Source organism: Rhipicephalus sanguineus, chromosome 9, assembly GCF_013339695.2.
Source record: "Rhipicephalus sanguineus isolate Rsan-2018 chromosome 9, BIME_Rsan_1.4, whole genome shotgun sequence".
Classification (NCBI taxonomy): domain Eukaryota; kingdom Metazoa; phylum Arthropoda; class Arachnida; order Ixodida; family Ixodidae; genus Rhipicephalus; species Rhipicephalus sanguineus.
This window is the reverse complement of record NC_051184.2, coordinates 56,342,208-56,414,296: the sequence shown is the minus strand read 5'-3', so window position 1 is coordinate 56,414,296 and position 72,089 is coordinate 56,342,208. Positions and strand designations below refer to the sequence as shown.

The window sequence follows — 72,089 nt, the reverse complement described above, 5'->3', positions numbered from 1 at the left end:
CGGTCAGTAGCCAAGCGCCATAACCAAAAGTTTTCAAAGATCAGTCACGCTGAAATGCCAGAAATATTGAGGGGAGATGTCCTTACAGCTCATTCAAAAGCGGGCTCCCTCGTTTTAAGACATGGCATTTTGCCATTGAACGTGAATCGCACAGAGGCCTCCCAACAATCTCGAAAAATCCGGTAACAAGCTATGCTGTCTACAAGCAGATTCTTAAAAATAGGTGAATACCTGGCAAAAATACAGCCCAGTTCCTGGGAATCTTCTGGGAGCATGTCAGAAGTGGGTGCAGAAATTTTGGAACAGTCGGCAATGAATACTCACAGATATCACGAGTTGTGCCTGCCAAATTGAGGCCTTGTGTTCCAAAGTGGCCCTGCATCGCTCATATTCACGTGACCTGGTCCTTTAAAACTACCGTATGTTTGAAGATGTCATTACGATGTCTTGAAGAGGCATCATTATGACGACGTTATCATCAGACATGCTGCTGAGAGCTGTTTTGACATCTTATAGCAAGGCTTTTTTTTAGGTAACCATAAGAGGTGAAACAACAATGTAGAACGGACATCTGCTTGAGAAGGAATCACTGTGAATAACTGTGCGCTTTCAAAGGTGTCACTGTACACTGTCTGTGCAAAACCAGGAACTTGTCAGGACTCTCTCATGTAACAAGGTGGAATTCCATTGAATGTTAATCAAGATTTCTGCTTTGACATGTGTGACACATCCTTAATGTACATACTTTGGTCCTGTTTTAGCTTTCCTTTCCATGCTTGCCAATTCGCAGCATATTTTTTTCCTTCACCAGAGCTGTGCCGTACGTCTTGCACATAAAAACAATGTGTGTGAGAGACAACGAATCATTTATTTTTCTGCGTGCTGCTGCTGCTTCTGGCACTCCATTTCAAAGCGCGACTTTTGCTGCTCCAGCTGCTGCTCCAGGAGCCGCACCTGAATTTTATGGAGCTCCTGCTCCTGCTTCATTCGCATGCTGTGCAGCTGTCGTTGCTGGGACAGCTGCTGCCTACGCAGACGCAGCTCCACGGCATGCAGCTCCGCTTTGCGTCGCTCATCATTTTTTATCGCCTCCATTCGGGCAGCAACTTCTGGGGCGAGCACCCGCTCTACCGCTGCTGTGCGGCTTCGTGCCGATCTCGATGGCAGGTGTGCATCTGCGCCAGCCAAAGCGTTCCCGCTTCCCTGTGGAGCAGCTGTCAGCGCTGTTCGTGGCACGTTGCTCCCTTCAGCAGGTACAGTGCTACTTGCAGGGGGATCTGTCATGGATGGTGGCGATGCATGCAATACTGCGGAGGCAGCACCTTCCGTTGCTGGCAGGATTGGCTCGAATGACATGTCTGCACACATAATAAAAAAACAATTGCATAAGGGTTGAGAAGGTTCACACACGTAAGCGGTGTCGGTATCGCTGTTAGAAGTTGGTACGAGTATAAATGCACAGACATGCACGAATCGTATTCAGACAGCTACTACAAATCAGCTACACACGTAAATGGAAGGCACTTTTGGCTCCATTATGGCAACTCTGGCCAAGAAGTAAAATAGAATGTGTAGCAGGGGGCCAGTGATACTTGCAGATATAAACTTGAATACTGCATTCATTCTAACCTCAGCATTGCCACGGCCGCAGCTACTAACGCTTTACTGCAGCGTACCTGAGAAGCATTTCATTTGGAATAACTGTACATTCAGCATCTTTCTCTGAGGTCTATGAAATATGTTAATAACACATATCTAATGTCAAAAGGTGGCCTGATTTTACACATAACTTCTTGGATAAAAGTACATCGTACTGCATGGCTGCCGGAGTCATAAGAAATTTACTTTTACTTTACTAGCTACATGAACATAAGCAGTAACAAACTACTTCGATTAAGTGGAGAAACAACTTATCTGCAATACGCCTGCTACATGTTAGTCACACAATCCAACTTGAGAGACCACATGTCGCCAGCACTACTGGAGCAGCGTGCAGCTGGGCTTTATGACTGAAGGCGCCTGCACTGTAGATGTCGGCAAGCCCATAGCTCCTGGTTGAGCCGAGACTTCAACAGCTGGCCATGGTGCGATATTGGTAGTGTCTGCATACACAAAAGAAACAGAACTGGTGCCCTACCGGCATGCTATGTAATCAGGAAGGCCTTTTAACATTGTAGCTTTTCGGTACAGGCACACTTGTGTGTTTCCATGCTTCTACGTGAACACACAACATTGGAAATTACTCTGTTCATAGTGTAATTATGAAAACGAATAACAGGTGCTAGTTGCATGCAACAATGACACCACACAAACACCTTGATAATAATAACAGATGGGGACAGCTCCTCAACGTACATAGAAGCATGCAAGAGAAACAAATTGAGAAAAAGAGACTGTCCTTCATGAACCAGTGCTTCAATGGCAGCACAATGTTGAGTTGACTGGCGAGTTTTATCTCTCGCAGTTGACATGTACTGGCTTTTTGGCAAGTCAGCCTTTTGCTGCCCGGGGCGTGGTGCTGGGCAAAGGGCATCTGCACACAAAGAACAAAGTTGAATTACACGTCCAAAGGTGTGCTGGCCAGCAAGCTAGCCATGATGTGAAACATGTCGTGCAAGTACATGCTAAACCACACAGAAGTACATTAGAACGGTTTGGGGTGATATCAGACTGTTTACACAGCATTACTTTCTGTCAACAGCCCGGTATGCTCTCTATGGGAAGTAATTAGCATCATTATTTTGTATAATCTTTTGTAACCATATCTACTACTGCATAATTGTGTGCATGCATAATGAGTGCACACAGTTTTGAACCCACTCCTGGAAAAAGTTCCTGACGGGATTGAGAGTATTACTAAATATAAACAAATAATTACGGACACGTAAATTCTAGTAAAACAGACATGCTAATCATTTCGACAGTTGCATTAGTCACGGAAAGATCGAAAGGTGGGCTAGTTGGTAATTCATTTTTCGTTCAGCGCAGTGGGAGCGCAGGGACAGACAACAAACAAAACAAGAACCACACCGCACTCTTCCTTTATCTGTTGTATGTTCCTGCGTTCCTGATTTGCTGAACGAAAAAAAAAATTAGTCACGGAACTGAATATCACTGAAATATAACACATCACGTTCAGTATACATGCATGCTGGCATAGCACAACACAACAGCTGCGACATGCTGCCGAGTTTGCCCATTCTTCCTTCACCGAGCAGCTCTTCCATGGTGTCTTCACTGCCAGTCACCATGCTCTCAAAGATGCGTGCCGGCGGTAGAGACAGCACCGGCTGGCCGATGTGTGCTCCATCGCTGTCATAGGGGTTGGGGAGCCGTGTCGCCATATGCGAGGCTGCCGCCCCTACAAGTGCCAACGACGGGCTCATTGGCCGGCAGGTCGATGGACCACCCCCTGAGGTGTGAAAATAAGGTTACGTGGGTTCATCAGTACTACAAGTGACAGCACAAACAAAACATTTAAACAAGGCGACGCAAATAAAAATACCTCACTTTCACAATAGGGGAAGCATTAGTTCATAATAATAATAATAATAATAATAATAATAATAATAATAATAATAATAATAATAATAATAATAATTTCTACCATCTTCTGCTCTTAACGTGCAACGATGCATAATTAGTTACGTTGACATAAAGTACTCAGAATATTTATTCTTTAACTGACATTATCGGTGTAAGTTTCAATGTTTCATTCAGCAATATTAAGACAATAATATAATAAGCAGGGACGACAGCGCATTTTGTGCTGGCGAAGGATTGCGTGCGTCAGCGGTCCCAGGGTATCACACAAAATCCGTTCTTACAAATTTCGATTAACCGCACAAATAAAAGCCGAACCTCGGCACTTCTTACCAGTAGTAAGCAAACGTAAAGCAAACACTTACCTGTTGCGTACAAGTTCCGCCTTTGTTCCGACTGCATTTTTTTCCACTTTGTCTTTTCGTTGTCCCACAGCTTCCGCAACTTCGAAACCGTCACGCGACGAATGCCTGGTTGGCTGTTGTACTCTTCGGTAATTTTTTCCCAGCCGATGTCCTTGGCGCGCTTCGACACGTTGTCCGTTCTTTTGTTTTCGATGACGGACCTGTGCCGCATCACCAAGTTGCGAAGCAGCTCGCGTTCTTCGGCCGTATACACAAACCTTGGTGCGGTAGTCTTACCACCGTCACGCATGACGTCGTGGTCATTGCTCGCGCTCATTGCACTGTCACAGACACCACGGCACGACAAAGTGCCCGATAGCACCAAAACAAAAGCTACGCAATCACAACACGGGGATAACGGGGAGAAAAGAGCGCAGTAACAATCGCACAACCACCGGGCATGTGACGGCATGTGATCTCAGCGGATTCGGCTCTGGCGTGGCTTGGCTAAAGTAGCGTCGCTTGCTGTCGAAACTAGCTAAACACGTTTCGAATACCGCTTGTAAGTTTCAACCATTCATGAATTTAATTATTTGATCGTTTTTAAGCCCCCCGCAAGCGTTTTAACCGACTTTTCTTGCATTCATTGTAATATTTTATTGTACACCCTCGCTACCAGGTGCATTTTGCGTAACTCAAGTGAAGGACGGTTTCTCGAGGAGCCCCTTGGCGGAGGACTGCTCAAGGAGCGTTCTTGAAACCCAGCTGCTCCTTGAGTGGAGGAGAGCGCTTCGCCTTGACTTGAAGTCGAGGCGAAGCCTTGAGTGAAGGTGCGTTTGTGAATACGGGGGTGAAACTGTATCGTGATACGATACGAGATACTCGGGCAAGAAGTATTTGCGCTAGATATGCAAGATACTTCTGGAATTATTCTACCCGATACGATACTTCTAAATAGTATCTTAACATACCTCGACGCATTTGCAAATTTGTTATTATAGACTGACATAATGAAGGACCAAACGCCTCTGTACAAGAATGTTTGCTTGAAAATTACTTAACTGCGACCAACTTTGTTTAATTGATTTATCCGTCAGTATCCAATCAGTTTTCTTTCTTCCTCAATGTATATTAGTTTCATTACGTAATAACTTTTGGGATTGCTTTGGCTGCTTAACAGGACAGTAGATCACTGCACGGGCCGGATTTTACGGCCCGGGCCCGGGCCCGCTTTATGCAGCCCGAGCACAGCCCGGGCCCGTGGTTCCAAGCGCGGGCCCGGCCCGGGCCCGGGCGTACATGACCGAACCCAGCCCGAGCCCGGCCCGCGCCCGGGCGTACTTGACCGTACCCAGCCCGAGCCCGGCCTGGGCGTTCATTACTAAACTAATCCAGGGCGCGCTTGTTCATGACCAGGCCCGACCCGTGCCCGCTGGAGGATATTAGTTATTGATGATGATTATTAATGATGCCGCGCGCTTTGTAGCGGGCGATCGGACGGAAAATCCGGTGTGTACATGCATCGAAATGTTGCTTTGCCCAGGGTGGTAGCTCAGCGGTTAAGCTGTTTCGCTGTTAAGTCCTAGGACACGGCTGCGATTCCCGCGGCCACGGCGGCCGCAATTTGATGGGGGCGAAATGCAAGAACACCCGTGTATATACTTATCTTTAGGTGCACGTTAGAGAACTCGAGGTGGTCGATATTTATCCGGTGCCACAACGGCGTGCCTCGTAATCATATCCTGGTTTTGGCAGTGTATCGTATGTGTCAACCGCGAATAAAAGACCGAAATCTTTATGCCTCCCATGGGAACAACCGTGATCTCGCCCATTATTAGTGCTGTTAATATATATATATATATATATATATATATATATATATATATACATATATATATATATATATATATATATCACTTCAGCTTGGCACAGTATACCTTAGACCATGGAATGCATAACATTCGCGTGTGCTCGAAGGCCCGACTTACGCCTTTTAATGAGCGGGTCCGAGTCCGGCCCGGCCCGCAGCCTCAAGCCCGGGCCCGGCCCAGGCCCGCGGCTTCAAGCCCGGGCCCGCACTTTCAAGCCCGAGCCCAGCCCGGGCCCGCCGGAAAACGCTTCGGACGGGCCGGCCCGGGCCCGTGCAGTGCTCTACAGGACAGTACTTTCTACGCTGCACTGCCAGTGCTTTTTGCTTGACACTTTTGTACGGGGTGAGTAGCTCTGCTCTACTTGGCGACCAGCTAGCAGCTTGCCATCTATTTACCTGAACGTCAGCAAGAAGCCTCCAAACGATGGCGCAAATACCAGTGGGAAGTTTTACATTTTCCATAAGCTTATTGACGTTTTCGCAATACCGAATCACCCGACGGGCGTACAGCATAACAACGGTGGTAGTGATACATATTCGTGACGTATAGTGTTTACAAGGATGGCATTAAACTGCAATGACTCTTCAGTCTACTTATCTGCTGGCGTAAAGCATTCGTCAGCAACACATTCACTAACGTGCAATCCTTTATCATTTTTTCTCCGAGTTAATTTATGACGCTCAGAAACGTCTCAAGCGCATTGTAGCGGCACGAAGCGTCTAGGAATTCCGGCGCTATTCACGCTATTGATACTTGTAGTTCCAATTACCTGATTATTTGTAACAGTAAAGAGCTTTACGGTGGGCGGAAAAAAGGGAAGCGAATAATTTTTAAACTCAATTTAACGAAGTCATGACTGCGCTATAAATATTTCCTTAATTCGAGAATTTCGTAAAATAGAGAAAGCAATTTACTGATCCTTCGAAGGCTAGTGTTGTAACGCAGCGACGACCAAAAGCTACCATTGCATTGTTTTTGCCGGTAACCCACGCCTGCGCGTGTGAGAAGTCTGGGCGCGAGAGTGGCCTCAACATGCAGCCTTCCGGACATAGGGGACACCATGTGCGGGCGATGCAGGCCAGGTATACGGTGACGTGAAACTATGACACGCTACCGACAAGCGATGACGCGGAGAACGAATGCAACGTTTTAGCGAGCAGGCAGAAAGAAAACACGCGAGGATATGATCATGCTATTTGTCGCATAAGTCATGAAATAACGAAAGAAACCGCCACCGCCTCTAGCTCCATCGGGCACATAACAGAACTATCGACTGCCGACTCCGTTCCTTCATGCATGGGCGCGGCGTACAGTCTAGTAAAAATAATGCTAGGGCTGCAACTTGGGCGAATATACGTTATAACGTGATAGCGTTAGAGCGCACGCTCGAAAAAAGCCCGTGTGTGTAAAACTTAGAAAGAAATTACAGCCTTTCAATCGATTTATTTCAGGTAAACACCCATAGATGGGGTTTGGTTGCCCATTTAGTTCGTTAAATCGGATTTGTTAGCCAAATCAGTTCGTTAGTTCGCGTTGATGACAACACTGATTCCTATGGGTATAGGCGGAGAATGGTGATTTCTTCGCTAGACCGTAATTTCGAAAAATGTGGTTTCGTTAGATCGAATTTTTACTGTATATTTAAGCGAAATAGCAAGGCGGTTCTGTATTAAACAATCACCGAGAATAGGTATACGGGACGTTTCAAGCAACTAAAATCAAACTTGGTTCAAGTGGTTCAAGGCAACTGAATGAAGCCAACGGCATATTGTTTACTTCCTGGGGCCCATTGGTATATTTATATATATGGCACCTAATTGATTAATTGAAGTCAATTATAAAACATTTATAATATACACTTTAGGTTTATCTGCGTTTCATCACATCGTAGAGGGCATTCCAAAAGGACAAATCAAATTTACTTGTGGGAATATACATGCTGCGAGGTGATTTGTTCCGCCGTTTGAAGAAAGCCCGAAAGTAACAAAATAAAACAACATGACTGCGCATATGCGCGATCATTATGCCGCGTTCTCAACCGCGTAACAAACGAAACAACCAGCACGCGGACCGTCTGCCGATCGCTTCTCAGGTACGATGGCGTTTCCTCGCGATGTGCGGCTGTCAAAAATGCCGATTTACTGACAGGCCTGTAGCCAAGAATTTTTTTAAAAGGGGGAATGGTCCCTTGCTGAAGGCCTTGACTATTTGAGAAAAACACCTGTTTTCATTATTTCTTTTAGGTAAACCACCGCCTCCATCAACATTTAGGGGATGAGGGGTAATGGGTAATAGTTGTTAAAATCTTATTAGCATATAACTCAATCGCACTGCATGTAATTCAAACATGGATGCACGAGATCTTTCAAATCGCTGATGTGTGAAAACCGCGAGACGCAGAGCAACCCCGTTCTCGTGTTCTTCAGAATTCGTAACGAAATACCACGCAAATTAAGCTATAGTGAAACTATAGCGACATCAGCATTTGCTCAAGTGATGCCGTACGTATTGTAGCACGCAGCACAGTGTAGGGAACCAGCGCTGGATTTTCCGCGGTGTCGGTAGTGCCGCCCTGGAGGTCAAAGAGCGTATACTCCAGCCGCTCCCGCGGACGAGAGTGGCGACTGGTTGAGACGATGCGGGCACGTATTGCCGAAAAAAACAAAAGGATGCTGGCGCTACTGTTGCGCATCCAAGTGCCACAATATGTAAAAATGAGGGAGGACGTATCCTTCTGTGCTTTTCCTTCTAAAACATATGAATAGGAACGGATGAGGCATTGCATCCCGCCTGTCAGGCGAGCACGGTATGTTCTGATCTTGCTCTCTTGTCTAGTGGCGTCGGGCTGGTCTCTAAATCGAATTGCGTGTGTCTGCTAGATTTATTCGTTAGTGAGGGCCACCAGTGGAAACCGGGGCCAACGATCAGAAATTAATCGGTGTTTTGTCGTGAATAAAAGATGCATATTATGCGGCATGCGGCATATTGCTGACCACCACCAAGCTGCTTCTGATGCCACCGCCTGCAGTGAATATGATACAATAGGCAGGTAGTCTCCGTTATTTGCAAACATTTACGCAGAAGGAAAGCTGTCTGTCTACAAGATGCGTATGGAGGCACGTCCGCCAAAGCCGCTGAACTGTTATGAGAAATACGCATGTGATGGATGCCCACGTTGAATATCACTTGTGATACAGACAGAGTTCTTGTCACGAACAGAGCAGCGGATTACTCGAAGCTTAGCTTTCTGGAGTCAGCCGATGCGGTAAAACTTCTTTGTGCATTGCCTGCCGCGGCGAAGTGGCATCGCAATTTATGCCTCACTAGAAAAGGGTCGAATGCCTTGGATTTTTCTCGCCGTTGAATTCGCCTAACGTACTGTGTTAGTTTTTTGCTTGCCTGTGTCTGCTTAGAATAAACGTGTTTGATCAACATCGACAATATCTGGCGCTTTACGTGCCAAACAAGGTTTGATTATGAGGCTCGCCGTAGTGTGGGAATCAGGATTAAATTTCACCGCTTGGGGTTCTTTAATGTGCACATAAATCTCAGTACACACTAAGAAAAAGTCGAGTATATGGGGAGTATTTGTGCCACACATCAGTAATCGTCATCCACCTCGCCTACTTTCCACGCGTTATCACCGCGGTCCCAGCACTCCCCGGTCACACACGGCGCAAGTTATCAGCGTGACATAGCAGTCTTGATAGGAAAGTGACGAGAGCCGAGTTTTCAAGAAAGGATACGCGATCAAGCCAGATGACGATTATTATTTATGTGGCAGAAATACTCGCCAAATATTCGATTTTTTCTTACAGTGTACGCGGGTGTTCTTTGTATTTCAACCCCATAGAAATGCGGCCACCGTGGCCGGGAATCTATCCCGCGCCCTCGAGCATAACAGCGCGACACCATACATGATATGATAGCACGGTGACTGGCTTCATCAGCGTCCGCGTGTATACATACCGCGGGCTGGGAATACATACCAGGGCAGAAAAATGTTGACGCAGCCAGCCCTTGCCTCTTACCTTTTTTTACTGCACTAGTGGGCAGCTGGTATCGACGCAGCACGTACTTATCAATGGAGCTTGTCAGCCTGCATATATAGCTTGACACAAATCCCAGGGCGCAAGCAGAAAGTGGTGACGACGGAGTCGCCACCATGACACAGCACTGTCTCTTGGACGCCGCATGAACAGACGTAGTCTGCTGTGCAGACCTTCTCTCCGTTTTACAGTGCTTCCCTGAGAAAGTAGCCTTCAGACAAAGTTAGTTTTTCTAAACCATAGAGCTGTATTAATGGCGCTATGGCTGCTCGAGCTGTTCGCGCCAAAATGAAGCACGGGAACGGCGCACGCGCGTGCACTCACCGCGGTACAGTGCGGCCGGTCGTCTGACACGCGCGTCATGACCTCCGAGATTAGCCGGCGGCGCGGAGGCCATGCGAGCGGCTGAGTTATGTCGCGACTCCCCGCCAGGCGCCCTTTTTCGGCACGTCACCTATCCAGCGCTGGTCTCCCATAGTGGCTATGAGCAAGTGTCATGGCACCCTCGACACAACTAAAAACAACGAAAATATCGAGAAAACAAAAGGTTGGCTGTGCGTAGATGCTCGCGCGCTTGTTTTTGTCTATATGGCACGGGCGCCATCACGTGACTTCGCTATACCAATAGGCACACACCGACCTTATCACCTTTCTTCGCTGGAGGACTCTGGCGGGAAGATAAACTAATGCCACAGTCTTTCTATTGTTTCAGGTTTTTTTTATTGGCAGCAGTATTAGCTTGAGAGGCGGAATTCAGCCAGCGTTTGTTTTGCATGGTTGTGTTCCTATATGAGTATCTTGTATCTTAAGACACACGATACTAGATTGAATATATCCGAAATGCAGATACAGATACTCATTTTGCATGACATATCGTGATACAGATACAAGATGCCCAAAATAATATGTAAGATAGCATCTAAGAAACATATATCTTCGATACTGCCCAGTACTGACTACAGTGAAACCTGAGGATTGCGTAGCACGGGCACCCAGCGATTCCCTTTCGTAGAGTTCCCACTGTTCTGTTAACGAAACCGCCCGTAGGATTTCGGCGGTACGAGTAGAATCTCATTACAGTGATTCGCTAACTCGGTGTGCGACATGCGCGCTACTTTTTGCTGCGCTTTATGTACTTCCTACTTGTGGCGGCAGCTGCGATACGGGTCGTCTGCAGCGAATTCCATCATGTTATTTCCCCCTTCAGATGTAGTCACGGACTGCCATGAAGCGCCGGTCGGAGGAGCAATCACGCGCTGGGCGAGGCGGTGGTGCCCTCTGTCGCGCGTCGTGCGTAGGAGCCGCGTGTCTACGAAGCGTTTATAGCAAACCTAAGTTAATTATCGCGTTTACATCTTGATTATATCTATTAATTATATTATTTTCGACCTTTCTCGTTTGTTTTAGGCCGGTTTAGAACATTTGTAGCCTTATTTCGGGTCCTTATTCAGCACTTGCTTAAGAGTACGACCACGCCACACGACATCGGACGGCAAGCCGTGTCCCTAATGAGCTACGCACTTAAAACACTTCTTTTACATTTTAACAGCGAAGTAGTTCTTAGTAGAACCTTCGCTAAGGTAAATGTAACTGGTAGCGAAGCTTCCATAGAAGTCAATACGTTCAGAAAGTATCGGCTCATGAGCTGTTCTTGGGGCTTAGCGCCATCTGTGTGGGTAACCTTTTGTTGCTTTAAAGCGGGATTAGGACATTTCAATTTCGTCGAGAAGACATATGAAATTTTGCAGAATAGATGTCGCAAATCAAGTCGGCGCACGATTTTATTGCCACTCAATTTCAATTTCAATTTATTTCCATAACAATGGAGGAAGGCCCGAACAAAAAGTGGCAATTCCCACTCGACGAAGATTCGGGCCCCCTGGACAAGGCATACAGCAAAGAGACATATAATACACACATTTACATATAGCGTATTCAATATCACAGGAAGTACGAAGAATTTGCATGTAGAAGTTAAACAATACTGCTATAATTGCTACATACATAAAGAAAGAAAAATACAAGTATAGCTTTCAAACATGACAAAAGAATTGATGAAATTGTAGCTCATATCACTTAAATAATGCTTTCGATTGAGACTTTATTGAAATATTTCGTGATAGCGGTAGAAACGTCCTCACTGGAAAAGTAAAACGAACGTAAAGTCTCCACAGAAATAAAGTCTGCACAGAAAGCATCCTTAACATTCACTGAGAAATTATAGAAACAACCTGCACCGGGTCTTCCTTACACTAGATAAATTCTTAGACAGGCGCACAAATGAAGCGGAAGTCACACGCGAACTTCAATGTTGTCAAACTGCGAGGTGAGTTGCCGCAAAGGTCAGACTAGAGCCAAAAGGTAGTTTGTTTTGACTCTCTTTATTATTATTTTATTGCCACAAAGAGATTGACGCAGGCAAACATCTCTTCATCGCCACTGAACACCCAGTCTCTGATGGAACCTGTTTCCTGTGAAGGAGTGTCTTGAAACATATATGCACGTGAAGTGTCCAGTGTTTATTTTTGCTATGAAAAAAGGTCCCTTTTCATCCCTTCAATTCAGACACCTTCCATTCACAATTTCAAAGCGCGTAAAGTGTGGAACCAGCATCTGTGAAGCTACAATGCAAGTCAGGATAGAATGCCATTTCAGTGCACCGAAAAAGGTTCGGAACATCAGGTGCCCTGAGTTCTAAGAAATGTTTTAAAGCTTTGGTCTTCGTGAAAGCCTTGGCCCCCCATGTTGCAAGGATTTTATTGAAAGCTGAATCGTTGGAACGCAGGGTGTCCCCGTGTTCTGGGAATTCAGTGACACCTCGTGTTCTAAGAATTTTTCCTCACTTCGAGACTCTACTTTGCGCTGAACTTGCGCCTTGTTTGAATTTCAGTGCATCGCTTCATGAAAATTAGATGGAGGCGAAATGGTAGAGGCCCGTGTACTTAGATTTAGGTGCACGTTAAAGAAGACCAGACGGTCGAAATTTCCGGAGCCCTCCACTACGGCATCTCTCATAATCATATCTTGGTTTTGAGAAGTAAAACCCCAGATATTATTATTATTATTATTCATGAAAATTACTGCTAAACACACTCCGCGCAAAATCACCTTTCCAAGTTTACTAAGCGATTTGCAAGCGAGGATTTTCTTTTATAATTTCGTGTAATTCAGGATGTCATGTAATGCTGTTGTCGGGTGGTATGAGAACGGTGTTTCATTTTTATTTCTTCCACTCGTCAGATTGCGTAACAGTGCGAAGGAAGGCGCATCGCGCGACCGCCGCATAGAGCGCTCGCTATAAACCGTTCGCGATGACGGCAATTGGCCCATGTGTAAAGCTAAATGGTCCATGTTCGTTTTACATTCACTTCCAGTGAGGGCTTTTCTACCGCTATCACGAAATATTTTAATAAAGCCTCCACAAGAAAACATTATTTTAAGCTTGTTTTTAATTTTCTTTGTCGCCGGCATGTCTTGTTCACATGGCTCAGATATATAGGAGGTATTCACTGAGGTAATCCCGCCAGGCGGCGCCTGCGAGTGCTCCGCCATATCCGTGGTCGTTCCGCGATCCGGCATATGTCAATCTGGTGTTGACAGTCTGATATCACACCCAATGCAATACTGCGTGCGGCGACTCGATTCCGGTGAGTTGCCTTCAGTATCACGTGCGCGGCGTTTAATCTTGTCATAGAAAAGTGGCATTTTGTCTGTGGTCGTCAAACGTTTTTTAACAAGTGGAAAATTTCTCAGCTATAGAGGAAACAAAGACAGCGACGTGCGTGTCAGTCGCACTGCGGCCGATGTTGGGTGCGTAGCCGTGGCATATTTGCTAATCATTTTGTTGTTGGAAAGTCGTGCAAACATTCAAGCAAGTTAGTGGGGGTCGAAACATTCTCCCAAAAAATACTATGGGCCATTGAATGCGTTTGTTGGCGTTGAAGGCGGGCCCACGAGAAGTTCTGCGTGTCACTGCAGACATTTGTTATTGTTGGAGGCGGGCCCACAAAATGTCCTTCGGGTCACTGAAGACATTTATTGGTGTTGAAGTAGGGCCCAAAAAGTATTGTGGAGTATTCAAGGATTTCTCGGTATTGGAAGGCGCCGACAAGATGTTCTGGAGGACAGACAAGAATTCCTGTGGGACTGTCAAACTCCAACAGCAAGGCCCTGAAGGAATGTTCGACTGGGCTATAGATCAGTGAAACATTAAAAAGCGTGGTCTACTTGAATCACCTGATCAGCGCGGTTGTGAAGTGTCGAGAAAAAATATATGGACATTATTGGCCACCTGCAAAGATGCATCGAGCTAAAGCTGTGTGCTGGTTGAGAAATCGGCGGCGGAGGCAACCCCGATGTTTCAACCTCCAGCGGCCACGTTTGAGCGCCGCGGTGTTCAACGGATCGGCGGTGGCGTGCCACGGAGAAGGGTGAATTGCATGAGAGAGTTGGTGGGGAAAGAAATTTGTCTCTTGCATTTTCAAAAAAAAACACAGTTTTGCCGAAAGGGCGAAGCAGTGTATGCGGTAGCAAGAAGTAATATTATACGAAGTAACGCTAGCAGCTAAGTCTTTTGGATACGATCTCGCGTAACTCAACAAAACACAGGTGTATGGGAATACGGCCGCTCCCGAGAGAAAAGCGGTTCTCTAGCAGTCGATTATCAAGCAGGCGTGCATGTCCATATCACAGCTACTGCAGCTGCCGCCTGTGTGTATAGTCTTTGCAAAAGTAAACAAAACACGCCTTTTGGTAATGATAACTAGGTGTAGAAGGGTTAAACCCATGGAGGAAAAAAATCTTGAGTGCGCGAAACTGTGCGCACTCGGGTGTCCAAATAAAGTTACGGAATCAGCCAAGCCACGCACGTGTCCTCTGTCATGAAAACCTCCTAGCGGAGAACGAAAAACGCGCGCTTCGCGCTCTTCGATGAAGCTCGCAGCTTAGAGGCCATTCGGTACTGATTCACTGCTTGCGCTTTACCCACGTAAGGGTGTGTACCTTGGTCTTCCTCGCTGGCTCTAATTTTAATAAATTAACGAGAAAAAAAAAGGCGTCACATCAAAGCAAACTACCCGTGCGAGATAAATTGTAGAACGAGACAGCTATATTTATTTGGTAAGTAAATTCGATAGCTTAGGTATCATTTTTTTCCAATGAATTACGTAACTTCCACATGCCATCAGTTCGTATTTAGGTTGCTCTTATTACTGCTTTCCTTTCATGCCTTCGAACAATGGCCACAGCTTGAAAGTGCTATTTTTTGCGATAGTATCCTTAAGGTGTAACACGATCCGTAAGACGCCGCTAAATGATGAAGTTTATTTAATGTACTTTGCCTATCTCTGCAGCGTGTGGGTCAGTTTTCAAGCTCGTCGTGATACTGTCATCTCTCCACGTCATTTTCCGATAAGTGCTTTTTGCAAACGTAGTCAGGAGTTGTAAGCTCTCGACAGGCCAGTACCCAGGGGAGGGGGAACCGTAGAGGCCCGAGTCTCCTGCTCCCCGTCCCCCCGAAATTCTGATGAATGGGGGTGTTTTAACAAAAATAAATAGTAGAAAAGGTATTTTTCTTCTGAAATAGCCAAGGCCTTCAGCAAGCGCCCCCCCCCCCCCCCCGCGAAAAAAAATTCCTGGCTACGGGCCTGGCTCTCGATCTTTTCTTGTTATTGTGCGAGCCTATACTTCAAACCTCACTTGGTCACTCGGAACATTGAAAGGCGTCCAAATAAAGTCATGGGAGTCGGGCACGGTACCTTCTGCTAGCAGGATGTGTAATGGTAGTTCCAGTTCAACTCCACACGTTTCCGCATCTTACGAAATTGCAGATTGTTGCGCCCTGAAAAGCGCACGGTGAGACCGAAGAGCCAGAGCCACCGGCGCAACACAGAAGTCCACGAGAGCGCTAGGTAGGGACAGGAACGTGCAGGTCGCGAAATCAGCAAAAGCTTTCCCTCCCGAGGCCACGTATCCATGCGTACGTGCAACAGGGTAGCCAGAAGCGTGCAGATGCGGCTGATGTCTGCTCAGTAACCACTATGAGTGGCACGTTACAAGGACTGCACCGCTTATAATTAGGGCAGCATTTATTAATAACTTGAGCCACTGTTTTAAAGACGATAGTCTTTCCTGGGGAACTTAAACGCAAAAAGTTTGGTCTGTCTTTCTCTTTGTCGGCACGTCACCCGATTCAGCCACCCGGCCAAAGTTGAACCACTTGCTTACCGCCCACCCATCTTGAACTGGTACGGCTGTTCATACTTGTGAAAATTGTCGATCAAAAAGTAAATATTGTGCATCTGAGGCGCAACATCATTGGGTAAGTATTAGGTGGTGTGTCCCTTTAATAGAAAATACATAGATACGCAATTTTAAAGACCCTAGTTTCTTAAGCTGTGCTGAAAATTCGACTGCGCTGAAACTTGCCTTCCTCCGTGCCCTCTGCACAAGCTCATGTTATGTTTCGGTTTCGGTTCAATATTGCATTGTACGAATGACAGGGGGCGCCGCTCTGGCATTCCTGTTTTACCCAGACGACGTGTAAATAAGAGAGTTTGTGGAGAGTACTCGTTGAGTGCGGACGTTTCTTCTCCTTCGGCGCATCGCGCCAAACAGCGTGTTCGGGCTGGCCGGCGTCCCCACCGGTAGCGTTGGTCACCGCCGGTCTTCGCCTGCCGCTGCGCCGGGACTACCAGCCCGCAACACAGCACTCATGTTTCCGGAAGTATTGCCAGATGACGTCCATATCTCACGCAGCGCCTCTTCTATCGTCTTTAGACGACATTTGCAGCAAAGCACGCAGATACGCGGCCAATTTTTTTCTGCCATATTTGCTTATTGACATTACAGACCGAAACCGGAGAAGTTGACAATATGGCGTAGTACTCGAATGTAACACGAGTTTTTTTTTTAACTTGCGCTACCAAAAGTCGATCCTCGTGTTACAATCGAATACCGCAATTCTATTCTTTCTTCCTGGAAGCACATAAAAGTCACTCCTCGCATTACAATTGTAGTCGCCTTACAACACACTAAATACGGTACGTGATGCTATCGTGATTTTTATGCGCCGCGCCCATACAGCAACATGTAACCGATGGCAAGAGCATAATTTGTCGTGCTGTGGTTGAAGCTGCATTTCCACCGGGACGCGATGCGCCATTCAAGAAGATTATTCTCCTAAAATACTTTTCTCGGTGGTTAAACCTCAGCCAATTTTTTTTACTCTCCTTGTCCCATCAGTATTGTCTAATATATGTCGCACCAAATATTTAGAGATTAGAATAACAAAGAGCTGACCTAGTTGGTAAGTATTCATTCTAAAGAATGGGGCACGCAAACAGGGACAGAAGAATGAAGCCAAGCCACCACAAACGCCGTCTAAGAACTGTAAAGGCGCACAACAGCGGAAACGAACCGCGGTTGAACCGGCGACTCGCCTTGTAATCTACCTTTATATTGTCGAGAGTGTAGGTGCATTCCAAGTTTCCATGAATGCGCAGTTTTGCACAGCCACAGGGAGGAAGAAGCCCATCTAATGATTGAGGCATGGCATGTCGATAATAGTGGCAGGGCATGCGTGAGTGAACTGGCGATTAACTTCCATAGAGAACTACGCAAATGCCTTAGGAGTTATCTTTTATGTTGACTTCCATGCGTGCCGTAACGATAGGCTCGCCTGTTGCCTGCGCATTCGCATGAAAGTTTTCGTGGAATCTTTCTTTTCCGCCATTATGCACCTTTGCACTTGTTGGTCGGCGTTTGTGGTATGTTGACTCTTACTCTGTGTCCGTGTTTGAACGCCCAGTATTTTAGAATTTGTATTTGAAGCCTTGCTAATTTCAAGGCTTCATTGACATGCCATTGACATTAGCTAAAGTAACAGGTGATCTGGGAAAGCCAGTACATCTTAATATTCACAGAACGTATCACATCTTCTTGACTGTCTTCAGGTTTTGTTGTGCTGTGTTTGGAGTCATTGGCGTATCAATGGTATTACCAGTAAAGGATAACAATGTTAAATATATCCTAATCACATGGAACTTTCACACTCTTGTTACGGCTAAACTAAAAAAAGTCATTGGTATTTTTTATTTAAGTGATATTTGTTGAGGGCTTATATTTCAAAACAATATGATAATGAGGAGCGCCGTATTGGAGTGCTCCAGAAATTTCAACCAACTGCAGGTCTTTCACTTGCACCGAAGTCCAGCACATGGACGTCTAGCATTTGGTTTTTTTAGCTGTTACTGTCGAAGAGTATAAGCAACAGGTTAGGTACAAGTTATTAGCCCACACACAGAAAAAAAATATGAGATATTAAATTGAATAGAGGGGATGTAGGGCATTTTGCGCAAGTTAAAAAATGTAGATGACAAATTTAACGTGTGCACCCGATTGGCTCTCGCAGAGCACTTCCAAAACTACCTGCATCACGGAGAATTTAGTAGCTCCTCTAGGTTATAATTTGGCAGCTAAATTCAGAGCTCACCCGTTGCTACAAATGGGCATTTTGATTATTCCAAGCCGTTCTCTTTCTCTGCTACTGAAGAATGTGAAACAAATGAGCAATTTTTACTCTTGAAAAAGTTGCCATGCTGTCATGTTTGTACTCGCGCGTTGTCAAAGTCGAGGAGAGCAGCACAGACGTGCTGCCTGACATGATATCACTTTCTCTGCTCTCTAAACATGCATGCCACAAGCAGCCCTCCAGTTCCAGACTGTCTCATTCAATTTCAATGTACTGAGCTGGCGCAGACAAAGGCTCTGGCCTTTCAGTATTACCCTTCAATAAAGGTAGGATTTTAAGACAGAATAAAACTCAAAACGCTGTACTTATTTTATTTATTAAATTCCTTCAGGGTGCAAAGTTCTGAGATGATAACTGTCCTCCCCAAAACAACATATTTGATATATATAATACGGATCATATTGTACTGTTAATAAATAAACTTCAAGAAAAGTATTTGCGCTTGTTTATTTCCACTACCCAATTTAGCATTGACTGCCCTTTCAAGTTCATGCTATAAAATGAAGCCGTGCTTTATGCAGTGGACTAAAACGCTCAGTAATAGACAAATCAATGCCGCATTTACAACATTTTCGATATTTTCGGTTTCAATTAGCATTTTGGACAAATATGTAAGCTTAAATAAAATTTTACTAACTGTGAACACATGTGCGCTCCACACGGCGCCAGCTGCAGCCATAATAACCATTAAACTGCTTCGTGTTGAACTGCACTGCTCTTGCAGGAGAATACACACAGCAAAAAACCCCATGCACTGCTGACTTTGTGACTCTTCCAGCAGAAGTCCATGCTATAGTTCCAATGCTTCTGACTTCATCGGCAAACTTGGCCTTGAAAACGTGTATCAGTGGATGACACTTAGAGAATCAAAGGCCCGTAAGAGCTATGTCCTGCCAAGGAATTTCCATGGGAAGTTTATTATTTACACCTCTATTGGCCAAATCATGTTCTTGCTGGACTCAAATGCAGGTCACCGTGTGTAATGAAAGCCACCGTAACGTCAGTCGAGGACATGTTCAACTATCTTCGTGCATTCCTGTACAGGTCCCCATCGGTTAAACCAGAGCACACTCCTGGCTCTCGTTTCTCACGCGAAAGCGTTCGCAAGCTCTCGAAAGTGAATCACTGACAGGTTTCATTATGTCTCCTAAATGTTGCTTCATGTCAGTGACAACGAAGAAACTACGTGTAGACAGCAACTTTCCTGCGACTTTTTTTTCTTATACTGCAGTTATTGCAAGGCATGCCACTTTTCGCAGAAACTTGACGTGAAATGCCAGAATAATTGTCACAATAGCGACAGCACGGGTGAAATCGCTGCGCATCTTTTTTTTTCGGATATTCCGAAGAAAGTATGCTGTTGAGGACGCCGCAACCTCTCCGAAAAGAGTACTGAGGAGGGTGAACAGGCCTTTCACCTGTATCCATGCCGATCCGGCAGTGACTCAGTAAGCTAAGACGAGCAAAATTACCTGCGCGTTTGTTGTCGATTGGTGTGGGATGGTTTCTTCTGAGAGATTGCCCTGGTAGTCACTGAAATCATCAGAACTGTCTAGTAAATCACTCACAGATAACTCAGCACGTGAATTTCCTTCCGGAGCTTGATCGCACGGCATTGTTCAATGTTGGTGATCCAGTTGTAGAAACTATCGTCACGAGAGTACGAAAACTCCACGGCATCACTGCTGTCGACAGTTCCCACTTCACCTTCTCGGTCTCTGTTGCTAAGTCCTGCTTGAGGTTCAGTGTTCTGAAGTTCGCTGGAGTCACTGTGATCAGCAGTGGAGGAGTCTGCGCTGCCTCCCGGATGCGCGATGCCCGCTTCACTACCATTTGTTCTGTTCTCATTTTGTCGCAGAAACGAGACGAGAAAGGCTGATTCGATGCGAACGAAAGCAAGATCCTTCTTTTTCTTTATTGCTTATTACTTTTGCACGCGCCTTTCGTGTCCGCACTCTACTTCCTCTTGTTCCCTATGAGTTTCAACAGCTCCCCGCTCGCGAAAAGTTGTTTTCTCGCCACAGTAAACTATCAAGTGTGCAAATATGTTGAAGGGGCCACCGGGACAGCTTTTCGTTGGTCTCTAAGACGCAGGAGCGTAGCTTCCCATCGGCTCCAGAAGAAATTTTCATGACTTTATCTTGGTTCCTGAAGGATCGACAAGGGCATGCACCGGCCAAGATAATAGCTTTTTGGTGCACTGTTTTAATGGACTTACTGGAGTTGGATTTCTGTCTAAATTCTTTGCAATACTTCTTGTTTTATCTTTAAATGAAACCTTCAGTCCTCTTCGTCTGTTCCTCCAGATTTCGTCTACGTTGTCTTGTTGACATTAGGTAGTGTGTTTAAGGCTACGCTATTCACCTGTTACAGCAGCCATCGCAATAGGTAGACGCTTATTTGTTCTGCTGTGTGCATATGCTGATGGCCTGCTAATAACTATTGCCTTAACACCCGCTCTGATTACCTCAATTTCTTCTCCGGATCGGACTGTATCCGATAACCTTCCTCTTCGCATTTTTTTTTGTACAGTAGACTGACTTCCGTTGTACATCTATCCACTACTTTGAAGCATGCTGCCTTTGCATCTCATCAAATTTCGACGGTCGTCAAAGAATTGAGCATTCAGGTAAATGTGATTTCAGGTAAATCTGCAGGTAAATTCAGGTTAATTTGATCAGTAAATGTGATTCCTGTGAGACATCCTAGCACTAACCCACTGAGGTGAACGCCCACAGTGTACATCATTCTTTTTTTATTTCGACATGCAAACAAGCTACGGAGGTGGCCACTAGAAGCTACAGAGGTGGGCGCTCGAAGCTACAGAAGTCGACGCTGGAAGCTACACAAGACGGAATGGCAAATGGGGGATCAATACGTCAGCGCGCTTGGTGACGATCGCGCGTCATGAAACGCGATCGCTCCGTCCGCGATTTCAGTACACGGTAATGTTGCTACTGTGTGATTTTAGCGTGCTATAGAGCGCGGTACCATCACCTGTCGGCACTCAGTTGCTAGAAGGGCATATGATGCAAATGCTGGCGTTGATTTGTCATCCCTCACCCAGTAGCCAAAATTTCCATTATGACAGCGTACAGCAGCCATCATGAACGTATACAAACACGTCCAACTTGCAGCAATTCTAAATATTTCGTCTATACATATGCGATTCGCAATCGTTGGTATCAGCTGACCATCACATCTCCACCGTAATCAATGGAGAGTGCTTCTAGCAAGATAAATAAAATCTGCCAGTGCAAATTAAGGATACTTGATTGTTTATTTAACGATCACACCGCCAAGTCCACTTTGATCATTATTCGGGTTCACATAGTCTTCCAAAAAACTTTTCTTCCATGTCAAGTGGACATATGCAGCCTTTTGGGCAGCCTGTACCATCTCGGCGGCAGGTCTGAAAAAGACGTTGGAGGATACATCACCGACCATCATTTAACCAGAAAAGCCGATATATATATATATATGTATATATATATATATATATATATATATATATATATATATATATATATATATATATATATATATATATATATATATATATATAATATAACGTCCGTTTTAAAACGCGAAAGCTACACGGTGGCCGACCAGTTCTACTTGCTTGAGACGGCTCAATCTAGTTCGTTCTAAGAAGTTGTTTACGACACCATAATCTGTTTGTCGTAACCTAGCGTAATCTGTCTGTCGGAGACGTAAACATGTCATCTTCATGAACCGGCATGCCATCCCCCCGACTTCCTTTTCATCCAATTCTTTTGTGTTCATTTCGGCCGGTTTTTCGTTACTTTGTGACGAAACTTGGAGCCATTCCATCTTGTGCAGGGGAATGAGAAGTGGAGGCGCGGTGTTCCACAGGCATTCGCAAAGTGTTCCGTCGTCCCATACTTCAAACGCACGACCGCGCCAACGCAGCGCCTAGACTCCAGAGTTGCTCCACTGACGCGGTGAAATATGTACCAAGGCCGGACAGCTTTACGTGAGTTTTTGCCTGATTTCGCAGGCTCACGTGACCACAATTTGCCCAATTATTTCTAAGTGTGTATACTTCAAAGCTTGCGCCGCATTTACAACACGTACTCTCGCATCGCTGACCGATGGTTTTCACGGCGTAGACATGACTGTATTGTCCTTCCTTATGTTTCAGCGCAAGGAGACACAAACACGAGCAAGAAGGGACGAGGACACGGCGCTACTAAAAACTGACGTTTATTGCTCACGACAACAGAATAAATACCGATCGCAAGAAAGAGGGGAACACGTGTCAACATCACCTTCACACCAACAAACTGCTTAACGGCCACAGCGCCACCGCTACCGCGACAGGAATGCTATCTCTTTTTGAGTCAGCGAAATAGACAGGCAGCTTACATAATCTTTGCTTTTGTTAATCTCGAACGCCTCTACAATCTCCCTGGTCACCTGATCTGAACTTCTCGTGATCAATTTGGTTTCGTTAAAAATGGGCTTACAGCCACAGCGCATGCAGTGTGCTGCCAGATGACCAGTCGTCGCCAGTTTGGTTATATTGTAAGAATGTTCTCTTAGGCGGTCATTCAGGCATCTGCCCGTCTGCCCAACGTACTCTTTCCCACATGACAGGGTGATAGTGTAAACAACACCTTCTGCGCATGGCACAAACTGATCGCGACGCTTCTTGTAGCAGTTATAACGCTTCTGCGTCGAATTATTTACACGTGCGCACAAACCAGAAAGTTTTAATGGGGCGGAAGAAACAACATCCACACCAACTCTTTTGCCAATCTTTTTTAGATTGTGGCTCAAGTTATGCATATAAGGTACCGCAACGACTTTTCTTCTGGGGGTCTGCGATGTGACCTCACGATTTCCAGTATTGCATTTCTTTAACATGCTGCGAGCCACCGCCGTAAGCAGCTGCATGTGGTAGCCTGCTGCGCAGAGGCGCGAAACTTGGTTGTCAAAACTTTCCTGCGTGCGATGCCCGCACGCAGGAAGTCTGCATGGGGTAGTCTGCGCAGCAGGCTACCCCATGCAGCTGCTTACGGCGGTGGCTGGCAGCATGTTCAAGAAATGCAATACTGGATACCGGAGGGGTCCTGCGTCGCTACGACATGAACTGCGTACTTCGATCAAAAGGGTGGGGTCGCGCGCGCGCTATTTGGAAGGAAATTAGAAGACCGATCATACCTTAGTACGTGATACGCTCCCACCGCTTACATTCGTTGAAGATATAGACAGTTTGGCGGCCGCTTCGCTCGCATGAGCAGCCGCGTTCCCTTACAACAGCGTTTTCTAGAAATACGCCAGGTCGAATACACGAGGCGCACTTGTTATAACATTCTGATTTTTTGATATCGCATTCATTGATTAGCTCATGCGGCGAAACTGTGACTTTAAAGCGAAGCTTGTGTGACGTACAGATTTCGGTGGTTGTGGTGGCACCGTTCGCGAAAAACCCGGCGTCGGCGAATGTACAGAAATGTGGGGGCGCACACATGGGGCGATCAAACATGCATTTGTCACATGCTTATTTATATGCGCCGTTTTCTTGTCATTTATGCGCTATAGATCCTAGGCAGTTTCTGATATGACAATCTGATCTTCTATGTAGGTCACGTGTCATTTAGCGTTGCTAAATTTCATTGCTGTGTTTCATTGTTGCACTTCATTGTTTCACGCATAACCGTTGCTGTTGCCCGTAGCAGCAGAAGCGTTGCGCTGCTAAGCACGTCGGTAAACGTCCCATTCCCAGCATGGAGTGTGTAAAAAGTTATTCAGGGAGTTTTGCTTAGTGCGATATATAGAAAGAAAGAAAGAAAGAAAGAAAGAAGAAAAGAAAGAAAGAAGGAAAGAAAGATAGAAAGAAGGAAAGAAAGAAAGAAAGAAAGAAAGAAAGAAAGAAAAAGAAAGAAGGAAGGAAAGAAACAGAAAGCAAGAAAGGAAGGAAGGAAGGAAAGAAAGAAAGAAAGAAAGAAAGAAAGGAAGAAAGAAAGAAAAACGTCACAGTTTCGCTGCATGGGCGAAGCAATGAATGCGATACCAAGAAAAGCGGCCCGTTATGGACACGTTGACGCTGCAAAAACATCTGCCCCCCCGGCAGCAACTACCGCGCGAGCAGACAGGGGAAGGGCAAGGTTGTCCCTGCGCAAATATTCGAAGAAGCGAGCGAGCTGGCCGACGACCTTTAAATGCGCCCGTTCAGAGCCATATATGATCTGCGCCCGTTGCGCTCCTCGCGCCATCTCGCTGGCAATGAACAAACGCTTATAAGCGCCTGCCGTCTCTGAGTCCTGCCAGCGGTAAATTGTGTGTATATAACGCTCGCTGTTAGCTGCCTGAAGGATCTGCGCTTTCTGGCGTAGTGGTTAGCGCGACGCACTGCGGAGAGAGAGGTCGCTGGTTCGACTCCGCGCTTCGGAAACATTGTTCTGAATTATTTTTGTTTGGGACTTTGATATATATATATATATATATATATATATATATATATATATATATATATATATATATATATATATATATATATATATTGTGACGTGGTTTATTGACGCGTCTTCAGGGAATGTCAACAAGCGTCTAGAGTAGTGCGTCGGAGAGCGGCGGGCGTCAAGCGGCCAAAATCCGGGCAAGCGCGAGCTGGAGTCCCCTGCTACTCTTGACACTGCGGCTTGCTTGCCTGCTAGCTTGCTCGTGTGTTTCTTCGTCGTCCTCTCTTCACTACATTGGCCCCCGGGGAATAGCGGAGCCATCCTGGCGACTTAAGGCGTTGACAAGATAGCGGGGTCATAATATGGCTTGATCCGAGACACGTGGACGATTTCTCGGCCGCGACGGCACAAGTCGTCAGATGGTGTCAAGGGCTCGACCTCGTAATTGACGGGAGAAGTCTGAGGAAGAATGCGGTAGGGGCCGTGGTATCGGGCTAGTAACTTGCAGGAAAGTCCAGGAGTGTTCGGCGGTACCCAAAGCCAGACGAGAGCACCTGTCTTGAAAGCAGCAAGAGGTCCGTCGTCGTCGCGCCTAAGCTTCTGGCGACCTTGGTCTTCTGTCGTAAATGAACGGGCCAACTGTCGGCAATCTTCTGCGTACCTGGCAAACTCGGAAATTGGGCTGTACTCACATGCGTCCGGTGTGTAAGGAAGCATGGTGTCCAGCATGCAGGATGGCTCTCGTCCGTATAAAAGAAAGAACGGTGAGAATCCTGTGGTGGCTTGCGTAGCAGTGTTGTACGCGTATGTCACGAAAGGAAGAACGGTGTCCCAGTTGGTCTGGTCGGATGCCGTGTACATCGTCAGCATATCCCCGAGAGTGCGATTAAATCTTTCGGTTAGGCCATTGGTTTGTGGATGATATGCGGTCGTCATGCGGTGAACGATATTGCACTGAACGAGCAATGCTTCAATAGCTTCGGACAGGAAAACACGTCCTCTGTCGCTCAAAAGTTCGCGCGGGGCGCCGTGGCGCAGGACGAAGTTGCGTAGTATGAAAAACGCAACTTCTCTGGCTGTTGCTGTGGCCAAAGCTGCAGTCTCTGCGTAACGCGTGAGGTGGTCTACGCCGACAATAATCCATCTGTTCCCAGAAGTGGTCGAGGGAAGCGGGCCGTATAAATCAACACCGACGCGGTCAAACGGACGCGCCGGGCACGGGAGAGGCTGAAGTGTACCGGCTGGTCGTTGGGGTGGAGCCTTTCGTCGCTGACAGGCGGTACAAGTGCGGACATACTTGCACACAAATGACTACAGTCCGCGCCAATAGTATCGCTGACGCAGGCGGTTGTAGGTCTTGAGAACGCCGGCGTGAGCGCTTTGCGGGTCGGTGTGAAAAGCAGCGCACATTTCCATGCGCATGTGGCGAGGTATCACAAGGAGCCACCTCCGACCATCAGACGCGTAGTTCCGCCGATAGAGGAGACCATCTCGAATAGCGAAATGGGGCGCTTGGCGACGAAGAGTTCTTGAAGCGGGGTAAGCTGATGGATCAGCCAGAAAGTCGAGCATGTGGCAAACCCACGCATCCTTGCGTTGCTCCAACGACATGTCTGCGACGTCGATTGGCGACAAGGAAGCTGATGGGGAAGCTGTGTCGGACGCTAGCGGTGAGCGGGAGAGCGCATCAGCATCAGAGTGCTTGCGGCCCGATCGGTACACAACACGAATGTCGTACTCTTGCAGCCGAAGCGCCCAACGACCGAGGCGTCCCGACGGATCTTTCAGCGAGGAGAGCCAACATAGAGCATGATGGTCCGTGACGACGTCGAAAGGGCGGCCATAGAGGTACGGGCGAAACTTAGCCAAAGCCCGAATTATGGCAAGGCATTCCTTCTCAGTAACCGAATAATTGCACTCAGCTTTCTTGAGAGTTCGACTCGCGTAAGCGACGACGTATTCTTCGTATCCCGGTTTCTTTTGAGCCAGTACTGCACCAAGGCCGACGCCGCTGGCGTCAGTATGGATTTCCGTTGGCGCATCAGGGTCAAAGTGCCGAAGTATTGGAGGCGATGTCAGTAAGCGCCGCAGCGTTTCGAAAGATGTGTCGCACTCTCTTGACCAAGCAGACAGGCCATTAGAAGTTGTCAAAAGATTGGTAAGAGGGGCGATATCGTCAACTGGCGCGCCGCAAAATGACACTTTTTGACGTTGAGTTGAAGACCAGCTGAGGTGAGGCACGTCAAAATCTCACGCAGGCGGACAAGGTGAGTAGGGAAATCCCTAGAAAAGACTACGATGTCGTCGAGGTAGCAAAGGCAGGTGTTCCACTTGTAGCCGCGAAGGATGTTGTCCATCATTCGTTCGAAGGTAGCGGGGGCGTTGCACAATCCGAACGGCATGACGTTAAACTCGTAGAGTCCATCAGGAGTGACGAAAGCAGTCTTCGCACGATCGGTGACATCCATCGGTACTTGCCAATAACCCGAGCGTAGATCTAAAGACGAGAAATATTCCGCCCCTTGTAAGCAATCGAGAGCGTCATCGATGCGTGGCAACGGGTACACATCCTTTCGAGTAATCTTATTGAGGCGGCGATAGTCAACGCAGAACCTTATTGATCCATCCTTCTTGCGCACAAGTACGACAGGAGAGGACCAGGGGCTCTGGGACGGCTGTATCACTGCGCGTTTAAGCATGTCGTCGACTTGTTCGTTGATAATTTGCCGTTCTGCCGCGGAAACTCGATAGGGTCGTTGGCGTAAGGGAGCATGTGAACCAGTGTCGATGTGGTGTGTGACGCTGGTCGTGCGGCCCAAGGTTGGCTGGGCACAATCGAAGGACGAGCGGAAGTCTTGCAGAAGGGCGAGGAGTTGGCTGCGATGCGATGGCGGTAGATCGTCGGCGATTGAAGGGCGGAAATTATCTGGGGCTGAAGAGTTGGGAACAGGTGACGTCATGGCGTTCAGCTGAAGGTGGTGTTGGTCCTCAGAGAAGTCCAGGGAACGCAAGAGGTCGACGTCTTGTACGTGCCCCAAAGATTCCCCGCGAAGCAAGGTAACGGCGGACGTCAGCGAGTTGGCAACGAGCATTATCGTAGCGCCAGAATTAATCGATAGTACTGCAAAGGGCAGTCGTAAGCCGCAACGACGTAGAAATACGTCCGACGGGGCAAAGAGTGCTGTTCCGTCTGGTGCGGTCGTACAGGTCAGTGCTACAAGGGTCCACGTGTTTGGGGGTATATCTGTGTCCTCAGCGACGACTAGTTTGTGGGGAGGGTCCGACGAAAGAGAGGTCTGCAGCGGCATAAGAGCTACTTCTGCACGAGAACAGTCTATGATGGCGCTATGACTCGATAGGAAGTCCCAACCGAGAATAATGTCGTGGGAGCAGGACGGTAGCACAAAGAACTCGATCACGTAAAGTGCACCTTGTATGGTGACTCGCACAGTGCAGACAGCTGACGGCGCAATGCACTGTGAGCTGGCAGTACGGAGCATTAGTCCTGATAGCGACGTCGTCAACTTCTTTATCTTGCGGCACAGTGTCTCAGAGATGACGGAAACGGCGGCCCCTGTGTCAATAAGCGCAACGGCGGCGGTTCCTTCGACATCGACGTCTATAACATTTGGCGGCGAAACACACGGAGGCCTTGGGCAGTTCGACTTGCATGCAGCTCTTGCCTCCGGAACTGCAGCAATCAGTTTCCCTCCTCTGTAGCTGAGCGACGACGCATGGGTGACAGAGAGCGTCGTCGAGGAGATGGTGATCGACGATTGGAGAAGGATGGTCGATTATCAGCGGCGTACCTAGGTGGTGTGCGTGACGACGAAGGATCAGGTGTGGCCACGGTGTCGAAGAAAGAAGGTGGGCAACGGCGGCAGTGGCGAGCGACGTGTCCAGCGACACCGCAGGCGAAGCAGATGGGCCTGTTGTCCGGCGTTCGCCACACGTCTTGACGGCGGAAAAACGAAGGCGAGGGCCCCGCGTAGTGAAGCGGCGACGAAGTCGTGGTCAGCGGCGAGGCAGGGGTCGGCATCGCAGGAGTTGGCATCGCAGGGGTTGGCATCGCAGGTCGGGTATACGGCATAGGCTGCTGAGGGGGCCGAGCAGCGACAGCTGCGTAAGTGAGCGGCGCAGTGACGAGTGGTTGTTGGGGTATAGATGGTGGTAGGTGCTCAGCAATTTGGGTCCGAATGACGTGTTGAAGGTCAGGGGCCAAAGTCTGCACTGGCTCGTTCGTGAGAGGTAGTAGTAAAAGCTGACGTGCTACCTCTTCGCGGATAAACTCCTTGATGGTGGATAGCAGCGGCTGCTGATCGGCAGGGCGAGCAGTAACGTGCAAGCTCGATAGCGTGTCGGTCGTGAGGGCTTGGCGCGCGATCAAGCGCTGCCGACGCAACTCGTCAAAGCTCTGACACAAGGAGATGAGTGCAGCGACTGTGGTGGGATTCCTTGCGAGGAGCATCTGAAAAGCATCGTCCTCGATGCCCTTCAGGATGTGCTTGATCTTATCCTCTTCGGTCATGGTAGAGTTCACGCGGTTGCAGAGGTTCAGCACATCCTCAGTGTAGCCCGTGAAGTTCTCGCCGGGTTGCTGCGCGCGTTGACGCAAGCGCTGCTCTGCCCGAAGCTTGCGAGCCGATGGCCGACCGAAAACGTCCGTAATGGAAGTCTTAAAGACGGACCAAGTGGGAATGTCGCTCTCGTGGTTGTTATACCACAGCTGGGCGATGTACGCAAGGTAGAACTGGACGTAACCAAGCTTCATTTGGTCGTCCCATTTGTTGCTGGCACTCACACGTTCGTATTTCGAGAGCCATTCTTCCACGTCCGAGTCACCTGAGCCGGTAAAGATGGGTGGATCTCGCTGGCGGAACATGGCGCCGCAGGTGACGTGGACTGCCGAAGGTCCCGACTGGAGAGGGGTCTCCTCGGCCATGGTGGCGATGTGGTCACGAACCGGGGGGAGTTTCCGGGAGCGAAGGTCCAGGTTGGTACTGGGAATCCACGTACCTCCACCAAATGTGACGTTGTTTATTGACGCGTCTTCAGGGAATGTCAACAAGCGTCTAGAGTAGTGCGTCGGAGAGCGGCGGGCGTCAAGCAGCCAAAATCCGGGCGAGCGCGAGCTGGAGTCCCCTGCTACTCTTGACACTGCGGCTTGCTTGCCTGCTAGCTTGCTCGTGTGTTTCTTCGTCGTCCTCTCTTCACTACAATATATATATATATATATATATATATATATATATATATATATATATATATATATATATATGTATATATATATATAAAGGTGCATAATATGGTGCATGATGTATATATATATATATATATATATATATATATATATATATATAGGTGCATGACGGCGGCGATAAAAATCAGCTGAGACTGTCCATATAATTGCTATCGCAATAAAAAAGAATGCAAGAAAGATAACTAGTAGGTCAGGTAGGCGTATGCCAATCTTCGCTTGCCGCCATCTTGCCGCCATTTGCTGCTAGGAAAAGGGCTCCTTTTATTTTGGTACCACTCCGGAGCATTTTGTTTTTCAGGTTTCTTTTTTAACATCGGACATTCTTAAGCTCGGAGCAAGGCCGTTGTAATAGACAGAAACTTGGGCGAGTATGACGCACAGAAAGCGGGTATGTTCCAAGTAGCTCCTCGCATGCCAAGCCATTCATAGTATAGCAGTGTAGCGCTATATCATTGCAACAGCATAGTAGTTATAGCAGTGTAGCAGTATATAACAATATAACAGGGTGATGCCATGTAAGGCCGAACAAGAGATCGCCGGTTTTCCTTTTAAATTTATTCCATTTTTTTTAATTGTTAGCTTATGAGTGGAAAGAAGAGATCCGCAATTGACTTTACTTCTAAAAATGCTTTCTAAACAGCGGCCATCAATAATGACGAAAAGGTCGAGTGCTGCGCTTACCTGATCTGCCGTTTCGGCCAACTTTGGTTATGAATTACAAAAAAATATATGGTAAAGTTAGGTAGCTCAAATTTCTCTCACCCAAATATATGCATGCTGTTGATTGTGTTCTGTTATTTTTGCTTTTTATTGGGTTGTGTAGATGCGCCTATAAACATCTGAAAATCTGTCCAGGAAACTTTCTTTTGTTTTCTGCGTTGCGAGTCTTTATCTAAAAAAAGAAAAAAGCTCGTGGGAGAAGGGCAAGAATTCCACCTTACGTTCTTAGCAAACTTATTTATGAAAATGCTAAGGCTTGTATTTTTATAGCTTTTCAACAAAGACATACTATCGAGCTAACTTCAAGAACACACCGAACAGTAGAAATTTCCGAAGACAACCTAAATAAAATAAACTTCCGGTAGTTTTAATCATTCTGCACTTATTCTCCTCCACGTGAGCTTTCACTAACATATGGCGCAACTAGCTGCACCAGTAGTTAAGAACTCTCCAATGGGGCAATACGGAAGGATAGGCAGTTGTTGGATAGGCTTCTGACCCGAATACTGTTTAGAATGCAGGCAACCAGGATTCCTGCTGTGTAAAAATCCAGCAGTACCGAAAAAAGTGTCGGCGGTACTGAGCACGTCAATTTCCAAATGATTTGGTCAATCTACTGAGCTGGTGCGCCGCTACGGTGCTCGGCTGCTGGCCCGAAGGTCAGGATTTTGAGCCCGGCCGCGGCAGCCGTATTTCGGAGGGAAAATGAGAGAGGGCCGTATGCTGTGCGATGTCAGTGCAGGTTCAAGACAGATGGTAAAAATTTCCAGAGCCCTCAACTACGACGTGCCTTATAAAGGTATCGCGGTTTTGGCACGTGAGACCTCATACGATTCAATGATTTCGTCAGCGGAGTGGCCATTATTGCGAGTCTACCGAGCAGGTGCGCGCGTACCCAATGTGCTCGTTCCAAGAGAAGGCGCAGTGAGAGCTCATTTCATAGCTCAGTGAAAACCGTCAATGAAAGCATCTTCCGAGTTGTACTATGTGGCAGGCATTGCCAGGTCTGCATGAAAAAAACTATATGGAAAAAGACAATCTGAGTTGTCCAAGTTATTCAAACTATTGCAGCCCAGAAACAAATTGTGTATGAATAAGTGGTTCTAGATGATCTTCACAATTTATCCATTCCTCTAAAGATTATTAGCAATACGTCGCTTGCTTATTCAACCATATCCTATTTTTGAGCAATCGGAGCTGCGTATATAATTCTGACTGCGTTTTAGAGGATCTGAAATTTACAAAACGTCTGTGCGCTCTCCGATGCCGCAGCGCATGGAGGTACACCACGCGTACAGACCTTATCCCGAATCATTCACTGCAATGTCTGCCATAGCTAACTTGCAGCGTTGAACCATAAAGGACCACATAAATAATTATGCGATAAAACTTGGAGGGCGCTTGAGCTCAGTTTTCAAGAGTAGAATGCCGAAAGGAAAACCGGCCCCAGGGCGCATTGCCTTTAACCGAGCCGCAAGGAAAAGAACGTTCGTTCGCGTAAAATTGGCCGCTTCAAACTACCCTAGAACGCATACTGAAAATAGAGCTGCGAAGTGCCCACTGCGCCACAATCCTTTTGAAAATTGGCGATGTACCCAATACACGTCCGTTAGGTGCTACGCGCGCGTGCGCTCAGTTGCGCAGATTGTACTAATGGGCAGCTTTAAACCACCCACTCATTGCGAAATTCAGCATTTTTGACTCCCGAGGCCATGTTACATTTCCGCCACCGAATATTACATGCGTTAAGAGACCCTTCCCACTACATGAGATACATCTAACGTGTTTTAACCAAGCAGTTTTAAGCACTGGAGTGGCTCCGTGGTAAAACACCTGCTTGCCACGCAGTAGGCCTGGGTTCGATCTCACTTTCGGTTCTCGCTCACGGACCCTGGCGATTTTCGCTCACAACCAACTGCGCAGACGCTGACATCAAAATTTGTGCGAAGCTCGTTAAATTTGAAGAGTAGTACGCGAACACAGATGTCATAGAGTCTTCCGGCCATCATGGTGCGTTGACCCTTGCACATTAGTGTCATTGGAGTGGCCGTATGTACGCGCGCAAGAAAACTGTGCAGTATATTTTTAATGATGGGAAAGCTGATGTGGAGGAACGTAACAGGACCAAGTTTATGAACTATCCAAAATGTGATTTCCTATTTCCGGAATCTTTATTTTTTGTGTTCTCTTGAAATTAACCCGATTCTATTTTGTTATGGAAAAGGTGTATAAATGTAAGCTTTAGCATTTTGATAAATAAGAATGCTGAGAACGTAATGCGGAATTGTTGCCACTTTTCTACAAGCCTTTTTAGATGCTAAGCAGCTTTTGCTCGGGGCTTTGTCCGTCCCTCCATTGGCGTCCGTCCGCTCCCCCACTGCACATGCGCCAACTCTCCCCCTCCTCCTTCTCCGGCGCAGGTGGTGTGAGCGCTAGCCATCGCTTCGTTTCTCCTCTCCCGTTCTCCTCTGCCGTTCTCTCACTCCAGCGCAGCTGTGCGCTCGTGTATATTGCGGCGCGCGCTTGAGCCGTTGCACTCTCCTTCTCAACGGCGCCGTTTTCAGAAAATACACCATCTCCGACTAAAGGGAAACGTGTGCTGGCACGCGTTAGCACGCTCGGGCCTGTTTAAGGGCTGGCTAAGATGCTGTAGCATCTCCCCCTTACACTCTCTCAGCAATCACGTGATGGTTTCGGGGAAGGAGATTCTGCAGACGCGCGATGAAATCACGTGCTCCCGCGTGACGTACCGATGAACCCGCGTGGCGCGCTCTAACAAGAGTTCGGAACGAGTAACAGCAACAGCAACTATAGTGAATTCATGGTGTGCTCCACTTGCAAGGACGGGTTCACATCGGGCAAGGTGCCCTTGACGAACGGAACATTAAGTCGACCCATGCGCTGCTTCGCATCCCCAGATAGTTCAATTTAGTTGGTCATGGTGTAATTTCTGTGACAAACAATTGCAAAATAGAAAAGAAAACGGGACCTGGGCCGATACCTAACTTTAATATGTAATGTGTAATTTATACCCAAAGTTGGCCAAAACAGCAGAGCAGGTATGCGCGGCACTCCACCTCTTCGTCATTATTATTCCCGCTGCTTCGGAAAATTGTTGGCAGCAAAACCAATTTTGTGTCGCTCATTTCCACTCATCTGGTCACAATATATAAAAAAATTAATTAATTTAAAAGACCGATCGGCCTTCCATTGTTGGATCTTACATGGAATCACCCCGCCAGGGGTTGGAAAAAGAAGTGAGGGTGAGGAGGAAGGAAGAGAGGAAGCGAAAGCGTAGAGCATGGCATAGCCTCGTGCAGTATGCTGCAGCAAGGGGATAGGAAACGGAAGTGAAAGTGAAGAGGACCGGTTTTATGGTGAGGAGAAGGCAAATGAGGAGGTGGGAGGATAAACATAGCTTAACCGCGTACGGTATAGCATAGCAAGTAGTGGGAAGAAAAGTCAGGATGAAGATGAGTGATATATAGGTTAAGGGGAGGGAAACGAGGAGAGAAGGCTATATAGAAAATGGACAAAAAAGATGAAAGAAAGAAGACAGAACAAGGGCAAGGTAAAGAAGGAGACAAGAAAAGATACAATGAGAAAGAAAGAAGAAGGAGAAGAAAGATGAAGAAAGAACTCAATCTGCGTTCGCCAGGTCGTGGCGCTTCTTGCTTGCGAGCTCCGCTGTACCGCTCCGCTGCGAGCTCCGCTGGATCTGGCTTTAATTTGTTTTAGGGGCGAAGCTCCTTAAGGCGGCACCCGTTCGTCCCTCGTAGTCGTCGTCGTAGTAGTAGTAGCAGTAGTAGTAGTCGTAGTCCGTAACAAGTCTTACGCTTTGACCTCCAAGGTGGTGCCGGTGGGAGATTTTTCCTGTGCGTTGTTGAACAATAAAAAATTCGCAGCGTGCGCGTTAACTAAAAGCCGAATTCTTCTCTCTCATTCCCCATTAGCAGCCATTGACATGTTCCAGTAGGAAACGTTAGTAGAAGTAGAAGTGTAAGTGTTAGCTAAAAGCCGACTTCTTCTGTCTCTCATTCCCATTAGCAGCCATTGTTTACCTCCAAGGTAGTGCCTGGTGAGATTTCTCCTGTGCGTGATTAAACAATAAAAATTTTGTTCAAAACGCCGTTGATTGATGAAATAAACCAACGAAAGACGCCAGATGTTTTGAAAAAGCAAAACGAAAGAACGCCAGATGTTTCTAAAGCAAAACGAAAAGACGCCAGCTGCTTAACGAAAGACGCCAGATTTTTCTAAAGCAATGGTTTTCTAAACAATGAAAATTCACAGCGTACATGTAAAATTAAAGTGAGCTGCAAGTCGTCATAACTCATCGAACCTTTAGTATAAACGCGCCCGATCTCACGTCGGTTGGGCAGAATTCACGGAAGATTCACGGTTTACCGATGAACCTCCGCAGCTTCGCCCACTCATCATCATTCACTCCGTGGATATGCTGTGATTTTTTTAATCGGTAAAGGAAGTGTGCTATTTAAGTGGAAGACTCACAGCAATTCACAGCAAAATACTTACATTGTCTTCACATCTAGGACCTCCTGTGAATCCCGCACTGCAGTGGTAACTGCAAACGTAAGAACAGGCTTTTGTACTACTGGCGGCAAAAATGACACTTAGCGCATTTCCACGCAATCTCATTCTTTTCATGACATTCCGTAACGGCAGTACCACAGGAGCAGCACAGCTTTAGCAAAAAAAGTGACTGTGTCTTTTAACTATTGATGTACCAGCAGAATAACAGTGCACAATCGGAGGTATTCCCAGCTTTCCGCGACTCACGTGCGACTGCACTGCCTCTGTGATATGCCCAATGCTCACAGAGGCAGTGCAAAGTGACCATGTCATGTGATGGCGTCATCACACGACGTGACGTTGTGTGACTTCACGTGATGTCATAAATTTTGTCAATCTGTGATTTCGTGATGATATCATGTAGTGAGATCACGTGTTGATGATTTTTTGCAACACTCGTGTTGACGCCGCTGTCGCGGGGCGCCACCGACTCCGCCGACGGTCAATATTCGTGTTTCATGAAGCATCTATGGCTTTTGCCTAGTAACGTCTGGGGTTTTACGTGCCAAAACCACAATTGTATTATGGGGAACGCCGCAGAAGAGGGCTAATGAAGTTTCGGCCATAAGGTGTTGTTCAACGTGCACAGACAACACACAGTACATGGGAATGGGATATCGCGTAATATCATGATATGACTAGCTTCCAGTTATTGCATAGTTCTCACTACATCAGGCAAGCAGGATTTTCAGCAAGACGACTTTAAAGGCGTGAGAACACCAGAGAGGAAGCTATAATGAAGAACCAACTGCGCAGTGAGACGTAGCGTGCTATTGTACATGTTAATCACCGTTCCCCTTCGACTGTCAAGCAAATTCTTGTGTTATAATAAAACAAAAAATGACGCAGGTTGCACTAAGCCGTTCGAGGCATGAAACAGCGAATATGGATGGTTCTGAAGACTAAGCTAGTTGCTTCTAGGTTGTTTCTAGGAATTAGCTAGGTGAAGCAAGCTGTTTCTAGGTTGTTTTAAATGCCAATGCATTTCTTAGTCGGGCTATGTGAGGCATCCGGCGTTGTCCGCGGCGCCCTCTCCCATAGCAGCAGCTGCGGGCGCGCGCTTATCCTCGCCCCTAGCCACCGGAGCATGTGGTGCTAGAGAGTGTAGGAGAGGGTAGGTGCAATGCTTCGCCGCTTCTTCTCTCGCCGTTTGCTCTCTCTCATCCCTGCGCCCCACTCTCCCGTCCGCTCGCGCCTCACTCTTGACCGTTCGCTGGCTGGGCGCCTCTCAAGAACATCCGGAAATGTGAGCTCGAGACGCCGCTGTGAAACGCCAACGCCGAGCCGAGAACGCTGGCGGCCCACTCTCTCGTTCGCACGCGCCTCACTCTCGACCGTTCGCTGGCTGGGCGCCTCTCAAGAACATCCGGAAATGTGTGCTCGAGACGCCGCTGTGAAACGCCAACGCCGAGCCGAGAACGCTGGCGCCCCACGCTCCCGTCCGCTCGCGCCTCACTCTCGACCTTTCGCTGGCTGGCCGCCTCTCAAGGCGATGGCAGAAGTCGGTGAAGGCGAATGTCCGACGACAACGGTACCCTCTCTCGGCGCAAGAAATGCATTCGCATTTCCTCACGATTCCCTTCGGGGAGGTGGGGCCATTTTTAGGTCGTTGCTAGGCTTTAGGTAGGTGACGTTAGGTTCATGATACACGGAAGGGCGCGATAATACGGTACACAATGAAGAAGATGGACACGGGACACGGGACACAATCTTCATTGTGTACCGTATTATCGCACCCTTCCGTGTATCATGAACCAACACCAACTCGCCCAACTTTTTACCTTACTGACGTTAGGTTGTTGCTACACTGATGCTCAGCGCAGAGGTTAAAATGAAACCGCAGACATTCACAGACACCACACGCATAACCAAACTTCATAGATAGGAACTAGCGCTGAATCTAAGCGTTCGCACCTCTCATGCATCTACGAGCACGTCGTCGCTGGCGTAGGCCTTCTATCGCGTCGTGGACTTAACGTAGCCGCCGTTGTCTTTCCCGTTGCCTAGCATTCTCTCGTTGCACGTACTCAGGGGTCTTAGGCTCGTCGCGGTCGCTTCGCAGCCATTTGTTGTTAGGCCAACTGTTGCCTCCTTTATTTTGATGCACCACTGGGGAGTAGGGTAATTTGCCTAATTTCGGTGCCACGCTGGTTTGGTTAACAGATGCCTTCTTCAATTTAGTGGACCTGTGGTGAGAAGTGGGAATTATCCAATTTCTGCGGCACAGACCCGTTTGTGATGATGGTAGTTTTTGACTTCTTCATTGTTAGCGGACCAGTGGTGAGTAGTGGGATTTACCCATTTCTGTGGCACATACCCATTTATGATGATGATACCTTTTTTATTCGTAGGACAAGGAACGATTCGACAAATCGCTTCCCTGTTAAAACACGTACGCCAAGCCTGCGCGGAACACAGCGCACACTTACAGTGAAAGCTTGGAAGAGCGTTATCTCTAGAGCCATCTGTAAACTCTCCTCGGGCAGCTACTACAAGTACACTTGCAAGGTACCCATTACGCCATAAATCATAGTAGCTTTTGGGAAGCGGAGAGCCACATATAATGCTGTTTTATGTCATCCTGTTGAGAAGCGGGGTACCGCTACACATCTGTAAGGCAATATGCGCACTTTATTGATGCTGTGGCTGATGACAATAACGAATTATGATGGAGCACTTTGTAATGGGTGCGAGATTCAACCGACCCACTCGTTACACAATTCGCATTTTGGGACATCTAGCTGTTATTGTACTCTTCTACCGCGCTATAATACATCTGTTAACATGGTTTGTTTGTCCGACAAAACTCCTGTATCTTTTTGCCTAGTCTTTCTGTGAGGAGTTGCAAGCGCTGGCGTGGCTCTTTCGTAGAGTACTCGACCGCCAAGCTGCGTCATTATGCAGAAAAGCATGGTACCGCTACACATCTGTAAGACATTACGTGGACTTTGTTGATGCTGTCGATGATGACGATGAAGAATTATGACTGAGCCCTTTGTAATGGGTTGACAGCATTAAAAGACCTCGTTGTGCAATTCGCTTTGCGTGACGTCTGGTCGATATTCTACTCTTCTGTCACACCATATTACATATGTTAGCGTGATTCCTTGCCAGGAATAACGGCTCTACTAGGTCTTTTTGCGTTGCAAGCACTGGCGTGGCACTGCGGTAGAGTACTTGTCTGCCACGGAGAATGCCCGCGTTCCAATATTATCCAGCCCTGAATATTTTTTTTCTCAATTCATGTTTCTTATTTCACACGATAACGGTTACATACAACGATGGCGGCGGACAACTGAGGCACCAAAATCGGTGGTTGTTGTTATGTCATAACGCCTTTCGCTCTAAAACCATCATAGTTTCGCCGCAAGGGCGAAGGAATGAATGCGACGGCAACGAATTGTATTGCTATACGAAGCAAAGCTAGCACTTCTGGGTCCAATCTCGCTCCAGGCTGCTCGAGGAAGCGCAATAATTTTTCTACTGTATGTCGTATCAGGGCGAAGTAAGGGGTGGGAACACAACACGTAGAAGGATATACGAGCACTATCTTGACACACATAAGTGTGTCGAGATAGCGCGCCCGCATGGTCAAATTGTGCCGCTGCTGCCTGCTGCAGCGATGTCACTTTGATCACAACGAAACTTCAAGGCAACACTAACGTCAAAAATTCGGCAGATCCCATGTACCGTGGGAGTCGATGTTATGCGAAGCATGCGGCGGGAAGGTGACTGTGGCGTAATTTTTTTTACTGAGCGAAACGTTACACAATGACGCTAAAGATTTGTATAAATTTTATACGCACACATATATGGTGAAGAGCCGCACATGTGTTCTATAACGAGTTGTTTACAGTTAGGTAACACTGCCAACAGCAATGTGGGTATTACCAACACGAGAAGCGGTAAGCTGATATGTAGTGCTTATACTTGTCCCTTATGATGGAGAACGCGCGCACGTTTGACGAACCAGTGTGCGTGTGTGGAAGAAGTTCTTGACAGTTGTTGAACAAGGTCATCATCACCGTGATCAGTGAGCACCAGTAGCTGGTCATGACTTGTTATCGGATCCAGTCGTAATCGCGGTGACGAGGGGCCATGTATATTGAAGTGCGAGATATAGTACAGCTGCTGGAATTTGTGGATGCCTCGGTCATTTCGTCGACAAACTGTCTGTCGATAGAGCCGGCGACATGTCGGAACCTGAAGTCACCCTTCACGTTGGTGAGGTATAGGCCGTCGGCTTGGTAGGCCTGGATAGTGCTACATAGACCAACATCAGTGGATGGTGCTTGTCGTATTCGTAGACTACCTGGGCGTATGTGGCCTACGCAGCCTAGCCTACAACACGGCTGTCGATCAATCTGGTATCATCCTCGGTCAGCATAACGCCATCGCCGAGCCTCGTAAGAAATGAAGAAGACACAGCGTTGTTCTAGCGGACTAAGTGCAAATTACGGTGCAGGGATGTGAATATCATACGTAACTTTCGTTAATGTATGCCTCGGGGGTCGAACAATGCTTCAATATAGCTTGCTGAATCATAGGAATACAAATGTATGTTTATTAGACTGCTATAAAAGCAGAGCCAAAGCTGGAACCACAGACGTTACTCTGATATGACGCCTCTATCATAGGAGTACACATCGTAGGAGTATAATGTAGGGTTTATTGCTTTCTTGTAAAATTAGATAGCAAGCACCACAACCTCAATTGACGTTGCACCGCTATTACGCCTGTATAGGCTGTTTATCCAAACCAGTTTATAGACCTGACGTGGCTCTGTGGTAGAATACCTGATTGCCACGAAGAATGCTTGGCTTCAATTCCTGCTGGGATCCTAATTTTCATTCTTTCCATTCGTCGGGTGAACGCTGCCGATGTTGGTTTTTCTTAACGCTCTCGCATTTAAGTTATCAATGTCTGTTCTCGCCGTTCCTGGGTAGATATAAACTGTCAATCACCTGTGGCGCATACCCGTAACACCGCGGCCCGTGGTAAATGGGTATGTGCCACACGTGTCTGGAGGAAAGGGTTTGACGACGTACGCGACAGGTTTTTCACGTTATTCATGTCATGACCCGACAGTCGTAATCGTCAAATCCTGTTACCCTCACATGCCAATTTTGGTCTACACCAAGTTAAGGAGGCGATCATGAGAGCACCCAGACGTAAGCGGCTAGATTAGATAGATAGATAGATAGATAGATAGATAGATAGATAGATAGATAGATAGATAGATAGATAGAGATAGATAGATAGATAGATAGATAGATAGATAGATAGATAGATAGATAGATAGATAGATAGATAGATAGATAGATAGATAGATAGATAGATAGATAGATAGATAGATAGATAGATAGATAGATAGATAGATAGAAACGCTCAAAGTGCCAGAGGTTCGCTAAGAAATGCTTCGCATTTAAAACACGTTGAATGTGTTCATATTGCGGTGGGCAGTTGTCCTGAAGTGCTGCCTGTTGTCAAGAACCTCACCAGTTGTCCTGAAGTACCGGACAACGGAGCGATGCAGCCGCCGCGAGCACTGTCACGACCACTTCGATAATGACATAGACCGGCGAGTTTCGGTATGCATGAGTGCTAGGCCGTAACCTCGACAATTAGCTGCGGCAACGCGCCATTGCTTTGCGGGACTAGGAAAAGAGTTCTGGAGACAGACGTTTCGAGAACATTTTCCCGTGGTCCGCGTGAACTCTCCCTAACCTGTTAACGTCTTTGTATTCTATGTGTTGCCCGTAAAAAGCTACAATCACTGTACCATATATGTTAAACATGTCCTAGGCCCACGTGTAAATCCTATCACAACGAAATATGGCGGCAACGGCGACGGCAAAAACCAGTCGAGAGTGTCCATGTAATTCATATGGCGTTAAAATTATCTATATCGTAGCCTCATTCGCCGCACTTTATAAAATATTTTCCAACAAGAAGCACAAAATGTCAAGTGAGTTTTATTTTAACGTTTAATGAATACAAGCGAATGGACCCGAGTGCAGTGACATATTCGTAGATTAAAAGAAATATTGAAGCTGAAGAGAACGAAAACCACTGTTCTCGAGGTAAGATCGAAAGTCGCGGTAAGATCGCGGTAAGATCGGAACTACGCTCTACTGTAATTTGTACAACACCGCAAAAATGTTTTTTTTTTTAAATTTTTTGTTGGGCTGCTTTCGTGCAGTTGAACGTTTGTTGAGTATAACCGAATTAAGCCGATTTCTCCTAGGCTCCTTTTGTGCATGTTACCACTTAATAAATACATCCGAATGGATTGTGAGATATTCGTAGACTAAAAAAAACAAATTTAAGGTGAAGATCATGGATACCACTGTTCAATGAAATTTGCGCGGTAACATCGGAACTTTTCTCTAGTGTAACGGGTAATAGCACCGATAAAGAGATTTTTAAAAATTTTCTCGTGGTCTGCTTGCTTGCAAAAATGTTGTGAGAAAAATGGTTACACTGCGTGTACGGTTTTCGCAGAATATAATTTCGTCCTCTATGAATTGTTACTTACTTTTCATAGTTAGCAATTAATAACCAAGCAGACGACGTCAATATCTATGGCACCTGGGCAAACTAAGATGCACGAAGTTTCATTTACCTTAGTCTCTAATATCTATTTTTTTGGCTTTATCATACAATCCTCTCGAAAGACAGGAGTGGCAGCGACCATACGCAGAAACAATTTTTTATTCCGATAGCAATTACATGGACACTGTCGGCGGGCGCTCGCTGTTGCCGTCATCATACGTATAAAGTCAAAGTAGATATCGTGGCCCCGCGTATCGTATGTATTTCCGCATGGTTGTCGTGTGTGAGCACCACGCGTAGAAGAGGGCAAAGAAGGTCGGACTGAGCCGCTTCTTGGTGTGACCAGCCCAATGCGTAGAACAACGCAAGGTTGTTGGCATAAGTGTGACAAGATTGGTGGAGGAGCTGCGTACGACGACTCACAACTCACCCATGCACAAGACCCCACCCAGTAGCCGGAACACAAGCCCTGTGCCCGTGAACACTGCAGTTCACAGAGCAGGCCGCCGCCATCGAGGCCTACCACGAGAGAGACCGGAACAGCCTGCTGACACAGCGACTATAACTTCGTCTCAAGTCACCATGGAGGTTCCTACGTCTTCTATACCGATCTACTGCACCGTTCAGAACCCGTTGATGCCTAATCCCTTTCACGGAGAGCTGTTTGAAGATGTGGATGACTGGCTGACTTGGTTTGAGCGTGTCGCAGCGATCAACTACTGGGATGATGCCGCAAAACTCCGCAACGTCTACGCCTGCTTAAAGGACGGTGCCTGAACGTGGTTCCTAAACAGATAATATTTCTTGACATGCTGGCACGAGTTCCAGAATCGCCTCTTCGAGACCTACAGGAACCCCGACCGCCAGGAACGTGCTGAACGTGCACTGCAAGCACGCATTCAGATGCCGAATGAGACCGTCACGATGTACGTAGAGAAGATGACACGGCTCTTCAAGCGAGCGGATACTGCAGTGCCAGAAGAAAAAAAAAATGCTCCGCTATCTTATGCGAGGTGTGAAAGAAGCTTTTGCCTGGTCTGGTGCGGAGTCCTCCAAAGAGTGTAGACGAGTTTCTTACTGTAGCCGCAACGATGGAGAAACCACTTCATCAGCGGTGTGCCCTATTCGACCGGCATGTGAATGCTGCATTATCTCCCGAATATCGCGGCACCCTTGGGAGCAACCGCGTTGAATGGATTCGCGAAATCGTTCGCCCGTTCGTCTGCGAATAAATGCAGAAGCTGTACGGGCCTAGACAACCAGTGGTCGGCTCCATCACCAGTCTGATCAGGGACGAAATCCAGCAGGTGCTGCACAACTGTCACTAACCGAAGCCTACCAACGTGGAACCGGCTCCTTTGCCCGCTGATATTCGAAGCCGTACTTGTGCCGAAGCCTTGCGCACTTCCATGCCGGTCTCTATCCCCGCAGTCTCAATCCAGACGATGCCGCCAGTTGCGATTCAATCAGCACGCGTTGGTTTGTACATCGACGGTCGCCGTGCACCTATGCGGAAGTCTGATCTCTGGCGTGCGTCGGATAGAAGACCCCTCTGCTACCATTGCGGTGAGGCCGGTCACATCTACCGCGAGTGCCCGTACCAACAACTGGCACTGCGCGGTTTCGCCATTAATTCGCCTCGTCCCCAAGTTGGTCAGAGGCCAAGGGTAATTGAAGAATACTTCGCCCAGCAACGTGTGCCCTTCGCACGACGTCACTTGCGGTCACCACCTCCATGGCGACCCACAGCCATTGGGCCACGTTTCGGGGCGACGGAACAGGGACGCTCCTCAAGCCCTCGTCCGGAAAATTGAGGGCAGCGACCTTCAGGGGCGAGGTCACTGGGACTCAAAGTGAGGAAGACCTCCCATTGAGGCTTCCGCGAAACGCCGAGGACATTAAATTCCTGTTTGAGTGCAGTGCCAGAGAAGCGCCGGAATCTACATCTGAACACAGTCACCGAGTCTCGCTCGACATTCCTGTGCTGATAGACGGTCTTCTGGTCAGCGCATTGGTGGATACAGATGCACACTACTCAAATATTAGCGGAAAACTGGCAACTAGTCTTAAGAAAGTGATGACACCTTGGAATGGAAAACGTATTCACACAGCTTGAGGACATGTTGTTACACTATTGGGTGGCTGTACCGCAAGAGTCACAATCTGTGCGTCAACATTTGTTGCCTCGTCCTCCGCGACTGTTCTCGTCAGCTCATCCTCGGCATGGACTTCCTTCGCGAGAACGGCGGTATTATAAATCTCCGCGAACAAATGGTGACCTTTTCAACGCAACGCGCAACAGATCAAGACGCTGACAGCTGTTGTAGACCTGCGCTGCGTGTTGCTGACGAAAGCGTGGCGCTGTCACCACGAGCGACTACTTTCATACAGGTTACGTGTGAAGACCATCTAAACGGTGACGCGGTCGCCGAGCGCAACCTATCACTTTTGTTGCTTCAAGGTGTATGCGCAGCCCGAAGCCTTGTGCGTGTTCGTGACGGACGGTCACATATACTCGTGACGAAGTTCAACTTCGAGCACCGGCATCTTTTCCGCGGCACCAACGTGGCCTATGAGTATCCTATCTGTATCTGACGTCACGGAGGGCTTCGCGTCCGAGGAAATGAATGATGGTGACAGGTTTCTGGACCGAATTGACGTCAATGCGAAGTTTTGTGAAAGGTTGTGAAGCTTGTGAAAAGCTTGCGAAGCTTTGTGAAAAGGTTTTGAAGTCCGGAAGGCCGCACTTCACATTTTCAAGGAATTTCAATCTTGCTTCGCCTGTTCGTCTAGCGCCGGTCAAACGCCCCTCACGAAGCACCTAATTATTAGCGACGATGATGTTCGCCCAATCAGACAGCAACCTTACCGTGTTTCTGCTAAAGAACGCGAAGCTATACAGACACACGTAAAGGAGATGCTCGACGGTGGTGTTACGCATCCGTCCAACAGCCCGTGGTCCTCGCCAGTCGTTCTAGTGAAGAAGAAAGACGGAACGCTACGATTCTGCATTGATTACATGAAGCTCAATGGCGTCACAAAGAAAGACGTTTACCCGCTTTCACGGGTGATGACTGACTCGACAGTTTGCGACACGCCAAGTATTTTTCATCGATCGATTGAAAGAGCGGCTATTGGCAGATAGAGACTGATGAGCGAGACCGAGAAAAAACAGCGTTTGTTACTCACGATGGGCTTTATGAATTCAGAGTTCTTCCTTTCGGCCTCTGTTCTGCTCCAGCCACTTTCCAGCGGATGCTGGATACCGTTCTCTTTGGCTTGAAATGGCAATGCTGGATACCGTTCTCGCTGGCTTGAAATGGCAAAGCTGCCTTGTATACCTCGACGATGTGGGCATCCTCTCTGAGAGCTTCGAAGAACATCATTCGGAAGTCATTCGTTCTGCTGAACTCACGCTAAAACCCCAGAAGCGCCATTTCGGGTACGAAGAGCTGAAGTTCTTGGGACATGTCGCCAGCACGGATGGAGTTCGGCCCGATCCAGAGGAAGCTGCAGTTGTCGCCGCCTTCCCTGTTCCGTCAGACAAGAGAGCAGTGCGACGTTTCCTCGGCTCGTGTGCTTATTATCGTCGCTTCATTGCCAACTTCTCGAAGTTAGCCGAAGCGCTCACGCGACTTACCCGAGATGATGTGCGCTTTGCCTGGAATACAGGGCAAGAGGCAGCTTTCGCAGACTTACGGCACCTAATGCAAACAGCGCCTGTCCTAGCCCATTTTGACGAGGACGCTGCTACTGCAGTACACACAGATGCCAGCAACATGGGACGTGGCGATGTCCGTGTACAACGACACGGCGGCGCTGAGTATGTCATCGCCTACGCACTCGTACACTCTCCGGAGCCGGGGCCAACTGCTCTACTTCAAAAAAGGAATGCCTCGCAGCCGTGTGAGTGACGGCAATGTTCCGAACTTACCTCTACGGGCGTCTCTTCAATGTGGTTACTCATTGGCACCCGCTGCGCGGGCTAGCAAATTTCAGAGATCCCTCTGGCCGCCTCACTCGATGGAGCTTGCGCTTGCAGGAGTTCGACATCACGATTGTGTACAGGTCTGGGCGCAAACACGAAGATGCCGATGCGCTTTCTCGAGCACCTGTGGGGTATCCTTATATGAACTTAGAGGAGGCCGATAATTTTCTCGGAGTAGTCAGTGATTCTGACTTCATGTAAAGACAGCGAGCAGATCAAGCGCCCTGTTATGGATTCCTTAGAAAGCCGAAACTCCCACGTTCCTCGACATATTGCTCGCGAGCTGTCATCCTTTTGTCGTAGGAGGGCCATCCTTTACAAGAAAAACGCGCGAGGTAGCGACAAAGCCTTTCTCCTCGTTGTCCAAGCCGACATGCGTAATGACGCCCTCCTTGCGCGCCACGACGAGCCCACGTCAGGACACTTAGGCTACTCGCGGACTCTCGCCAGAGTGCGCCAGCAGTACTACTGGCCACGACTGTCGGCTAGCATGCACTGTTATGTGCAAGGCTGCCGCGAGTGCCAGCGTCGCAAGACGCCCCCTGTGAAACCCGCGGGCCACCCCATTGCACCACCGCGTACTCCATTCGACCTTGTGGGAATCGACCTTCTAGGATCCTTCCCTTTATCGTCCACCGGAAACAAATGGATTATGGTGGCAACCGATTACTTGACCAGTTATGCCGAGACAGAGGCATTACCCCGTGGTACAGCGTCTGAATTCGTGAAGTTTTTCGTGTACCACATCGTACTACGGCGTGGTGCGCCGTCATGTGTGATTCCGGACAGAGGGACGTCATTTACGGCGCAAACAAATGATGGAAGACATTTTTAAACTGAGCTGCACAAGTCACCGAAAAACAACAGCTTACAATCCACAAACAATGGACTGACGGAAAGACTTAACAAGACCATAGAAGACATGTCTCAATATACGCGAACGTACACCACAGAACCTCGGACGAGATTTTGCCATACATTACGTTTGCGTACAATACGGCAACGCAGGAAAGAACTCGATTTTCACTTTTCCGCCTTGTTTACGGTCGCAACGTGCAAACCATGCTCGATGCTATGCTCCAGTGCAATAATAGCGATGAACTTGCTCCAGACGCCGAGCAATACATCCAGAACGCCGAAGAAGCTCATCAAGTGGCTCACGTAAACATCAGTCTCCAACAAGGCGCAGATGCGCGAGGTTGCAACCTTCGCCATCGAAACGTCGCCTAGCACCCTGGCAACCGAGTGTGGCTGTCGACACCTATCCAACGACTAGGATTGTCTGAAAAACGTCTCAGCCGTTACTTCGGTCCACACAAGATTCTCCCACGTGTCAGTGACCTCACCTACGAAGTATTTCTGGAAGACACAGCGTCTTCACGTCGACAACTTCCGCCCGAAACTGTGCACGTCGTACTACTCAAGCAGTACTACACACAGTAGCCATTGTGCTTTCACGCTAGTTCTGTTACCATGTGACTCCTGTGGTTCTTTTTTTTGTATTTTCCTGTTTGCGCATGGCGTTAGTGTGAGTGCGTCATCTTATTTTCCCTGCGGTTACTGGTACTCAGTCTCTGGTTCTCTGCGTCTGCGCGTGTTGTAGTTATTTTTTTCCTTTAAAAGCATCGAGTCGATGCTTTTCCAAAGGGAGACTAATGTCGCATGGTTGTCGTGAGGAGCACCACGGGAAGAAGACGAGAAAGAAGTTCAGGCTGAGCCGCTTCTTGGTCTAACCAGCCCAACGCGTAGAACAACGCAAGGTTGTTGTCATAAGCGTGACAGTATTAAGCGCGAGAAATAAAAGCGCGCAAGCGCTGGTGAAGAACGCGGTTCAATTAGAGAGGAAGCGAGCCGGCCATCTGTGTCGCACAAAGGGCGCATGCGATCACATCACCCCGCTTGCGAGACCTGCCATCCGTGGCTCCTCAATCATAGAGGAAACGCCTCGCCCGTCTTTGGCTGGGCGAAAGGGCATGGATTGGCGCGGGTGAGGGGTGGTGTAGCTGCGTCGGTCCAGCAACGACTGCGAACTGTGGATGTAGGGGCGTAGATATCAGTAGAAGGCTCGATTACGGGCTGTACTATCACGGCTTACTTCGCGTTGAGAGGACAGAAGCCACAAAAACCACTTCGCTCAATGGAGCTGTCCTAACAGTTTAAACCAGCGTTTTGTACAGTTCCTCGAGAGAGGGTGGAAAACAATTAGATGTTAGCCATTACAGTTTGTTGTTATCGTATCAGTTACTTTGTCGATGTGGCAAAACCATTTTTTTCGGTCAAATTTACGTTTTGGTATTCTTTAGTACCAAGCCTGGGCGTACTCAGACAACGCCTGACAGATCGAAAGATACTGTAACGTATTCTGATCAACATTCACTTGTGGTAGAATTATCTGATCGAAATTGTCCGGGGCCCTCCACAGCCTCAGTCGTTTCTCACAGCCTCAGTCGTTTTGGGAAGTTAAACCCTTCAAACAAACGGTCCTTATTGGAAACACTACATTGCGAAAATCCAGCACTGCGCTAAGAAACAATATTATGTTCTAACTACAATAAAAATCCAGAGCTTCAAAAAAAGAACATATTTCACTTACACAGCAAAGCAGAGCATGAAAATCAGGAACGGTACTGTACATCTGCTCGTGGCCATAATTCCGAGGTACACCGACAGCGGTTCTGCACTTTACACGTGCGATGGTTCCTCCCCTTTACAGTAACACTTATACTACTTGAAAGAAAAAGAAAAGAAAAATAGAGACGCGGGGTTTGAATTTCAAGCTGCCAAATCAAAGGTCGATTTGAATGAACGTATTCAATTGTCGCCCCATGATTCTGCAAAGAAGCGGAAGCAGCACTTCCTTTCTTTACGTTACTTCCTACAACAGTACAACAACAGAATTGGAAGCAGCAGGCGGTCGTGTCATGAACATTCCACATCCGGGGTCGTAAAACTCAGATAATAATTGGAAAGGCAGGAGCGCTAGTCGAAGTTCCCACTGGCCTTAAAAGATTGTTCTTTTCACGAGTTCTTTCAAAGAAGAGAAGAAAATACTGACGCAGACACACATTGTTACGGGAAAGGAATATGTACAGATGTATTTACAACTCGTTAAGTGGATAAGGTGGGGTATAGCGACCAAAAAAAAAAGGATTTTTTTATTTTGTTACTAAAAATACCACGCTCTGAGGAGCAAAACCATGCGTTGTCGAGCGCGTAGGAAAGCTTCGAGGCCTTTAAAAATGGCACTAAAGAACGTGGTTCCTAACGGATACATGTGCTCTTCTCCACCATTGTTTCTGCGTGTATGCATTTTTTGTAACAACTATGGCTAGATCCGTTGAACACATTCACTCCCTACCATTTTCATACTTTTTGATCGCAAATTGTCCCACCTAAATGTTTTTTAGCGCAAATATTGCAGTACTATGTGAACACATTCCGCGCGTGTTTTTAAACATAAAATCGTCTTTTCTTACGATCAATTGTCTGAAAATTTTTCAAACTTTATGTACCTTTCCCGGAGAACCATTCGCCCAATCGCCCACAAGCTTTCCCAGATTACAACTAAATTCCTTCCAAGTAGCCTGAACCTGAACTTTTGAGACTGTGGTAAAGAAATGATTAAGAAAAAGAAAGAATAGTTGGAAAGTCGCCGTCTCGACACGTGTCAATTGAGAACAAGGCTTTTTTCTTGTGAGATCAATGTAGGAGCCCGTTTTGATAAGTTGAGAATAATACTAATATTATATTGGATAAGCGTGTCAAAGAGGACTGTCATACCCTTGTTGGTTTTTGAGGAAAGGTACGTTTATTTTGTGCACCAGTCTGAAATTTAGTACTCAACCAGAAGCAAATAATAAAAGCTACAGAGTCGAAAATGCAGAGACTGAGGGCCACCAGCGATCTTATTGAGCACGTAAAATGTTACAAAAAGATATGACACAGTTCCTCAGATATGAAGCTGATACCAGGGCAAACTGATTGCCCTACCATACCCACTTAAGCGAGCAGCGCTGCCGATACGAACAGCTCGCGCCAGTCTACCATTTTTTCTGTCCTTCCCTTCGTCTCCTTGATCACGATGCGACTGGTACGTAGCATTACCACAGGCGGCAGAAGCACTGTCCCGGAATTCTAAAGGTCGTTTTCAGAAAGAGTGTTCTAGGGCTTGAGCGGTGAGGCGTGAAAACATCACTGGACCGAAGAACACATGACGGTGGACAGATGGGTGGCCGATCGTATAGGTAACAGGTGTTACCTGACGCAGTGCAAGATAAGGTCTCTTGTAACGAGACAATGCTTTTTCAGATAGGCCCACCCGAGCATGAGGGGGCCACAGCAGCACAAGGACACCGGCAACAAAATGTGCGTGTCGATGTGAAGCATCGTGCCGACGTCGTTGGTTGCTCTCGGATGCCGTCAGCCCAGCGCGGGCAATCTGACGGGTTGCCCGCCAGATTGCGCGGCAAACGATGACACGTAGACCGACCGAGTCCGTCTACGTGTTATCGGCGCTTCTGGGTTTCAGGATACACGCTCGGACAAGTACGAAACACTTTACAGCACAGCTGTGGCATCGGCTAACCTAAATAAAGCATTTTTTTTATTGTGTGCGGTGTCCGCACAAGAAGCGATGAGCATCGATGCGATGCGCTTCCAGCAAACACTTCCGGTCACCAACCGCCGCCGGTCGCACTCGCCGGCACTTCTCTGACTCGTATGCGAGAACATAGACTTGGAAATTCATACGCCTTATTGAACCAATATGATCGCATAATTTTCCCGCGCACTGCATTCGTTTTTGGCCCAGCTGTTATATAGTTGTAGCTAAAGGTAGAGCGTCAGATCAGCGCGCGGGCACGGCTGCGCTGTACGCTGCGCTAAAAAAAAACACAATACTCAATCAATTTTACGTACGCGCGTATTTATCGAATGATATTAGAGTCGACATAAATCATCTGCGCATGTCGCTCTTTGGAAAGAGCGAGAAACGGCTGTTGAACTTGGCAGTAACAGCCGGTAAACTATTCCCGCTCCTCGGTCTATTTGATGTTTTTTTTGGGGGGTTTTGAAAGAAAGTTAGCGCTGATGCCTTTAGCGACGTGCCCTTTGTTACGGGCAGCAGTTTGTTAGTTTGTTTGCGTTTAATAACTACGCAAGTTTTAGTAGGAGGTGAAGATCGCGTCTGTCTCGAGTATGCGACATACTAAGCTGAAACCAAAAAGTAAAATTCGTACGTTGACTAGTCATTCTACCGAAAGCAAGCCATATGTCAGCGTGGTGTAGTCTTTAAAAAGGCTTCAGAGAAGCCTTTTTAAAGACTACGCCACGCTGACATATGGCTTGCGCTGACATATGCGCTGGCCAAGCTAAGCTAGTGTTTTTATAAAATGTATATATTCTGTATGTGATCATTTTGGTTGTGGTTGTAAAAAGCAATAAAGAAAAAAAAGTCAGCGTGGCGTAGTGGTTAACTACTCTGGCTCAGGACCCGAAGGTGGAACGTTCGACTCCTGGTGTCGGAAGTTTATTTTTCAGTAGGTTTTTTTCTTTTTTTGTACTAATGCTTCCAACATCAATATTATTTATGTGTGGCAGCAAGGCACGATGGTCCTAACGCTGTAGAGCCGCTTTACACTCCGTTATTCTTCAGAATCTATCAAGCGCCAGCATGCAGCATGCACCATTGCCATCATATTCCAGCACTATAATCCACCATGATGGAACCCACCATTCCACTTGGTGGATGAATTTTCAATAGGGCTTCCTCCATTCCGGGAATCGCACCTTCAGCCAAGTACCTTCAGCCAAGTGCTTAGCAGCGCAACACTTCAGTCGCTACTGGCAACAACAACGGTCGTACACTCATATTCAAGCAACAATGAAATGTGGCAACGTCAAATGACAAGTGACCTCCATGAAAGATACGATTACCGTTACACATACGACTGATCGCCGACAAACCCACTATGGAGACACCATGAATTATTGAAAAACGACGTATACAAATACGATTGTGACCGACGCTCCGTCGAGGGCCGCATTTCTGTACACTCACCGGCGCCGGATTTTTTGCGTGCGATGCCGCAGCCGCCGCGCCAAATTTATTACTCATAACAAGGTCAGCCTGAAGAAGTAGAGCAGAATTCACATTAGGTGTTGCATAAGTAACGCGCAAGCGTTGCGTTTGATTCTAAGTACCGGCTGTCCTTGGAACGCCGTTTTGGGCTGTGCCCGCGTGGCATCTGTCGTGTTGACTCCAGACAGCACTCGTTGGCGCGCCATGGGGCAGCGTCTCCAACTCTGTAACGTGGCACGCGCATCCCTTGAACACTGAAACGCGTGTTTAGAAGCAAAATTTCACAAAGTTTGGATTTTCCTGACGTGTATACAATAAACATTTCCAGACCCTTAAGGGTGTTCAAAGAGTGTTTTCAGAACTTAAACCTCTCGATACAGCCTGTAAGCACCCATTTGCCGAAATAGCCCTCTTTTTGGGGTGTATGGCTGTATATAGGGTTGAACTACCTGTGATAAGGGTGTTAAATGAAGAAAAGGGTCCTTGACACATTGATGCATATAGTTGACGACACACTGGCTTGCGCGCGTGCATTGGAAAATGTATCTCTATAATCCATTTTCATGTTCAAGCATTGTAGTAATCAGAGGACTCATTGAGGGTTAATTAAATATGGGACACAATAATACTTTTTTCGTGGTAGTAATTAGCCGACTAATTTACACACGAATTATTACTACTGAGTAATCAACCAAACAAAGGAAACCTGCAGCGAAATCATTACCGCTTCCAGATATGCCAAACAGTGACCAGTCAAATTTATTCAGGTTAATGGCTTCAGGAAATCACAATCATAGCAAGGAAACCAATTTCACGATTTAATGGGACATGCATTATTGACATTACTGGGAACACTTCACTACCGAACGAGGGAAATTAGAGGGTTATTATAGGTAACCGCTATCTCCATATATGTACTGTCGGGTCGCATGATGGCCCAATTGGCGCAGCACGTGCATGTTCAACGAAGCAGGTACCTGCGTAATCCAAAAGTTTTCACGGTAGATTTCATATGACGTAGCATGACGTGGGTGTTCCGCCAGCGGACTCGTGAGTGTTGATCACTTTGCAGCACTTCAAGATTCAGTCACTCTGGGACATTGTTGGATATGTTTGCAGGCCCAAACACTTCATTCGACGACATTTTTGTAGACCGTATCATGCCTTACTACCCTGCCATAGCTAAAGTTGTTGGCTCGTGTTGACTGTTTCAAGTATTCCCTGGAATATGTTTTGACTCCAGGCATTACAGTTGCAACTGTTGCTCCTGCTTTTGTCAGCCACTGGCTGTGTCACTTTGGCATGTCGTCCTCCATCGCAACAAAGAGAGAAAGCCAAATTGAGCGTACATTATTCGACCACGACCTACCACCCAATGAGCAATGGAATGGGACATATACGCGTGAAATTCAAGGCACACATTGGGTGAAGCGCTGTAAAACCTGATTATGGCATGACTGTAGGTCTGCCCAGTTATTAAGTTAAAACGAATCTGTTTTAATTTCCGGATATCACTGTGTGTCTGCACATCGAATGAAGAAGCGCGGTGGTAGTGGCGGCATTGCTATTTATGTACGTTCTGATTTGTCGTATAGCACAATTTCTGATCTTAAAGCTGTTAATGAATCCTATGAATGTATAGGTAGTCAGTACGTGAAAACATTCATCGCACTTGTCTATCGTCCACCTTCAGGGTCACTAAGCATTTTTTTTGGAATTTACTGAAAAATTATTTGAAGTAAGCACTCAACTCAAACTTGAAACAACCTTAATAGGCGACTTTAACATAGACGCTTCTCCGACCAATCTTGATTTTAAGCGCTTTCAAGAAATGTTTTATACATACCAGTGCTAAAATATCAATGACGGGCCCACACGCATTACACCTACAACACAAACAACGCTTGACCTCCGTGTAACAAGTTTTGCTACAGAACATACCAGAGCAGTGACCCTGATGTGTGATCTTAGAAATCACTTACCGATATATTGTCTATTGCCTCCTCAAGCGCCTTGTCAAAGAACACACGAAAACTACAAAAAGAGTATAGTCCGAAGAAAGCGTTTAAATTCGTAGAATTGATCTCTTGCTCTCAGTGGGACGAAGATACTGCGAAAACCGACGCAAACACAGCTTACGATGCTTTTATATCCACCTTTGCGCTCTTATATGACAGATGCTTCCCCCTTGTGAAGCTCAAAAAACACAAGAAAAAAAGAAAGCCTTGGATATCACGTGAGCTCTAAAACAGAATTAAATCACGCAACAGGTTCTTTGAAACTTTTCTAAACACTAGAAGCGAAGATGATTCCGGGTGTTCAAATCTGAACGAAATAAACTAAACTCTGATATTAAACGCGCGAAACAAGAATATTATATGAATAAGTTCACTGCTCTATAGGGAAAAGCAAATCTCATGTGGAAGGCGATAAATGAGGTAATGAATAGAGTTTCTATAACAAATAAAGTTAAACTTCAAAAAAACGGGCTATCAGATTTTCAGATTGCAAATGCATTGAATTCTCATTTTACAGATGTTGGTTCATCTTCACAACCCAATGTATCGCTCACTCCATCGAAATATATATCAAATCGGTGTTCTTCTACTCTGTTCTTGGTGGCCACTGATGAGCGGGAGGTCCAGAACGTAACCTCATCGTTAAAAGACAGTTGTGCTGCTGGTGCTGATGATGTAAAGGTGAAGCCGCTGAAAACCGTTAGCGAGTATCTAAGCATACCTCTTGCACATATCTGTAATTTAATTCTTTCGACTGGCGTGTTTCTGGACAAACTGAAGCTGGCCCGAGTGACCGTTATTCATACCGGTGGCCCAGTTAACGATATGAATAACTATAGGCCGATCTCCGTACTATCTGTTTTCGCAATTGCCGAACACGTTATAAACAAAAGACTGGGTGGCTTTTTAAACACAAAAAAAATAATTGCACAAGAGCAATATGGTTTCTGTAAAAATAAATCTTCAGAAACAGCTTCAGTTGCAATAAAAGAACAAATTCTTGACAACATTGAACACCGAATGCTAACCCTTGGTATATTTCTTGATTTTAGAAAAGCCTTCGATTGCGTGCAAGATAACGTTCTTTTCGAAAAGCTACCTCACTATGGTATTCGTGGCGTCGCATTATCTTTAATAAAAAGTTTTCTAAGGTCAAAAACACAGTACACTATGATAAATGGTGTTACTTCTGAAATTGAGTCCAGTAAATATGGCGTACCCCAAGGCTCAGTTTTAGGACCTGCTCTATTTTTGTTGTATATCAGTGATATTGTTCAGGTACAGTGCTACTCTAACATTATACTATATGCCGATGATACCAACGTGTTCTTTTCAGGAAGGGAATTGCACAATATTTTTGAACAAGCCAACACGTGCCTACAGAGATTAAATTTGTGGCTTAAGGCAAATAAACTTCAAATACATGTAAGCAAAACAAACTCCTTGGTCTTTAAATCAAAAGGAACGAACACGCCTTCTCAACCTCAGTTACAATTTCAAAAAATAAATATTGAACAGTCAACCACAGCCAAATTCCTGGGAGTTATATTCCATGAGAATATGTCCAGGTCACCACATATTCATTCTATCAAAACTAGTATTGCCCGCGCTGTTGGTGCACTAAACAGGTTGCGATATTTGCTACCAACAAGCGTGAAACACCATATTTATAACGCACTAGTACATTCCCGTTTAACGTACTGTCTTCTAGTTTGGTCGACCACTACTAAGTATAATTTAGGATCACTTCAAACACTTCAAAACCGCGCACTGCGTGCAATAGAAAACTTAGGATATATGGTCAGCACCAAAACGTCCTATTGCAAATAGAAAATATTGACAGTGTGCAAACTCCATACATATAAGATATTTCTTGAGATTATGCGGAACTTTCAGAGCGACAAACATACCTTCCACAGAAAATACTGTGTAAAAACGGCAAACTATACTTACAGAAATAGTTTTATACCTATGCCACGTAGTAGAACAAATTACGGTGAACAAAAGCTTGCGGTGAAAATTCCTAACCTCCTCAACGACTACGCCTAAACCAACCACAAATCTCCTAAATTCTGGAATTACTAAGCAAGCATTTCAAATAATGATAAGAGAATTATTATTCTCAGAGGACTAAAACCAATGTTATTCGATGAACACTATGATTCTGCGTCAATGTATCGTTTTTTGTTTGTTTTTTGTTTTTTTGTTTTTCGCATGTCGCTCATGAGCGCCATCAGGTTGTTCTTGGTTGGCGATCATTTTTCGCTCGAGTGTTACACGTGCATCATATGTAATATTTGGGTTTCTACCTTTTAGTGCTAAGTACCTGTCAAACTGATAACATTGCTGTTTTTTTTTCTTTCGGTATATTGCCTTTGATTTTGATGAATTGTGCATTTCATCAGTGTAAACAAGTGTAAATATTGATTTTCATGTATGCTTTTATGTTCCAAAATGTCGTCTTCCTGCTGCTGCTGCTGCTGCTGTATGGGTGGCACGGCCCAGTCAGGCAATGTTTGCCTTTAGCCGTGTCCCCTTGGACAATTCAGAGTTGTTCTGAATAAACGAATAAAGAAAGAAAGAAAGAAATAAAGTTATTTGAGTCTCACCAGCACCAAGCCCACTTTCCTGCCGGTGAATACAGATCTAGTATGCATGACATCATGAAGAAGCTCTGAACTACAGCTCTGTGACAGCACACATGAAGGAAGACACATATGTGAGCAGTGAACTTGAGTGAAGTGACGCAGGATGAAAACAGTTCCTCATCTATGTCATGCTGCCCACTTCACAAAACTTTTCTTTTTGAGTAACCTTTACTCATATATGTCACGCGAACAAAACAGATGTTTCACTACTTTGCGGATGTCATCATCAGTACAAAATCGTCTGAAAGAGCGAAATATGCTACTTCATAGCATCAATAAAATTTATGCAGGAGGCCATAGTTAAAATTGTACGTTCACCGGTTTTGAGTAAAGGCACTAAAACAATCTTTGCGGCATCAGCTCTGGAAGTTTCAAGAAAATTTTTCGTTCTGTATTTCATTTATGCACCAAATTTCGTATATCGAAATAATCATTTAGGTGCGAGAAAAAAATGCATAGCCGCCCAGAATAGTGTTTGTGACACTTTTCTTATGATAGCTATACAAATTATTGAATGATAGCTCTAGAGTTATATCACATACCATTGAGTAAATCTGTCGTGGAGGGCTTTGCAAATGTGCTAGCTCTCGAGTGCCACAAATAAGAGTGAAGAACTTAATTTTCTGTGGCCTTCAGTGGCACTCGTGCTTTCAGCGGCTAAGAAAAACATTGCAACTTTGTGTTTAATGTGAGCTTGATCCCTGCAACCAGATCTCACACAAAGAAGATTCAGGCACTATTTTGAATACCTGCATTTTTTATCGGCCGGCATAAAAGATGGCATGCTCACACATTTTGAGATTTGTTTAAGTTGTACTTCAAAATCTCATGGTCCTAAGCCGTGCTTGTCTTTCCCAACTGATCCACAATAAGCACTGAAGGTAAATCCACATTTAGAAAAAGAAATATTAAGATGGTACTTTTACCTATGAACAACAAAAAACAGTGTACGAGCATTTTGCCATTGATGGCTTATAATGTGACAAATGCTGTGAATGCTGCCACATGTCAGACGGCCCTTTAAATAATTTCAGAGCCATGTTTTGTCGCACAGCAACTCTGACAAGTACTGGTTTAGCAATACAGCTATAGGGAACCAGCGCTGGAGTTTCCGCGGTATGGGCAGCGCCGCCCTGGTGGTGAAAGCGGGCATACTCCAGCCGCTCCCGCGGATGAGAGTGGCGACTGGTTGAGGCGATGCTGGCGCGTATCGCCGAAACAAAACTAAAGGATGCTGGCGGTACTGTTGCGCATTCAAGTGCCACAATACGTAGAAATGAGGGAGGGCGTATCCTTCTATGATTTTCCTTCTAAAACATAAGAATAGGAACCGATGTGGCGTTGTATCCCAGCAATCAGGCGGGCACAGTATGTTCTGCTCTTGCTCTCCTGTTTAGTGGCGTCGGGCTGGTTTCTAAACGGAATTGCGCGTGTCTGCTAGATTTATTCGACAGTGAGGGTCACCAGGGGAAACCAGGGCCAACGAGCAGAATTTATTCGGTGTTTTGTCGTAAATAAACGTAAATATTATGCAGCATGCGGCATATGTAATAATTTTTTCATCCGACCACCACCAAGCTCCTTCTGACGCTACCGCGTGCAGTGAATATGATCCGATAGGCAGGTAGTCGACATTATTTGCAAACAGTTACGCAGAAGGAAAGCTGTCTGTCTACAAGATGTGTACGGGGCCACGTTCGCCGAACCCGCTGAAATTTTATGAGAAAAACGCACGCGACGGATGCCTCCGTTGAACTTCACTTGTGCTACAGACAGAGTTCTTGGCACGAACAAAGCAGCGGACTACTCGAAGCTTAGCTTTCTGGAGCCAGCCGAAGCGGTAAATCTTCTTTGTGCATTGGCTGCCGCGGCGTAGTGGCATCGCAATTTATGCCTCGCTAGAAAAGGGTCCAATGTCTTTGATTTTTACTAGCCGTTTAATTCGCCTATAGTACTGTGTTATTTTTTTCGCTTGCCTGTGTCTGCTTAGAATAAGCGTGTTTGATCAACATCGACACTTGCTGGTGTTTTACGTGCCAAACAAGGTATGATTATAAGGTGCGCCCTAGTGTGGGAATCAGGGTTAATTTTGACCGCTTGGGTTTCTTTAATGTGCACATAAATCTCACTACGCGGGTGTTCTTTGTATTTCAACCCCATCGAAATGCGGCCACCGTGGCCGGGAATCTATCCCGCGCCCTCGAGCATAACAGCGCGACACCATACATGCTATGCTAGCACGGTGGCTTGCTTGATCAACGTCCGCGTGCATACATACCGCGGGCTGGGCATACATACCACGTGCGGCAGAAAAACGTTGACGCAGTTACCCCTGGCCTCTTACCTTTTTTTTTTACTGCAATAGTGGGCAGCTGGTATCGACGCAGCACGTACTTATCAATAGAGGCTTGTGAGCCTGCACTAGCTTGACACAAATCCCAGGACGCAACCAGAAAATGGTGACGACGGAGTCGCCACCGCGGCACAGCACTGTCTCTTCGACGCCGTGTGCAGTCTGCTTTGCGGGGCTTCTCTCCGTTTTTCCAGTGCTTTCCTGAGAAAGTAGCCTTCAGACAAAGTTATTTTTGTCTAAACTATAGAGCAGTATTACTGGCGCAATGGCTGCTCGAGCTGTTCGCGCCAAAATGAAGCACGGGAACAGCGCCCGCGCGTGCGCTCACCGCGGTACAGTGCGGCCGGTCGTATAAGCGCGAGCTGCATGACCTCCGAGATGAGCCGGCTGCGCGGAGGCCATGCGAGCGGCTGAGTTATGTCGCGACTCCCCGCCAGGCGCCCTTTTTCGGCGCGCCACCTATCTAGCGCTGGTCTCCCATAGAAGCCAAACAGCTTACTGTGTGCGCAGGATATTCACATAGTAGCTCTTCCCCTACTTGGTTATGCGTAAATTAACTAGTGTGAGATCTCTCCGACTTCACTGTTGCCTTAATTGCTATCTATAGTGCTGCTCAATCGGTTCTTTTTCAGGTTGACTCCAGCTCACTACATTGATGCTGTTCAGATTTTTTGTGCAACAAACTGTGTTTGTTGCTGACAGATATATTCGTGGTTTCAAATATTGCTCTAACACTCTTTCAAAAGAGGATAGTCCCGGTACTTCTCGTACCTAAAAACTTATTTGCAGCAAGGAACAGCATTAGATTGTAACAACCGCTGCATATATCGAGCAACGTGAGAGCTGCGTCTGAGAGTGGCTATACAAGAGAGAACGTTGATCTTCATTCAGCATGTAAGCCTCACTTTTGTTGGAGCAAGCCTGGCTATCTCCACACATGCGTAAAGACAGAAGAAACACAGTATAAATATTTCTATATATAAGACACAATATCATTGCAGCACCATTTTGGTGCTTTATTGCTAGACCATTGTAAGTGCTGCAATAATGAAAAGGGCTTCTGAAAGCTTGCGCCAATACTTTACTGTTCTGTTATTTCATTATTCGGTCGTGCTTTTTGCTTAGCACAATATATTAGAATATCAACGCGAGTGCAATCGATGGGACAGATGCGAAAGCCAATCAGACATTACCATGAGGCCGTTGCTTGTCTATACGAAAAATACTGTGTGTGTGCGACCCTGCAAATGTCCTCTTTCTCTTTTAATTTCCAACACACTGGCAGCCATGATGAACGTGGTGATCTCAGAGCGGGGAATTCGGAGAGACGGTGTGTATAAGCATGAAAGCGAGAAAGATGGAGCCACCTAACGATAAGCTGGGCCAAGTAACCTTGCCTCACCGCTTGGTGAAGGACGGCAGCTTGTCAGCAGAATCTTGGATTGTCGAGGTTTCGGGTATGATGAGTTGGAGCAAGTGGCATTAGTAGTTCAAGATTCCTTGTGGCATCCACTCTAGAATAGATTCGTATTTGGTGGTTAACGTATTCAAGGTGTGGCGACGCAGTCTGCAATCATATCTCGTCCACTTGGCTTCAGCATTACTGAGGGAAAGTTCAAGAGATGCACCGAAGCCATTGTTGAGGGTCCAAGCACAAGTTTATTCTGTCAGTGCTTGAATTACGAGCCAAATATTCGTCCTGGCTTTCTTGTCCATCGGTGTAATAAAAAGTCACCGTTTCACCGCAAGGGCGAAGCAATGAATAAGATAGCAACAAATTGTAGTGTTAAACGAAGTGAGGTTGGCAGCTAAATATTTTGTATCCTATCTCGCGTAACTACAAAACGTTGGTGTAAGAGAATGCGAGAGGGTTTGCCGCGCAAGCATGGTAATGCTGAAGGAAAGCCGTAAAAGCGAGAATCGCAAAGCAGAGAGGGACGACATGAGCGCTGGTTGCTTTTCGTTCCTCACTTTTACGCCTTTCCTTCACTACTACCGTGCTTGTGCTGCAAACCCTTTCAATATGTACTTCAACCAACTAGCTCAAATAGCCGTTCTTCTTTAAGAGAATACGGCCCCTCCAGGGAAAGATGCTCTCAGCATAGTCACTTCGCGTTGAGAGCGTAGCACGTAGAAGGGCATACGAGCCGCCCGCTGTGATGGCTTGCGAGATAGCGCGCGCGCCAGCGATCAAGACCGCGCCCTTAGATTCGAAGTTCAAAGTTGCTCCTCGCACGTCACGTCTATCGCGTCTTTTAAGGCCCGCTAAACGCGGGCGGGGTGTTTCCTGTCGACTCGATGGCAGGCCTCCCGAGCGGGGTGGTGTTATCGCATGCACCTTCGAAGCGACGGAAATGGGCCAACATGTTTTGAACTCTGCTTTGGCCGCGTTCGTCGCCCCCGCTCGCGCGCTTTTACTCGCGGTATAGCGTGCAATGCGCGGAGGAATCTTATCAATTTGGACTTCATACGGGAAGGACATGACGGCGAAAACCTGTCATGACTGTTTATATAACTGCTATCGCAATATTAACAATATCTGTGGTTTAACGTCCCAACACCCCGACATTATTATGAGAAACGCCGTATTGGAGGGCTCCGGAAATTTAGAGCACCCGGGGTTCTTTAACGTGCCCCTAAACATGGGCCTCAAACGTTTACCCCACCATCGAAAATTCTCTTTTCCATCGGTACTTCCAGCATTTGTGTACAATATTTGTAACATTCTCCTGCAACGAAGGCGTGTAAGGTATCTTTTTATGACCTTTCAGTGTTTTACCTTAACCCCGCCGGGGCGTCTGCGCAAGCAGGTGTTTGGTGTGTATCGACACCACGGATCCGAGCTAACGGGGGGGTTTCGATCCCCTCCCACGCCTAGCCGTGCGTGGCATTGCCGTGTCCGGGGAAAAGGGGATCCTGGGGGTTGAGCCGACGCTGGGTGATTGGACCTTTAAAGCCCCCCGGCAGAGGCAACACACCCCTTTGGCCCCGGCTTCACGTAGACGGCACCCCTGGGCTGACCCACCCAGGGGAAACCGGCAGTCGCCTTTTACTGTCTCTCTCTCTCGCCTCATCTTCGTTTTTCTCTCTCACTTTTAAACTTTCCTGTCTACTTCTCCCTTCTCGTTACTTCCGATTTTTCCTGGTGGCAAGGGTTAACCGTGTGTGGCTCCCAACCTTGGGTAGACCATATTAGGTTATAGTGACGGCGTACTGCTGGCGTTGCGCAGTCTTTTCACATGTTCTGCCACGTCCCCCTGTTGGGCTCCGTGGTGGGTGGGAGGCGCCGTTGCCGAAAAAGCGACTTTTTCCATGGGACCCTCGAACCCCTCTTCTACCGATCGTGCCCCAAACATGGTACGCACCGATGCATCTGAATTCTTTTGGCCGAAAAACAACGTCACTTTTCCGAAATACCACGTGGTTTCCTGTGAACAATCATCTGAAAAAGCTAGAGCCATTTCACATTTTCTTGTTGCTAAGTGCTTGAAAGACACCATAGGAACGGGTTATAAGGCCACAAGGATGGCAAGCGGGGACCTACTCCTTGAATTAAAAGACAAGGAGCAGTACCTGAATCTGTCACATCTAGTCGCGTTTGGAAACATCCCCGTCTCTGTGAGCGCGCACCGGACCATGAACACTGTCAAAGGTGTAGTGTCCGATGAGGACCTGATTGGCCTCAGCGAGGAAGAACTACTAGATGGATGGAAAGATTCAAATGTCACTCATGTCCAAAGGATCAAGATAAGGCGCGACAACACCGAAATACTGACCAAGCATTTGATCCTTACTTTTGCCTCCAGCTCACTACCCGAGGCCATAGAAACCGGCTACGTCAAGCTTGCTGTACGACGTTTCATACCAAACCCGTGGCGATGCTTTAAATGTCAAAGATTTGGTCACGCCTCTCAAAGCTGCCGACGGCAGCTCACCTGTGCAAAAGGCGGAACGACGGGTCATTCTGTTGATGACTGCGCTGGCGATGGGACTCGCTGCGCGAACTGTGAAGAGGATCACCCTGCGTACTCCAGAGCCTGCCCGGCCTGGAAGAAAGAGAAAGAAATACTCACGATAAAAGTAAAATAAAACATAACGTTCCGCGAAGCATGACAGCGAGTTTTATCGTCATTTCCAGCAAGAACGTCTTTTGCCGAAGTGGTACGATGGGGGGCAGCACCACAGCGGCCTATCGCGGTTGCCCGGACCACTCGCAACGTGCCGAGGCAAACGCCATCCGCCCCCATGGTAGGAGCAGCGGAGGCTGCCCCGCCTACTCTGAATCTGACCACACCGGCGGCCACTACAAGCTCCGGCACCGTAGAGGCCAAGGAGAGCACATCGCCCTCCGGCTCGGTGGCGTCCAAGGCTTCGTCACACCAGGCGAAGTCCCCACCTGCCAAGCCAGAGATCCCGGCGACTCCAGGGTCGTCGGGTCTCACGACCACGCCTCGCCAGGCGAAGTCGGACAAACAAGCCAGCAGCTCGCATACGCGGGCGTCCAGTGCCTCAAACGAGGCAATGGACACAACTCCGGTGCCTCTGGTACCGAAAGAGCGGCGTAGCTCCCTGGAGCGCGCTAAGAAAAACAAAAAGCTGATAATGGGGCCCGACGACGGCCCTGCTATTTGAGCTCTAAATTTCGACCTAAACAACACTCACTTCCTTCTCGTACACACAGCACTACCTGACATCCAATATGGAAGCACAAATTATACAATGGAACGTCAGAGGACTACATAGAAATCTCGACGATGTCCAAGAACTCTTACACAAACATACACCAAAGGTGCTGTGTGTACAAGAAACGCACTTAAAATCCAAACACACGAACTTTTTACGCGGCTACATTATTTTCCGGAAGGATCGGGATGATGCCATCGCGCCATCCGGGGGTGTAGCCGTTGTAGTTAATCAAGGAGTAGCATGCACACATTTAACACTTCTAACTTCCCTTAAGGCAGTGGCTGTTCGAGCGGTTCATTTGAACAAACTCGGCACCATTTGCTCTCTCTATATACCTCCACACTACCAACTGCAAGAACACGAATTTCAGACTTTAATAGATGAGCTCCCTGAACCTCACTTTGTACTTGGGGACTTTAATGCTCATAGCTGTCTATGGGGTGACTCCCGCTGCGTTGCGCGAGGTCGTCTAATTGAACAGTTCCTTTTCTCTTCCGGCACGTGTCTCTTGAATAAAAAAGAGCCAACATACTATAGCCTCGCGAACAATACCTACTCGTTCATAGACCTCAGCATCACATCTCCATCACTTCTACACCTACTAACGTGGAAAGTCATTAATCCCTATGGAAGTGACCATTTTCCTATAGTTCTGAGCACCCCAATAGCTAATGAATGTCGTCCACAGGTTCCCAAATGGCAAATTGACAAAGCCGATTGGGAACAGTTTCGTAAAGTGGCTCTCTTAAGTTGGACCAACATGCGTGCTTTCAGCATAGTGAAGCTGTAGACTACTTTACAGATTTTTTTATTGATGCTGCAATTAAGTGCATCCCACAAACAGCTGGACTGCCGGGCAAACGACGTGTGCCATGGTGGAACACTGAGTATCGAAACGCGCGCAAAAAAAAACAAAATAAAGCATGGAGGCTGCTTCGGGACTCGCCGACAGCCGAGAATCTGGACAGTTTTTAAAACATCAAGTCACAAGGCAGGAGAACTCGCCGACAGGCAAGAAGACAAAGTTGGCAGAAATTTTTATCGGGAATTAATTGACATCTAAACACAAGAGGCTAAAATCTGGAACACGGTTAGTAGGGTAGCAGGCCGACAACCACATTCACTTTCCCTAGTAAAAACACAAGGTGACAGCTTGGAAGACCAGGCGAACTTCCTAGGTGCACACTTCGAACAGGTGTCGAGGTCGTCACACTACACGGAAGCTTTCCAACGATACAAAACAAGAATCGAAAAAAAGAAACTAGAGCGTAAATCCACAAAACACGAAGCATACAATGAACCTTTCTGCATATATTAAGAGACCTATCCCACCTAGGTGTCCGAGGAAAGATGTTGACCATAATCGAAAGCTATTTGTCCAATCGCACGTTCCGTGTTCGAGTGGGTAATGTCTTGTCCCGAATATTTGTCCAGGAAACTGGAGTGCCGCAAGGTGGTGTCCTGAGTTGCACACTTTTTATTATAAAAATGAATTCCCTACGTCTGTGTATTCCACGGAACATGTTTTATTGCACATATGTCGACGACGTGCAGATCGGTTATAAATCTTGCAACCTTTCAATGTGCGAGCGGCAGGTGCAACTTGGTTGAACAAGGTAACCAAATGGGCAGAGGAGAACGGGTTCAGCCTTAACCCGCAAAAAAGTACTTTCGTATTATTTTCAAGAAAGAGAGGCCTCCATCCCGATCCAGACATTTATCTGCATGGTAAGCGGCTACCTGTGAAAACGCAGTATAAATTCCTCGGCGTAATTCTAGACACGAAAATAAGCTTCATATCACACATAAAGTATATAAAGAACAAGTGCATAAAAACCATGAATATTCTAAAGTTATTGTCACGCACTACGTGGGGTAGTGAGAAGAAGTGTCTGATGAATCTCTATAAAAGGCTCATACGCACGCGCCTAGATTATGGGGCGATAATATATCAGTCTGTGACACCAAGCGCGTTGAAGATGCTTGACCCTGTTTACCACTCGGGCATTCGTCTTTCTACGGGTGCTTTTCGCACCAGCCCCGTGGAAAGCCTCTACGTCGAATCAAACGAGTGGTCGCTCCACCTGCAGCGATCTTACATGTCGTTTCTGCACTATCTCAAAGTGAACGCAGACAACGAACACCCCTCACACCCCACAATTAATGATTTATCAAGTTCTACCCTTTTAGACCACCGTCCTTCGGTGCGACAGCCCTCTCACTTCGTGTGAGGGGCTTAGCTGAGGAAACGGGTGCGCCACTTTTCGAACGCTGTCTATTGGCTCCCGCTGCACAACTACCGCAGTGGCGGTGGCAGTTTATAGACTGCGATCTTTCTTTCATGGAAGTAACGAAACACGAGCCTCCTGCCCATATCCGTACATACTTCCTTGAACTACAACACCAATACACCTGTGCAGAATTCTTTACAGACGCCTCAAAGTCCAATACTTCTGTGTCTTACGCAGCCGTTGGGCCATCCCTTACGGATTCCGGTATTCTACAGCCTGAATCAAGTATCTTCACGACAGAAGCTTACGCGATACTTGCGGCCGTTAAACACATTCAACAGTTAAAACTACAAAAGGCAATGATTCACACAGATTCTCTAAGCGTGGTAAAAGCTTTAAAAACTCTGAAAAGACACAGAAACCCCGTCTTTGTCTCGCTGTGTTCTCTTTTAAACACGATATGCGCACTCGAACAACATGTCGTAGTGTGCTGGGTGCCAGGGCACCGCGACATTCAAGGCAACGAGTTGGCGGACCAGCTAGCAGCATCCGCCCACGAAAACAGTCGCAATACATCCTTAGCTATTCCCCCACTAGACCTAAAACACTTCCTGAAAAGAAAGCTCAGAGCCTTTTGGCAGACCACGTGGGATATGCATACACGAAATAAGCTACACGTTGTCAAACCGCATCTGGGCAATTGGCCGCCAATATCAAAATCACGCCACACAGAAGTTACACTCTGCAGACTTAGGATCGGTCACACATACAGTACACACACACACCTTCTGTCCAGTGGCGAACCGCCTTTGTGTGATAGATGCGGTCAGCCACTCACTGTCCTTCACGTCCTCATTCAGTGCAAGGAACTCGATGCTATCAGAAAAAAAATACTTTTCATTACCCTACCGACAGCAATTTCCAGTTCATTCTTCAATGTTCATCGGTAGGGACCCGCTTTTTACATATCAGTCACTGTCTGCTTTTTTAAACGAGGTACAGAGTTTTCATGTCATATATCAAGGTGATCCGTAGCACGGCCTCTATGCAGAGGTCGCTGCTGCGGTGAATACGTTAAAGACAGCACCAGCCTCGCGGTCCCTGGACTCAAGGGCATTGACGAGGCATTCGTGCTGATGTCATATCTTCATAGTTTTATTCTTGCGACCACTTGTCATTCATTCCACTACGCATATGTCACGTCACTCTCATGATTTTAATATATATATATATATATATATATATATATATATATATATATATATATATACATACATATATATATATATATATATATATATACATACATATATATATATATATATATATATATATGCCTCTAGCGCGAGGAATTTTAGGGCCCCTATGCAGCTACTTATCGCAACTATTGTTCACATCCTTTGTCCCATGAACTGGCGCTCTTTGGCCATCAATTGGCCCTTGCGCCAATAAACACCACATATCATCATCATCAGTGTTTTACCTTAACTGCCGAAGTGGCCAACATGCTCTTTTTGTTGTAGTGTTGTCTCAGTCAGCGCCACAACAACCTTCAGTCGCTTTACATTTCCCTTTGTGGGGTTGCTCTGTCGCATGCTTTTTCGATGGTATGTATTATTCTCAAAGCCGTGACCTGCAGGTGTTGACTGCAGTGCTTTTATCTAGTGTTACACTTTTCGCTATCTTGATTTGCATGCAATGCTTTGGGTTTTCTGTTGTTATTTCTACTCTATTTTAGGATGTGTTCTCCCTGACAATTTATGCGACATCTTTACCTCGTGCACTTGGTGCATGTCAGTTACTTACTTGACTTGTCAGCTAGGGACCATCCGTATGATGAAGAGAAAGCTTCTGGTTGTGTCTTTTGCTGATATGCATATTTTGAATGTCTTTTCGCAGTGTACCTGTATCATACTTGGCTGGAAGACCAGCGCGGCTACCTTCAGCCCTTTCAGGAAGGCTCTTCCTTGTTGTAAGCATTATTGCTGCTCCTTTCTCGGGTGTTCTCTTTTGGGTGGTGGACATGTCATCGCTTATTCTGTGCTAGTGACTGTCTTGCAAGCGGGACCTTGTCGTGGCAACCTTCTAGCATTCGACGCGGTGCTCACTCAACCAGGTCTTTTCACTCAATGGCGGACTTGAAAAGTGCAAACTAATTACTGCAGGTCTGCCCTTTCCTAGTCGCGGCTGGGCGTTGCTGCAATGGCGATGTCCTCCACTGATATTACTAACTCGAGAAGCAAGTCCTCTTCTTTACGGTAGCTGCACATGAACTTCACTGCAGAGAATCCCGTTTCGATGTTGCCTCTCTTGCTACTATATGAAAACAAGAAGAGTACTAAGATTTGCTTACTTTATATATATATATATATATATATATATATATATATATATATATATATATATATATATATATATATATATATATATATATATATATATATATATATATATATATATGGCGTTTTTTTTTCGAAATGAGCTAAATCCAGAAACCGAAACTAGCTCAAATATTGCTCCATTGGCGAGTACATTCTCTCAACTTTCCTCTAGAAGAGTGATCGGAACGAAATGGGTCAAATACCGACAGCTACGTGTACTCACAAATCTCGTTTCAAAAGGAAATTGAGCCAGATGCATGCGCTGTATGAATCGAAATTAGTCAAATCCAGTATGCCGATAGCATAGCGCTTCAGCGATCACGTGATCCCGCGAACGTGGAATCGTCCGTGTGATTTCCTGCCTAGCCTGTATGCTCTGCCTCTTTTCTCGGTGTTTCTGCAAGTTTTTTTTTTGCCCTTTCGGAGCTGGATTATCATGGATTCTGATGGTAGTGATGAGATCGGCGAGAGATCGGTCCCCAAACGTCGACGACACCGTGAACAGAAGCAATCTCGACGCCGACGAAGCAATAATGTGCCGCTGCCAGAATTTCAATAAAGTTTTTTCGAGGATACCGCACTGAATTCAATGTCTCAATTCAATATGAGTAAAATCCAATGTTATCATGGTAATAATGGTGAAATCCGCTGCATATTTTTTTATTGATTGTGGCCAGAAACTTCCCCTAGTCGATATGTAAAACATATCATAGAATAGCTTTGACAGCGTTGTATTTAGTTTGCATACCAAAGTTTTGCCGTTTTCTCAAATTCTCTATGGATGGATTTGACCCATTTCGCAAAAAAACGCCTCATATATATATGTGTGTATATATATATATATATATATATATATATATATATATATATATATATATATATATATATATATATATATATATATATATATATATATATATATATATATATATATTCAAAAGAATTTTTCCCACAGATGCCAGAACGCATATTTTCCAAAAATTGATTTGTTGGGCTATTTTCGCGATTCGATCCCCGCGTCCCCGCTTAAGCTTACATCGAAACCACCTAGACTAAGCAACAGCTCAATTAGTTGGGAAATGTATGACACTGTATTGTAATAGTGAAGAACGAAATGTTTATATATTACGAACAGTTAATAATTGTAAAAGTGGACACTACTTCATTATATCGTGAGCATAATAAGAGCACTTTATTGTGTTCATCTGCAATTAGGAGTATCACAAAGAATAAATAAGTATGCCTTAGAGTTATCTGGCTGAGGTCACTAAAAGCCCAAAAAAGGAAACCTATGTCTAGCATTTTGTGATGTCATGCTCAATACCTCTACCCAGTGCAAGTAATCCTTATTTGTTTTCGAAGCTTTTAAGCACCAGAAGCTAACATTGGCTCACTGGCTAAAAGCTGCCATGGTTTTTTTGAATTTTTAACTTGATTTTGCTACCTTTGGAATCCCTTTGAATGCAAGTTTTGTAGAACTGCAGTCCAATAGTTTATGCTGCATGCTTTTCAAAACTAACAGAAGCCTTCAAAAACAAAACGTATTCGAGATATGGGCCATGAGCATAAAGGTGGTGCGAAAATTCACTTTTCTCAGATGCTTTGGAACCGTTGTTTACAACAGCAATGGAGTGTATTGCGGGATTCTCGGTTAAGTAGACCTTTGGTGTTTTGTTCAGTAATTTCACATATTTTTGGCCAATTGTCTTCATTGATGTGTTTCTTTGTTTTCTACATCAGTAGGCTGTCGTAGGTGGCTTGTCTTGTTTCGGTCTCGCTTGCTTTCTTATGGGTGATCGATCTTCTGGCTTTAGTGAATGTGCGCACGTGTCACTATAAGCGTGTTTATTGCAGTCAGGTGGTGCAGTTAATCTTGTACGTTTTCTATCGCTTTTAGGCAGCTGAATCTGCTTTGGTGCGTGGCCATAATGCGGTGCTCATGGTGAGGTCTTGACAATTTAGTTATCGGGTTGACACATCACGAATGTTATCAGCCTTACCCGTTGCCGTTAAAAATTATCATGTTTCTCAGTAAACCTCAGTTGCAAGTTGAGCTCCTGTTCTGTGTGCATCCTATTTATGTCCCCGTTTCATAGCGCTCATTTGTTTCGAATCATTCAAACGTAGTCCGAGCGCTCGACTTCGGCCACCTAAGCGCGCCCGCCCATTATCTGAGCCCTCTATAAGCCCTCGAAAACGAGCGCTCGAAATGGAGATTATGGAGTGCTCAAAAATGAGAAAAACGATAATTCTCGAACTCTTAGAAGATTTGGGGGTGCACACGATACCGCGACTGGCACCAGACGAGGGCTATTGTTCCTCGCCTCTCTCACTCTGTTGCTCTGCAATCAAGGTAGTTCTGGCTACTTACGCCAAGAATGTTTTCCCTTTTCCTGAGAAGATAAATTCGTGAAAGACTAGTGAATTCTTAACAGGCTTACTTTTGTTGCGGATCTCCCAAATTGGACAGCAAGAAGCTGCATTCAAAGTAGACACTGGTTCCCAAGCCAATTTAATACCACCATAAGCGTACAGCACATTCCGAACGAAACCATCCCTCAGGGCAAGTAATTCCGTTTTATGGTCCTATAGCGGAAACGCTATCGTGAACTGCGGAGTGACAACTGAAGTGGTTACGATCAACGATCGTCGGTGCCTTGCAGACTTCTTTGTTGTGAAGCGGGGCCAGACTATATTAGGTCTCGAACTGGCTGAATCCCTAGCACTTCTTTCCCGTGCTGTTGATTCAGTGACCACTGAAGGAATGACCCTAACGGCGCCGAAATTCATCCACCTCTTCGAAGGCACAGGGTGCGGTAAGCGGCAATATCGTATGGTAATACGTGACGATGCAGTTCGAGTGATCCAGGCAGGGCATCGCTTTCCATTTGCTTTACGGGAACCACTGCAAAAAGAGCTGGTGCGCGTGGAACAGGCGAGCGTCATCTGCAAAGTGGACGAACCTACTGATTGGGTAAGCCCGCTTGTTATCTTACGAAAAAAAGACGGTAGCCTCAACTTATGCATGGATCCAAGAAACGCCAACGCATGCTTGAAACGCGAACACTACCAGATGCCACAACAGGAAGATATTGAGGCTGAGCTGTCCGGTGCGATGTTCTTCAGTTGACTGAACGCTAACGCAGGGTTTCACCAAATTCCGCTTGATGAATCTACCTCAAAGATATCCACGTTCGCTGCGCCGTTCGGGCGCTATCGATTCCTTAGACTTCCATTTGGCATCACTTGGGCACCCGAAGTCTTCCAGAAAACACTGAGAAAGATTTTTGACCTTTTACCGGGAGTGAGAGTGTACATTGATGACATTCTCGTGTAGGTATCCTCCAAGCAAGAGCGTGGCAGTCGCCTTCAAGCCGCGCTATGCGCAGCACAACGCGTTGGGCTAACATTCAACAGGGCGAAGTGTCAGTTGGGAGTGCAGGTGACAACTTTCTTGGGCGATGTTATCAGCTCAGCCGGAATTCGTCCAACTGCAGCTGTTGTATATTTGGGCAAAATGCCCGTACGAACCCATAAACGTGCCGTACAAGGCATGCTCGGAGTAATAAACTATTTTGGAAAATATGTGCCAACACTCGCCGATAGAACGAAGCTTCTTCGAAGCCTTATACGGAAGGACACCGTATTTGACTGGATAGAAAAACGCGCTCAGGAATGGCACACAGTCTGCGAAGTACTGCGTGCTGCCCCGCTCCTGACTATATTTGACGGCGCGAAAGAGACAAAGATAACGGCAGACGCATACAAGGATGGCATAGGGGCCGCACTGCTCCAGCGACACTTCAGTGGCA

General features: G+C 46.6%; 1 protein-coding gene and 1 long non-coding RNA gene across 2 annotated transcripts; both read right to left on the bottom strand.

Moving 5' to 3' along the window:
- Positions 1-1,573: 1,573 nt before the first annotated feature.
- LOC119405543 (uncharacterized) lies at positions 1,574-4,362 on the bottom strand. The gene is made up of 3 exons (XM_049419231.1): positions 3,909-4,362; positions 3,212-3,412; positions 1,574-2,533 (listed from the first exon to the last, which is right to left on the bottom strand). Exons 1-3 carry the CDS (start codon positions 4,357-4,359, stop codon positions 2,166-2,168), a joined length of 1,020 nt encoding a protein of 339 aa, XP_049275188.1. The 5' UTR covers positions 4,360-4,362; the 3' UTR covers positions 1,574-2,165.
- A 17,242-nt stretch (positions 4,363-21,604) lies between these two features.
- LOC119404146 (uncharacterized) lies at positions 21,605-48,618 on the bottom strand. The gene is made up of 3 exons (XR_005186186.1): positions 48,475-48,618; positions 35,282-35,330; positions 21,605-21,749 (listed from the first exon to the last, which is right to left on the bottom strand). It is a non-coding gene; the product is annotated as an uncharacterized LOC119404146 (long non-coding RNA).
- Positions 48,619-72,089: the final 23,471 nt, after the last annotated feature.

Coding starts and splice junctions, on each gene's coding strand:
- LOC119405543 (XM_049419231.1), bottom strand. CDS start 4,359: ATGCCGTCACATGCCCGGTGGTTGTGCGATTGTTACTGCGCTCTTTTC. Junction 3,413..3,908: donor GCGGAACTTGTACGCAACAG/GTAAGTGTTTGC, acceptor TTCACACCTCAG/GGGGTGGTCCATCGACCTGC. Junction 2,534..3,211: donor CACCATGGAAGAGCTGCTCG/GTGAAGGAAGAA, acceptor CTTTGTGTGCAG/ATGCCCTTTGCCCAGCACCA.